The sequence below is a fragment of the Hibiscus syriacus genome, unplaced genomic scaffold (assembly GCF_006381635.1).
Source record: "Hibiscus syriacus cultivar Baekdansim isolate YM2019G1 unplaced genomic scaffold, ASM638163v2 tig00111989_pilon, whole genome shotgun sequence".
In the NCBI taxonomy this organism is placed as follows: Eukaryota; Viridiplantae; Streptophyta; class Magnoliopsida; order Malvales; family Malvaceae; genus Hibiscus; species Hibiscus syriacus.
In genome coordinates this window covers 1096431-1168519 of record NW_024063230.1, presented here as the reverse complement: position 1 = coordinate 1168519, position 72089 = coordinate 1096431, and the positions used below count along the sequence as shown (strand labels likewise).

Sequence of the window (72089 nt, the reverse complement as noted above, 5' to 3'; positions counted from 1 at the left end):
TTGTATTGTTCCAAGAATGACTTGGCTAGATCTTTCCAGGTCTTGATATGAGATAGATTCAGCTGATTGTACCCTTGGATGGCTGAACTAGACAGACTCTCTTGGAAGCAATGCATCAGGAGCTGAGCATTTCTTACATATCCTATCATCTTTCGATATAACATGGTAATGTGAGCTGAAAGGCAATTGTTTCCATTAAATTTCTCAAACTCAGGAACTTTGAGTTTTGGTGGGAGCACCAAATCCGGGACTAAACTCATCTCTAGAGCATCAACTCCATAATAATCATGGTCCCCCTTAACCACCTTCATTTGGTGTTTCAACAGTTTGATCTTTTCTTCCATTTTCTTTGCCTTGTCTTTTTCATCAAAATTTGTTATATGGTAATCATCTGGGTTATTCTCAGGGTTGGATACAGAAGTTTGTACCTTCACAGCAGACGAGACATTCATTTTTTCAGCAGACGAGTCCCCTTGTAGTCCTGGTAGGATTTCAGGTGAGATAACCACCTGCGAGGTATGTAGCATAGCTACCCCTTCAGATGACCCTGCCCCGGGCATGCTTACCTGATTCAGGCCAGATAGCTTGGCAACAATTTAGTTAACCAAAGACTCTTGACTTTTAGTGATTGTTTCCAAAGTGCTTTGGTTATTCTGGCTTATCTTTTCTTCTAACTCCCTCTACAACCTCAACATGTTCTCTTCAAGTTGAGCAATTTTGGCTTCTATTTTTCTTTTCTTTGTGCGGGTGTTGTAAGGATGATGTGTCTCCAAGGCTTGTAGAGGTATATATTGTGTTTGTTCCCTCTTCTGATGAGATATTTTCTGTTAGTTAATGTGAATGTAAAAACATGGAAAATAAAAAAAATTAAATGCAATGTATGAAAATAATGTATGATGCATGAGAATTTAGAGGCATTGATCCAGAAACGTGTCTGTTATTATAAATAATCTTTATTGAGACAAAAGTTTTTTATTTTTTAAGAGACAAAAATATCTTAAAAGTATATTCTGATTAAATCCTCTAAACCCTGAACTAATAGGTTAACAAGTCTTCTTCATTCTTCTGTCACTGGTTGAATACCTTGTTAGACCACTCTCGCTTCCCTTGCTAAACCGTGCAAGTGACGAGATGCTTTTTGTACTTATTCCAGAAAATATCGGATAACTGTATCTCTAGTTTTCACTTTTTGTTAGGCCTGTTCCCAACGAAAACGCCACTGAAATCCCCAATCAAAGGGAACTATCTGAAGCTCACTTGCTTGTTTCTTGAACCTATCCACGATGGCCTCCAACTTAACTATGGTTTTGTCATCCCGCTCTTGCTGCTTCTGAAGAGATTTCTCTCAATCAATTACTTGAATCCTCAAACGCTTATTCTGGTGCTGGCTGTCTAACAAATGTCTCTGAGAAGTCTTTAGCTGTTCTTTCATGGTATCTCTTTCATCCTGCCCTTCAAACTTCCTTTTCAGACTGCTAGCTTCACTTTTCCAGTACTTAGAAGATCTTTTCATATTAGAATTGCTTTGGACTTGTTTTTGATATCCTTTTCTCAAATCCTCAAGCTCAAAACAAATTTTCTTCTATTCCCTCTCTAACTTGTCTGCCCGATTCTTCTGGGTATCAGCATCCAACTTCCACTGGAATCTTTCAGCCTCGAGTTCCCTTAGACTTTGTTTCAGCTCTTACTTTTTGGCTTCAAATTCTTTCCTTGCTATCTCTAGCCTTGCTATCTCTAGCTCAGAGGGAACATGCTTATGATGTTCTTCCATGGTTTGAGTGTCTTCATGGTCTAGCACTGGGATGGTGTCATTTTTCCTTAATCTCTGTCATTCTAAATAGTCTGGAGTGAGCATGTCCTTAGCGGCCATGACATTCATACGAAACATTTTCTTCTATGACACAGTTACTTCTTTGACCTTTTTTTTTGTAATTGTCACCATGATATGCAAATTCTGATCTAGATATTCCATGTGTTGTTGGGACAAATTGGTGTGCACCGTACTATCGAAGTGCCAAAAGTGGAGAGTATATGACTCATCCCCTTAATCCAAGTAATGTCATAGTTTCTGAGTTTCCACATCGGAAAAGAATGTCACTATGGGTTAACCAGGGGCTCTCCAAATAATATCCCTATTCTAAAGGTGTGTGAATACCTTCATTCATTTTTCTTTTGGGACGCCTTCTTGCCATTTCAGGGTGAGAAATTCCCCTAAAGTAGAATAAGTGGTGTTGAATCGGCGATAAGAAATCCTGTTAGTTTTCCAAAAGTGAATATGGATCCAAACTTGGAGAAGCTGTGCGCACCCTATAAATCTTCCTCCGCCAGTCTTTCTATAATGGTTGAGAGAACGAAATGTTTCAGCTAAAATTATCGGTGCTAGATTTACTCATTTCAGGAGTTGTTCGAACAATTCTACTATTGTCACCTCAATGTATCCTAAAGTCTTTGGGAAGATAACCAAACCATAAATGCCCAACGCAAAAAGGTTCATTACTTTCCATTTATCCTGATGATTTTTCATTATTTGCTTGATATGTGTCCAAGCAATTCCTTCCCCACTACCTTTATATTGAATCCAGTCAGTTACCCATTTCTCATCTACCCCAGCCACTTTTGCCAACCCGTTCTTGAAAGGCTAAATCTTGATGTGCTTGATGTAAACCCAATCCATTCTTATTCCTTCAAAATACAGCAAAGCAATATATTCTTTGATTGTGGGTACCATATCTTCTTGGTTAAATGTGAAGCAGTTGTACCCCCGGATTCTAGAATTGTACTAGGGCTCCGATTAGGGGCTCATCTGTTTTGACATAGAGTAGAAGTGCAATATCACCATACAGTTGGCAGAACTTCCTTTTCTGGTCATTTTTCTAGCTATCCCAAATGCTCTGTAGTTCTTGAACATCGTTATGCTTTAGGCTGACAGAAGCATAACCAACCAGATCTTACACATACTTTTCTTGCAGAGTATCTCCCTTTTCTTTCTGAGTCTTTTCAGACCATAGTCGTACCTCAACATTTTTCACCTCTTGCATTACAACCCCTTTGTCCATTAATATAAATTATTTGTGTGTAACAAACACTTTTTGTGGATCAATTACCTCTTTTATAATGCAACTGATAAAAAAAACAAACATGAAAGAAAAACCAGTTAGTAAGATAGAAATAATATAATAATAAAAGTAAAAAAAATTGATAAGGAAGTAAAAATCATAGGTTTTGAAATGGAGTTTCAGGGTAGACTCTAATTCCCTGTAGTCTCTCGTTTATGTTCTAAAGAAGGTACCCGAGTCCTCCTTGCTGGTGCACCCTTGGGCTTGCCAGACCCTCAGTCCTAAGCTCATTACAAACTTATGTGGACCAAGTTAAACTCGAGAGGATACATTCCCTTATGTCTATACGGAGAATAAATTCACACGAAAATATAAGGTATATGAATCCCGAAGGTTACTTGCTATGCCTATATGGAGAATAAATTCCCACGAAGGCGTCGCTTTTACCTCCACCTAAAAAAAGGTTTAGAGCTCGGGTATAGAGCCAGAGATGAAAATTTTAAAAATCTGAAATCATTGAAAAAACGTCAATACAACTATTTATTTGAAAAAAATAATCAAAGATAAATAATAAGAATCGAATAAATAAATTTAAATTTAAATTTGTTATTTTTGCTTAAAAAGACAACCGAAAATTAATTATGGCATGACTCACTTACTTGTCCCCTGTAGAGTCGCCAAGCTGTTGCAACCGTCTTTTGGGTGGGCCCGAAATTGGGCTTTGACTTGAATAAAAACGTTAGAGCCACCACCGATCATTTATTTATTTTTTGTAAAAATATTTTGGTCGATCGGACACCATCTTACCTGATCTGCATTTTACCAAAAATATGTCAAATTCGAGAGTCGGTTACAGTCAAGGAAGGATTAGCACCCTTGAATTGCCCTTTCGATATTATTTTAATTTATCGGTTGTCTTAATTGTGAACATTAAAATTAAAATTTAAAGACTCGATTCGAATTGCTTACCTTTGATCGATTGAAATTACCTCTAAAAAAGTCAAAAGAATGTTATATTGTAAAATAAAAATAAATAAATAAAAGAGAAGAGCAAAAAGGGTTAAATTAGGAAAATAAGAATTTTTTTTTAAAAAAATTAAATAAAATCAAAAAAAAATATAAAATTTTTAAAAGAGAGAAAAAAATAATAATAAAGGGAAATTTTAAAGGGAAAAATATAAAAAATGCTAAAACATAATATAAAAAATGCTTTTAAAAAGAACTTAAAAAAGGTTAAAATAAAATAAAAATCAATAAATAGAAAAAAATACAAAGGATCTAATTCAAATAAATTGAAATTTATGGATTGGATTTATATTAAAAATGAGTTACAAGAAAAAAAAAGTTAGGGGACTGAATTGCAAAATATAATAAATTTAAACATGGATTAAATTGAAAAAAAATCAGAATTCCATAGCCAATTTACAACAGGTGAGCAAAATGAATTACATATCAAAGTTAGAGGGACTGCAGAAATAATTTAAAAATTTGCTAATTACACAAATGTTCCTCGGCTATAAATAGCCCTAAAACCAAAAACAATGTCATTTTAAACCCATTTAAAAAAACTCACTTTCTCTAAAAAAAACCTCTTAACCTAAGCATTGGTCGGACGAAGACCGGCTACCCGCCGGTGCCAAACTGCCGCCTAGACCGCCGCTCTGGTGGCCGAAAAAAACTAAACTTTCCCAAAATGTTCCCCAAACTCAATGAGCTCGAATCCGAAGTCAAAATCTTACAGAAAAGCCCCGAAAAGAGTAGATCTACGCTCAAAGTTTCAATTTTTTACCTTTACCGATGATGACTTTTCAACTCTCCGGTGGTCGTTCCTCCTTTGATCCAACGCCGACATTTACCTTTATTTTTATGATGCTTATTTTTTGTATGCTTGATTTGATTGGCTTGATTGCTTTTGTATTTGCTTTGGTTTTTTTGGTTCTCTGTTTTCTGTTGGTATTTGGTTGCACTCACTCTGTGTGGTTGTTGGTGTATTGGCTCCAATCGTTCTCGCTCGTATCCTCTGCCCCTTAACAGATTGGTGGGGAGTTTTTATACCCCCACCGACGGTAGTTGTTTCCCGATAAAACTAGGATAGTGCAGTCTCTATCCCTGGCGCTAAAGGAGAGCAGCAAACCCTAGCTCCTTTTGGGCTGGGTCAGGCCCTTTTCTTCTTTGTTGGGCTCCCACCGGGTTTGTTGGGTCAGGCTACCCAGTTGGGCTCTGGACTTGGATCTAAAAACGAAAATAAAAAATAAAATAAATAATAAAAATAACTAACTATTTAAAAAATTATCATTTTCAAAATCTCTTTTAAAAACTATATATTATATATTTTCAAAATTATTTTCAAAACTATAATATATATATATATATATATATATATATATTCACAAATTATTTTTCAAAATTATATAATATATTTTCAAAAATCATTTTCAAAACTATATAATATATTTTCAAAAATCGTTTTCAAAACTATATAATATATATTTTCAAAAATTGTTTTCAAAAATATATAATATATATTTCAAAAATTATTTTCAAAACTATATATATACTTTCAAAAACCGATTTTTTAAAAAGTATATATTATATGTTTTCAAAAACCGTTTTCTAAAAACTATATATTATATTTTTTTCAAGAACTATACTATATTAATATATATACTAAATAAGTCCCGGACGAAAATGGATATCTATAATTTTAGCTAACGGAATTGAAGATCGAAAACGATAATATTTAGTCTATCAATAATTGGTTTGGATTCAACGCGAGAGGTTTAGAATAATCTCATAAAGATTAGGAATAAAGAATTATATTAAAATTAATGAAATATGAATTAAAATTGTTAAATTTATTTTTTGATATAACAAATAAATATAAAATTAACTTTGAACTTAGTTGCATTTGTTAAATTTAAAAAAATGAAAATTTAAATTAATTTTAAAAACTATTTTTTAACTTAGTTGAATCTTTTTTAAATAATTATTAGATTATTTTCGCATTTAAAAGTTAAGTGTCCTAAAAATTTTGGTTCAAAAGATATATCCTTTGAATTTAAGATTAGACAAATAAATTGTACTCGACGATTTCAACCAGACCCAACATGATAGGATCAACTTTTTTCTTTGAATTTGGGGTTGGATCAGGTTGAAGTTTTAGAGGAATATAATCTAGTTTGGTTCGGAGTTTGATTTAAAGTAAAAAAAAATATCCTACCCAACCCAAAATAATTAATAATTATTCATATATTTACTAAAATGACATTATATATATAAATATTTAGGGTTTATTTTTTTCATTTCATATTCTCTCTAATTGAGGACTCAATTGTGAGTTTTTAAAATAATATGTTAATATTCAAGCTCTCAAGAAAGTTTAGGGACTTGAACCCTGATTTTACTCATCTCCCTTAGTTGTTAAAAATAAAAATTAATTTGTGTGGTTATTAATCCCATAACCCATAGAATGACAAATAGGGATGGGCATAGGTCGGGTTGGGTCGGGTTTTTGGTCCACCCGACCCGAGAAGAAGGGGACCTCCACCCGTGACCCGATCCGACCTGACGAAATTAATTTTTCATCCGATCCGACCCGACCCGATAGATAGTTTAAAAAATCAGACACAACCCGAAATAATAAAAAATATTTATTTTTATTCAATAAAAACAGTGACTAAATTAAAAAATATATATATAGAGAGATATTATTGTAATTATTCTTAAATATATAGGGTAAAATTATATATTTTTTTCGGGTCGGATTTTTTTCACCCTAAACCCGAACCCGACCCGACCCGAACACCACATAAAAAAATCCCAACCCGAACCCGAACTTTTTTTAAAAAAATACGATCCGATCGAGTCGGGTTAGGTCGGAACCCGTCGAATTCGGGTTAGATACCCATCCCTAATGACAAACCATGCCTCTACCATTAGACTAGGTTACTATAGTTTAAATATTTTATTCAAAATGTTTCTTAAGCTTATTCAATTTGTATTTTATATCCTAAAATCAATCACCCAAAGTCAGTTTCATTGGAGCCAAAACCCAAAAAACCTTCAACCTTCATTTTCCAAACCACAACTTTCAACATTAAAGCTCTTACCATCGTCCCTTGGCCATCCGTGGCATACACTTCCACCACCAATGTGCTCCCCGCCGCCATGCGACCAAAACCCTGGTCTCCCCTCGCCAAGTATCGACAACGTTAACCGTGAATAACCCCTTGAATCTTCGTCGAAAACTATGACTGAACCTTATTTTTTATCGTTTTGTCACCGACCAGTCATACTCAACCCGAAATAATAAAAAATTTTTTTTTTATTCAATAAAATAGTGACTAAATTAAAAAATAATATATAGAGGGATATTATTGTAATTATTCCTAAATATATAGGATAAAATTATATATTTTTTCCGGTCAGTCGAGTCGAATTTTTTCACCCTAAACCCGAACCACCCGACCCGAAATGTTTTTAGAAAATCCGACCCATCGGGTCGGATCGGGTCGAACTCGTCGGATTCGGTTAGATGCCCATCCCTAATGCCTCTACCATTAGACTAGGTTACTATAGTTTAAATATTTTATTCAAAATGTTTTCTTAAGCTTATTCAATTTGGATTTAAATCCTAAAATCAATCACCCAAAGTCGGTTTCATTGGAGCCAAAACCCAAAAAACCTTCGACCTTCATTTTCCAACCACAACTTTCAACATTAAAGCTCGACCATCGTCCCTTGGCCATCCATGGCGTACACTTCCACCACCAATGTGCTCCCCGCCGCAATGCGACCAAAACCCTGGTCTCCCCTCGCCAAGTATCGCCAACGTTAACCGTGAATACCCCTTGAATCTTCGTCGAAAACTATGACTGAACCTTATTTTTTATCGTTTTGTCACCGACCAGTCATCGATGAGCGACATCGCCCACACAAATGATCTAACTTGTTATTTCACTTCTATCGGTACTTGAGGGTCGCTACCGTATTCGTAGTCGTGAGGGTAAGCAAAGAGAAGTTTCGGTTGGTTGTGAAACCTTCCTTCCATCGCTCTCCACCATGAAACGAACCCCGATAACGATTCCTGAGCCTTTGTTAAGCACTTTTGGAAAATATTTGTCACTGTCTGATGTCAGTAGCCACCGCACGAGCTGTTCTCTACACGTGGGTGTATTCTGTCTTGGAGCTTCTAGAAGATTGGTCTGGACCGGTCTAGACCACCTGAATCTATCCAACATGACTAAGTCAAACCCGAGCTGAACTACGAGTTGTTGAGCTTAGCCACAGAGCCTAGCCGTGTTGACCGAAATGAACGAGCGTTGACTTTTTTGAGACCACCTATCATGATATTTTACGAAATATTGATTCTGTTTTGCTAAACTAAAACCTAATAATTTGTTTTTTAACGTTTTATCTCTCGATTCGATCTGATTTTTATATTTAAGATATGTTTTCGATGCAATTTGTTTTGCTATGTATCTGAAAAATTTTGGGATGTCAAATTAAAGCTCGAGGGCGATCGAATAAAGTCAAAACGGACGATCAATATGGCTAAAAAATCTAGGTAATACATTATTACTTTTTATATGCTTTACAGAATAAATTGATAATAGGCATTGCATGTTTGAATATCATTGGTAAACAATGTATGGATAATTACAACCAAACTTGACTTGCAAACCGATAAAAGTTCAATAAACTGAATAAGACTTCGATGACTCGTATAAGAGATTAGAAGACCATTAAGAAATAAATCCTTGTTTAGTGATTAATCAATATAGCAATTAACCACTAAATTATTAAATATGATATTCCTCGTTAATGGTTCTAATGTATGAAATGTTTGGATGAAAAATGATGAAAACACCCTTGTGGTGCAAAAAGATAAAAATTGTCCCTAAAGTGGAAATAACCTTAAAAACCCATACGGTCCCATAAAATATTGATTCACCTATTAAATGCTTGTTCTGTTTAAAAAAATATTGATAATCGAATTTGATCTACGGGATGACAGAGGACTTAGAATTTAGATTCTTGACAAACACATGAGGATTAATTTACCATAAGTATTCATATGAAAGAACCGGATGAAATGATCTAAAAGACTGGATGAAATGATCTGAAAGACCATTGAGATGAAAAAGATCTAGATCTCCCCTGATAGTGGAAATGGCCTACAAATTCATTCTTGACTTGATAGAACTACAGATTAGTAGATTAAATTCATGATCTGATTGGAAAATTTTGATAATTGATTCTTAGCCTTCAAGATCGGTACGTATTTGGATATTTGATTTCAAAGAAAATATTTAAAGACCAATTTATTGGAAGTAATATGTAGCTGAACTGTTTGAAACGACCCAACACTATGGAGCTCCGAAATGACTAAATACTCGAGTACTAAAATAATTTAAACACCCTCACGATCTTGAAATAAGTGAATATCATTGAATAGATTCTATAAAAATGATAAACCTAAATGGTGTACCGTCCCTAAAGGTTTTGGAGCACGACCCAAGTACGTAGGTCATTCTGGGTACTGTTGTGATACATAAATAAAATAAATACCACTGGACTACTTATTCTATTGTTCAAGATTCGTCAATGACGATTTTAAATGTGATCAATCAATTAATGCAGTTAGTATTAAGAAGTGAATATTTGTGAAGTATCTTGATCTAATTGATTGACAAGTATCGCAGTTCGATTTGACCTAACATCCAAATAATTTTGGATAAACCCTGAATACTTCAAATTACTATTTACTCTTATTGGGTTAAATTATCTAAGAAGTCTTCTAGAATCGTAATGTCAAAATGCCCTGGTTGCTTGAATAATGGAATCACTCATGTTATATCCAAATCTTAATAATTATGATATAAGATTCCTGAATACCTTTATGATGCACTTGAATCCTAAATAGTCCCGAAGTATCAATTTTAAAATGTCTGATTAGACTCGTTAGTAATTGAACCTTATAAATAGAAACCCTATTTTCAAAATTCGATTAACTTGTAGAAGTTCATGTTTCCCTTCTTGACGATTATTGTGTGCCTACGAAAAATATTTAAATCCTCCAGTGTGTTCCTTGTATACTATATAATTGTTTTATATGTTCTGAAATATGATGGGTTACTTGAATTGATTTATAATGTTTTACCTATTCGATATCATGATTTCCTGATTTACCGGTTATGATCTATGTTGCCCAATACATGCTCCTAGTTATATGTTTTTACTGTAAAATATAATATGCCTGATTTATGGATCATGAAACTATTGTTTACTATCTGAACTATTTTATTAGGATATTATTTGGGTAGGATTCTAGAGTATGGAGGTTCACCTCTGATCATGTTGGTAAATCCTTACAGACCTAAGGTGATCATTGGGTAGGCTCTTAGGCCCTAAGTTACTCACTTGGATAGGTTCTTAGGCCCCAAGGTACTCCCTTAGGTAGGCTCTAAGGCCCTAAGGTACTCCATTGTGTATGCTTTAAGGCCTCAATGCACTCTCTTAGGTTGACTCCTACGCCCAATGGGCTTAGGGTAAGTCCTTATGCATGCAATTATGGGGAATTGCATATGGAGTGTTCGGGTGGAGGGTATTATTGTTTATTTTTTTTTAAATCCGTTTCACTAAAAGAAACTACTATTTTCTAGTTTTGTTGGAAAACACTAGATTCTCAGCTTTATCTTCTAAATCTACCTATTTGAATGTTTCTTCTAAATTGTATGTTTCATGATTATTGCCTGAAGAATTAATTAAGAAACCTCAACCCATCACTAGGATTTGAATATGCTTGGATAGCTAAGAAAATTTTCATGTTGCACCATATATCTGCTTGTCCTTTCGCTCACCTAATAGTTTTGTATTACTGAACTTTCTTAAAGTTCACTCTGTTACTTATCATTTCAGGATAAAGAATCAATCATGTGCAGTTGTCGACATTAGTAATGGGATTCCTTTTGGAGTCACTTGCAGAATACGGTACAGATGTAATTATTGGCTTTTAGGTTACACTTGTTTTCATATTGAGTTTGTAACTTGTTTTGGATATATGACATTATGGTTTTCTATTTTAACACCCAAACGATTTTTTAATTTTGTATTTATGTTAACATAGTTTTGTAATTTTAAATTTGTTTGAAAAAAGTTTATTTTTCATGTATTTTTACTGTGGATCTCTCCTGTGGCTCTAATGTGACATCTCAGATTGGATCGGGTCACCCATATCGATTTGAAGATGTTACATTTATTCTTTGTTCTTCCCTCAATTTTTTCTTTTCTTTTCTCTTCTCTGTTTCATTCTTTCTTTTTAATTTGTTTTCAATCATTTTTATTACAAAATTAATGATTTCAAAAGATAAATTTACAATCAAAAAATATTTTTCTTTTAACATTATGTTCCATACATTTTTTTTCTTCAATTTTTCTTATTAAATTTGTGTTTTTTCCCAATTATTGGATCTATAAAAGTTTTTCATCTTTAATTTTTTTATGGCTCAACATGCTAGCTTTTTCATTGAACGTTTGTATCATATCGGACGAAATAGAATTTTCATTTTAAATCTCGAGATGGGTGAAGTATCGTAAAAACTCCGGTCAGGTTGGAGTCGATGGAAGGCTTTCAATTTTTTGGTCAGAGTCGGATGGGACAAAAACCGAACCCAACTTAACTTGTGTCCATCCCTTCTTGGATTCTAGTACTTAGTGAACTGATCAAATTATAAAAGTGTTGATTCTTTTATAGGAAAGCCATAAAGGATTGTTCAATTTACAAAAAAAAAAAAAAAGTTGATCCCTTCCATAAAAAGATCGATGTATTCTCTATAGTAACAATCTAATATTTAAAAATGATCAATCTCTTTCATAAAAGAATCAATACCTCATGTCATAAATATTATTTTTCTTCAAGGTAGCGATTCTATTGCATCCACAATGACTCCTAACGGTTACAAATCATAGAAAATGTATAAAAATAAACTCAAATAAGCATCTCAAGAATAAAAAAAAAACAACATTAAAGCAAATATCAACATAAAAGAGTCTTTATAAGCTAAATTATTTTATATTCAGTTATAAAATACTTCGTGAGCTTAATTGTTAATATTGTTCAAGTGTTATTTAAGTGAAAAATTATCTTTTGTAAATATAATTTGTCTTGTGATGTGTTAGGATCAAACTTCTAGTTAGTTGTAGAAGTTAGTTTGTTAGCATATCAATTAGTTAGTTGAAAGATTAGTTAGCAACGCTTGTATATAAACACTTATAAACTTTGTAAATTTATGATTCATTCAATAATATGTAGTATATTTTTGGAAGTCTTTCTCTCGTGTCTGCCTTCTCAATATGGTATAATTTTTGGGTCATTTTTTTCTACATTAGTAGAATCTTCAACTTCTCGTTTAAAATGATTGTTTCAATTTTTAATGGGGTTAAACGAGATATATTCTCCCATTAGGAGTCAGATCTTCTTGATGCAACTACTTCTGTATGTGAACAAGACTTATTCCACGATCATACAAGAGAAGTCTCACTGAATGCATCTCTCATGCTATACTCCATTCTCTGAGTCAACAGTGCTGTATTCTCATACTTAGGATTATGGTCGTTTCAACCATAAATACGAGAGTTGCTATTGATGGATAGGATTTCCCTCTAATTACAAGTTTATAAAGAAAAAGTCAGGCAGTAATGGTGGTTCAACCAAAGACTTCATCTATCCTTGAGCAGGAGATTGATCAGGTTGAGGCTAGAGGATCATCATCCAATATGAGTATCCTTGTTTTCAGTCAGGATCAATATAATCAAATATTAGAGTTGTTGCATAAGATGCCAGCTGCTAATGCAATGATTAATACGACACGTATGCATGCCGATAATTGAGAGGATTTTCGTGTTTGGATGATGTGAGAAGCTAAAAATGCTTCCCTATTTATAGGCTAGATACATGGACAAAATCATCCAAGCAAGAAATCAGATAAAATTCTGATTTTACTATTTCCATATTTTAAGCCTACCATAAACGAATGAACCTGGTCTCAAAGCTATCCAGATTCATGATTCAGGAATAGATGTTGTCGAAGACACGTATTATCATGCCCCGCCCCGCCCAAGCCCACCCCCATGAGCCGAGATTAACGGACCGCAGTGACGGTGCACGAGATGATCCCTTGTTCTCTATCACTCAATAAGGGAGGTAAGAATGAACACTATAAAGACCCTTGCAAATGATATTTCCCACTCAATGTGGGATAGTGTCTAAACATTACCAACATTCCCCCACTAATGCAAAAGAATTCTTCTTAAACCCAAAAAATAATTTTTTCAGAAGAGAAATAGTGTGATTAGTTTCTTAAGCACTAGTGAACGTATCTTGAACTGGTACATAGTGATTATGAGCAATCTTTCTCTTAGATAAGTGAAACTAGTCTTGAACTTTCTAAGATATGGGTAAACTCATAACACAACTAACCCCTTCATCCACCGAAGTTTATATTTGACCATCATACCTCACGATTTTAGTAAGTGTATTAGAAAAACAACCCAACGTTTTTCATAGAAGGTGACTAATCCTTCTTATTTATGTATGTTATTTCATCAAGTTATCTCTACATAAACCACCCTAAACCGGGCTATAAAATATTTAAGAGCTTTTACAACAGCTCAACATCTCTATAGTTATGGTGACTTTCTTGAAGTTCATTTTAAATGAACAACCCAAACTCTAGGATAAGAAATCATTAAGAATATATATATTCAACCTCATTAATCGATGAATTCAATATGTCCTTCTCATTAGGACCATCCAAATTCTTGGATTTGAATTCATTAAAAGTTTTAATAAAACTCAATCTCTCTAGCAGTAAGTTCATATTGTCCTTCTCAATTAGGACTACCCACTCAACTATGGGTTATGAACTTATTAAGAATACATATTCAGCCAAAATCTGTAAATTCATCAAGTCTTTCTCACTAATACCACCCAAAGCCTGAGCTATGAATTTATTAAGAGTAATCAAGCTCATCTTATGCATGTACATTGTTCGTCATAGGGATAGGTAAGTAAAAATGTACACTATGAGTCTTTCCATGGCTTCGTTTGACCACATTGAACTTAGATAACTAAGTTGGGTATTCATAATAAATTCCTCAACCAATGGGATTTAAACCAATCCCCCTCGACGAATCTAGGATCAGTTCCCTATTTAACCCTTCGGTATGAGGATCTACTAGGTTCCTTTCTGACTTCACATACTCTAAAGAGAGTACTCCATTTCTTATTAAGTGTCTAACAAATTCATGCCTTATGTGAATGTGTCTTTTCTTACCATTGTATGATTGGTTCTTAGCCACACAAGTCACAACTTTCGAATCATACAATAAAGATACTAGAGGAGTCGGTCTTCCCCACAATAGAATTTTTGCTAATAATTTTTTAAACCACTAGGTTTTTGGCCAGCTAAGTCAAGAGAGATAAACTCTGACTCCAAGGTGGAACGAGCAATACAAGTTTGATTCACAGACTTCCACGAGATTGCTACTCCACCTAAATTAAAAATATACCCACTTATAGAGCTTACCTCATCATTATCAGAAACCCATTTGACATCACAATATCCTTATAAAACTAAAGGATAACCAACAAACTCAAGTTTTCAATCCATCGTACCCTTAAGATATATACTTGAGTAAGCATCTAAGAGCAACCCAATGTTCACTACTTGGGTTATGAGTATATCCACTAAGTCTGCTCACATTGTAGGCAATATCAGGCTGAGTATAGCTCATTAAGAATATTATGCTTCCAATTATTTTAGCATATTCTATTTGGAAACGCTACTTCCTTTATTTGTAAAGATACATATGCTAGGGTCATAAGGAATTCGAACATGGATGACATCAAAACTATCAAATTTCTTTAACACTTTCTCAATATAATGTGTTTGATTTAAAGAAATTTTTTTTTCAGTTTTGGTAACTTTGACCCCTAAGATTACACCGACTTCTCCCAAATCAATCGTCTAAAATTTAGTGGATAAGAAACATTTTGTTTTGTTAATGGACTCAATGTTAGTACTGAAAATCAGCATGTCATCAACACATAAACTTATGATGGTACAATCAGTATCGAACATCCTTAAATACACATATGCATCTAAGCCATTCACAACAAAACCAAAACTAAGGATAGTTTTGTGAAATTTCTCATACCACTATTTAGGAGCTTGCTTAAGGCCATAAAAATACTTTTTAAATATACAAATTTTGTCTTCCATATCAGGTGCCTCAAAGCCTAGAGGTTACTCTATATAGATCTCCTCGTCTAGTTCTCTATTAAAAATACAGTCTTTATATCCATTTGATGTACTTACAACTTATGAATTGAGGCTAGTGCAAATAATGCATTGATCTTTGATCGTTACGGGAGAGTAAGTATCGAAGAAGCCTAAACCAAATTTTTGAGTGAACCCTTTGATGATTTACCTTACCTTGTACCTCTAGATTGACCCATATGGTGTAATTTTCTTCCAGAATACCCATTTATTACTTATAGGTTAAAATCTCCTAGGCAAGTCATCTAATTCCCAAGTATGATTAGACATTACTGATTCTATTCATCATTAATAGTGTTTTTCTAGAAACTAACATCAATGAATCTTATAGCTTCTTCATATGTCTTAGGATCCTTATCAAATAGAAAGACTTAAGCTATAAGATCAAATATTAAGTCTAAATCATTTATCTTAGAAATAAATGAAGTTATAAAATCTGGTCCAAAAGAGGTTTCTACTCTTTTTTTTTTTACTTCTTCTAGGCTAAAATTCAATCTATTGAGAAGTCCTAGCAGGCACACTAGAACAAGTGGATGTCATTTTTTTTCTATTTGTGTTTCTATGTTTAATCTAGGTTTTTTTAGAGGAAAAAATCTTCAAAGAAAACAACATCCTTAGAGTCACAAATAGAGTATTCATGTAGAAACGTGAACCTGTATGTGACACTATTTGTAGCATACCCTATAAACACTGCATCAATGATTTTAGGACCGATGGTGGACTTTTTAAAGTCCGATAAACCCACTTTAGCCATACACCCCTCACAATTACAGGTATTGCAAATTTGGTGCATAGCCTTTCCACAATTCGTATAGGGTAGAATTTAATTTCTTATAAGGTATTTGGTTTAAAATATGATTTACCGATAGAATGACTTCCCCCACATGTTACCAAATAACCTAGAACTTATCACTACTGATTTCATCATCTCTTTTAAAGTTCTATTTTTCCTCTATGTTATATCGTTCTGTTGAGGAAAATATAAGGCATAAGTTTCATGAATAATGTCATTCTTTTCACACTCCTCTTTCAAGAAATTTGATCCATATTCACCACCTCTATCAGATCTAACTCATTTAATTCTTCTATCTAATTGATTCTCAAATTCTTCCGTATAAATAAGGAAGAATTTCTCAACTTTATATTTAATTTTTAGGGGATATAATTTTGTGTATCTCGAATAATCATCCACAATAATGATGTAATAGTGTTTTCCTCCTTTACTCTTGGTGTTTCTAAAGTTTGCTAGATCAATATATATAAGTTCTAACAGTTCAGTTTTTCTCTTAGAAATAATCCTAAAAAAGATTTAGCATGCTTGGCTTTTACTTAAATTTCACATTTATTAAAGCTAATTTCTTCTAGTTTAGGCAGAATATTCATTTTAATCAGTTTCTTTAAAGAATGAATATTCACATATCCTAATCTAGCATGTCACATATCAAGAGTTTCAACAATGTAAGTAGAAGTGGTAGCTTTATTCTTATTAAGCTGAGTTTCAATGAAAAATAAACCTTCATTTAAAAACCTTTCCCAAAATAATCACCATTTCGGGAAAGTACAAGTTTATTTTCCTCAAAAACTAGCTTAATGTCTGTCTTATTCAAAAGTCCACCACTTATTAAATTTCTACTCATGGCATGTACATACAGAACATTACTTAGGGCTAAAGTTTTATCAGAAGTCAGCTTGAGTAAAACCTTACCTTTGCCTGAGACTTCAGAGCAACTAGATTTCCCTATGTACACATTCACCTTCTTCCCCATCTTGAATTCGATGAAAAACTCATTCCTTGCACATAAATGTTTGGAAGTGCCAGTGTCCATGACCCACTCAACATTTCTCTCCACCAGATTTACTTTTAAAACCATCACTGTGATGATGTTAGCATTATTCTTCACTATGTTCATTTGTGGCTTGTTATCATTCTGGCGATCTGAATGATGTTTACATTGGTAGGCTTTATGACTGACTTGTCCGCACACATAGCACTTGACATACTTTCCTTCAGCTTTGGCATTTCCTAGTTTTTTTTAAGTCAGTGCCCTTTTGAGGTTTCGTCTTCCTATTTGATTTCTTATTTTTTCAGTCCTTTTGAATTTAGACCCTGAGGTAGCACCAGACTTAACCAAGTTAGCTTTAAAGGATAAATGACTAGAAGAGTTAGAAACCTTATCATTCAAATGGTTAGCCTCATCTCTCTTTATATGGCCCACTAGCTCCTCAAGTGAAATGTCCCTTGATGAGCGTTTTAAATTATCATTTTTTACTTGTTAATTTCCTCATTTTTTGAATTTATTACTATTGATTTGGGTTCTCTTTTGATTATTTTCGTACATAGGATTGCTTTCTGGAATCAACAAAAAAATGGGTGTTATTCGTATTTTTTTATTATTCGATCGTGGTTGAGGACTAAGGCACTACACTGGGCATGACGAGATCTGACGTAGTTTCTAGAAGGTCTAGTTAGCACGCAGAGCATTCTGGAAACAACTCAGTCAGCATGATCTAAGGAGATTTTCTAGGAAATTAAGTTTGAATTTAAACATTTCGAATTATCTTCCAAAATTTAAGGATTATCTTTTTTCAATTTCCATGTTATCTTTAAGATTTAGAACCCTATAAATATCCTCCTTGGGGTATGGCTTAGTCATCTTCATCTTGAGTTTCACTTTTGTTACTTCATTTTCGTTTTAATAAAAGTTTTTTTTCTTTTTCCTTTTCACTTTCTTTTACTTAGCTAATTTCTTTATAGCCGAGAGCTAGTAATGAATCAATTCTATGCTCGAGAATTGAACAACACTCAATTCCATTTGGGATATATTCACTTTTTGTGAGTACTAAATATGAACAAGAAATATGTGCAAGTACACACAATCGAACAAGTAATAAAGTGACGAGTAAGTATCGCCTTTATAGGGATTGGTGGAAATTACAAAGTTTAACAAAAGCAAAACACGACTCAATCTAAGTATAGTTAGTAATGGTATGCATTAATGATGAATGTTAAGGCAATAGATATTGGTAAGGATGGAATGATGGTATGATATGTGTAACATCCTCAATACCGGGTTAGTGGCTAAATTATAAAATTTCAAAATTTAGTGATTAAAGTATATAAATTGAATCATTCAAAGACTTATATGGAAAAATTCTGTGTAGGAATAAATAGTAAAGAATTAGGAATGAAAGGGCAAAATGGTCATTTGACCTAGAAATGAATTAAAATGAAATATGGAGGAGATATATACACGTGGAATGAAGGATTAGAGGAAAAAGAAGTTTCCAAGTAACTCTTCTTCACTCTTCTTCTTCTTCAGTCTTGGGACACATAACAAATGTGAGTTTCATTATGAGTTGATTATTAGTTAAAATTAAGTTTGGTTTTTTATCATTAAATGATACTTAAGCTTAAGAAAAGCTTAAGTTATCTTAAAAATATAAGATGAATGAGATAGTAAGGATTAAAGATAAGGGGTTTCTAAATGAAATCTTGGAAAAGAGTTGGTAGGTAGAATTTGAAACTAAATTTGACTTGTCATCAGTTGAATTAAAAAGTATGAAGTGTTAGAATTGAAATTAGAACATGTTGGAAATTTGGTAGGATTCTTAAATTCAAGATATAGGAGGAGATTTTGAATATAAAGATGTGTTAAATGCATAGAAATTGGTTTGAGTGTGATACTTGAGTTAAGAGTATTAAAGGGGTTAAGACATGAAGGATTTGAGTTGAAATGAGTAAATTTTTTGGGTCAAAATGTGAAAATCTGTGCTTGAGTATCGGTGCTGTTTCATCCAGTACCGATACTTCAAGAGAAAAAGAGGGATATTTGGTATAGGGGTATCAATATTGGTCAAACAATATCGATACCATAGGTCTGAATTTGGTAAAGATATTCAAAGGGTATCGATACCTGGGAAAGTAGTATCTATACCATATGTACCAATACCATGAGGACAGTATCGATGCCATTTTTGAAATGAGTGTTACAGAATACAAAATGGGTATTGATACCAGGCTTGGTATCGATACCACAACTAGGGAAGTATTGATACCCTATAGGGAGTACCGATACTACTTCAAGAGAAAAAGAGAATTAAATATTTATTTTAGCCTAAGAAATTAAGGATTGAATTATAATACTTGGAATGTATGATTGTGTATTGAATTATAATACTTGGAATGTATGATTGTGTAGATATCAAGCATAAGCAAATTCCGGAACGATCGAAAAGTTAGAATTGATCAAGAGAGAGAAATCAAGTCCTATAAGTAATTGGGATCAAGTGAGGCTAAGGTGAGTGCATACTATAGATATAGTTCAATAGAATTAAGACTTGTGATAAGTATATTTCCTATGTTAGTATCCATAGTCCAATAGTTATGAACATGCATACATGATAATCATTATAAACACATGCGTAAGATATATATATGTTTGTATGATTTGATAAATGATATATGATTCATGTGAACATATTCAAACAACATATGTTATATGATATGAGATTGATGATATATGTACATGTAATATGTGATAGAAGAAAAGAAATATGTGATTACAATGGAAATGACATAAATACATGCTGAAATAAAGTATAACACTAATTCCCATTTTATGTGATATGAGAGCTATAGGTATAGTTGGCATGCCAAGAGTCGAGGGTTTCATAAGTCCTCTGGGACATATTCATAGGTCCTTCAGGAAAATTTCACATGCCACTCAGTGGGACTTATATGAGTTGTGGTGACAACATATGTGCACAACCTCAATGTACACGCATACCTTAAAGAGTATAAAAAGTGTATGTATCTTATTATATGTTATCATGTTATTATTGGTTACCATAAATCATATGTAATGTGATGGAATCATGACATGACAGTGATGATTTTAGTTGAATAATTGCATTGCATATTCATATTTATAAGAAATGCATTAGTATAGTTTTATGCCTCACTAAGTCTTTGACTTGGCGTGTAAGCGTTTTACACGTAGGTATTGAGAAGCAAGAGGATCAGACTTAGGATCTGCGGAGCAGTATATCTCCACTCAAAGATCAGATCATAAGTGAATTCACATTATGTATTTTGTTGTATAAAAGATGTTGGCATATAAGAAAGTGTAATTCATTTTTGTAATATTTGATAGTACTTATGTAATTATTAACTTTATTTTAATGAAATTTTAAATTTTCGTGATTTTTATAAGTTTTAAAAGTTTTGAATAGTCAATGTGACACCTCGGATTCGTATCCAGGTTGGGTACGGGTTGGGGGTGTTACAATATAGCAGCAAATGGTAATGTTGAGGAAAAATGGATGTAAATGTAGTGGCAACAGAGAAAATTATAAGGTAAAAATAATAACAGTACCAAGGCAACACAAAATGGTAAAAACAATAAATAAATAAAATGACTTGACAATCCTCACAAGGGAAACTACTTCAGGAATGAGTGATGGGGAAAGATTTAAGGATACTAAAACTTATCTCTATAGTAGATTTAATTTATCTAAGCTTTACTAGCTCGATGAAGTTTACTGAAAGTGCTCATGCTATCTCTAGTCAAAGGAACCTAATATAATAGAATGCCACATCATCTCCTCTCAGTCTCAACTATGGAAGCCTATGCTATTCATAAAAACTACCCCTTTTAGTCGTTGAAATCCTATCTTAGTCTCTCTCAAGCACTAAGGGATTAGGATGTAATACTACTATGTCAGGTTTAAGCTTAAGTAAACTATTACACCCCATTGCTTACGTGGATCTTACTTGTGTTTCTCTCGAATACTCCAAGCATTAATGACTAAGTTTCTCTCGAACACCTAACCTTCATCTAAGTAATGGACACTCTCATTCCTCCTATAAACTTAGAAGATGAAGCCTTCATAAGCAAAACAAGTAAATACAAAAGATAAACTTTAATCCATCATCAAAACAAAATCAAGCATCCATAAAATCAACCCCAAAAATAAGGCTAGTTCATGATGGGGTTCGAATCATCCATGGAAAAAATCATAAAAATCATTCGTTCAACAACCCAAATCAAATGATAAATAACAACAAAGGGTAAGGACGAAGAAGCCTTCGACGCACGTTATTGAAGATCCCCTCGGCCATCACGAACTGCCTTAGCTCGCTAGCTCCTCTCGGATGCCTAGCTCGCCACTCCCTCGAGCTTCACCGATGGAGGAACACCACCAAGAAGATAAAGGGAAGAAAACGATGGAGAAGATGAAGAAATTCAAGCTGCCGAGTGTGTGTCTACTTCTCTCCTCTCTCATGTGAGGTGTATTAAATAATAAAAATATCTAAGGATATTCATGGGATTTAGTACTCCAAAATACCCATCATACCCCTAGAGTCACTCCTTAGGCGTGATGTCTATCCTCACATGTGGCAGTGGTCCCCAGCAAGTGGTTATAACCATCAGACACATGCCAAGCCAACTGTTAATTTGTAACAATATCTTTTTGTCATTTTCTCCACCAAAAATGCCAAGCATTTCTATATGCTTCAGCAACGTATGATCCCACAGATTTCCTTCTCAGCTCGCCTTTTTCTTGCTATTTTCCTGCACATCACTAAAAACCACACATTCTTCCTCATACAACACCATAACAACATAAAATAACACAACCACCATAAATGCAATGATATGCATCTACATACATCTAAAATGACCTAAATGAACCCTTAAACAAACAATAACTTAAGTGGAAAAAGGTCTTGAAAGTAGCCTTTTTATGGAGTTATCAAGATACATTCTCGTTTTTTTGGTTTATTAGTTTGGCAATCAACCTTACTTACAAATTTTAAACACTTTCAAATCAAAAAGTGCTCGTTAGTCTGGATGTTGTTTAAATATATAGTTGGGAGGAAGGACCAGTCTATGGCAATTTGACTTCCTGTTAACACACTTAGCAGTGGTCCGCTAAGGAAAAACGAGATTGAATTTGATTCTTGTCCAGACAACATAATCCGAGTTGGGTATTTCCAGTACTTAATTCTGATTGTTTTAACAAAAATAGTTGTGGTTAAACCACTCAAGAATCATCTTTGAAAGATAGACTTGTGAAGATTGGTTACAATAGATAAGGGCAATTTACAATAGGTTGGGCCTTGTAGACTGTAACCAACATGAATCCTAGAGCAAAAATCCATTTCGATGATCAATAGAAATGAAACAAAGCTAGCTCAAGGTGATTTCCTCATTATTATTTTTAATCTTTATTTACGCTTAAAATTATTTTACCTTGATCGTTATTTTTTTACTTTCATTTTATTCATCTCATTCACGCCAACCCTCCTTTATTTTTATTTATTTTTGTTACCCTAGATTGAAATCGACACGAATTTGCATCAGAAATTACTAAGTCCCTGTTGATCGACCCTCTTTACTATACTATTTATTTATTTTATTTGAAGAGGATTATTTTATTTTGATAAGTAAAATAATGTTTTCATGGGACTCGACAAGTTACTGATATTGTTTTGTTTTGATCTATGACCAAGTCATAGGGCTAAACGACATTAAACAAAGTGCTTTCATGGGAGTCAACCCATTTTTAATTTCGTTTATTTTATTTTTCTTGAATTTTAATTTTTCTTATTTGATTTTATTGAGTATTTCTCTTCTGTTAATTTTTATTTTAATTTTTCAGGTGACCCATTTAATTTATCTAGTCTTAATCGGAGTAAAAAATGGTGTTTTCAACCGAATCATACATTTTATTTGGACCCAAGCCGTAGTAAATCGGAAAAAAGGTGGAATGCATCATTTCATTAAACGGCGCATGTTAACAAAGCCATATTGGGCACGACGCACGTTAGCAACCCCCCAATTTCATCATTTTTCTGTCGCCCATTTCAACACAATTTCCCCTAAATTTAAAATATTTCCCACAACAAGTTTGACCAGCCAACATTTTATTATTTTTCAAATACCTTTGAGCCTCACCTTATCGCCTCCCATAAACCCCAAACCCACTCAACTTCTTTATCTTTTTAATTTTCTTTATTCCACATGTGACTTAACACTTTCACCATTTTTCTTCTTATTTTCCTTACCTCACCTTATTCTTCCTTTCTCCAACCCTTTCTTTTCTTTTTTTCTTTCCTAATAGCCACCATCGATTGCTAACACCGCTACCCCCACCGACATCGATTCACTGCTAACATTTGTGCAAGTTTCAAGTGATTTCGAACCGACCCTGCCTCCTCCTCCTCGTTGTGGTGGGCATCGATAACAAGCACACATGCCTCTACCTCCCCACCCGTTCATGATCCATCGCTCACATGCTCTTGCTGCTCGTCGTTCACTACTCCGATCGTTGCTTGCATAACGCTGATTTTTTTCTTTTCACCGTGCCACCGCTGCTCATTCTATTTTCATCTCTTCTCTTTTCCTTTCTTCGATTAATCATAGACACTATCTCCCACTATCGAATCAGAAAATTTGAGGTAAATACACGAGCTTATTTTTTTTACTTATTACTAATGGTATTTCCCTTTGGCTATACAGGAAACTTTGGTATCAATCCACGCTCTGACAATTTCTCTTTGAGCGGTCAAACACAATTGATTACCCCATTTTGCCATCATTGCTGATAAGCACGGGGAGTATTCTTTACCCTTTCTCTTGCACTTTATATTTTATTTCCGTATTGGGGCAATGTGATTAAGTGATGGGGGTAAAGACTTCATTGAATTTCATCTTACTTGTCTTGTGAAGTTGTTTCATTACATGGTTGTTTGAATTGGTTGAACATGGTTGAAATTTTTCATTCATTGATTATTTTTAGCAAGTTATGATTGCTTAACTCCATGTGATTATTTTGAGTACAGGCATTCTTGATAGTTGAATTGCATTAGTAGGAACTTAATTTAGCTACACTGTAACATTGCTCGATTTTGTCGATTGAATTTCGCCTAACTTGACTGATGAACACACTTTGTTAAGATTTGAGTCTTGAGCATTTTTCTTAATTTTTATGCTTGTTTTCTTGTTTGATTGTGACTAACTAAATTTAAAAATCTAGAACTTATTTCATGATACATTTTGAGACTACATAAGAAATTTGGTGCTTTAATGTAATTTGGGCATTAGGATTCATCTCATTTTTACTAGAGAAAAAAGCTACCCTTTTATTCTCCATTAGTGAACCGTTTTGAGCCTATATTTGCTTCTTTGTTTTCACCTTAATCTAAAACCCGAGCCTTTTCATTTATCCTTATTTTCCACCCTTTCCAAGATAAGAGTATGAATTAAAAGTTGTATGATCATCTTCCACGAAGAAAAAAATAAAAAAAGGAAAAATAATAAAGAAAGTTCAAAAAAAAGAAAAGAACAAAGTGGAAAAAAAAAGAAAAATGGAAAAAATGGTTTTTGATGTAAATATTTGGTTCTTTCATTTGTCTTGTTGATGAAACATTTTTTTTGCTAGTGGACTTGGTTGAATAATTTGAAGCATTCTTTTTCTCAATTATGAACCCTATTTTTAGCCTTTTTTTCCTACCTTTACCTAATCCCCATTACAGTTTTTTTAAGACCCAATGATCTTTGCATCTTATTTCTTCTAAGTATTGAAGAATTGATTATGTTACAAGACTATGGAAATTCTTGTTTAATTCCGACTTGAGCAAATTTGGCACCCAAATAGATGTCAGAGATTTGAGTGAATCCTAGTGAGGATTTGAGTTAGGTTGAATTTTAATTGATGAATGATTGGAAGTTGCAATATTGTTTGATTTACTCCTACTTATGTTCATTCACTTGATTGATGTTTTGATTCAAATGGTTATTGTGAGCTTGACTTTCATAATTTGCTTGAGTATGAAACTGGTTAGAGGAAAGTAGATCGACTTCTTAACTAGTTTTATCAAAGCATTCTTGAGGACAAGCATGAGACAAGTGAGGAGGAATTTGATGAGCGTTTTAGATTGTCATTTTTTACTTGTTAATTTCCTCATTTTATGAATTTATTACTGCTTATTTAGAGAATGTACATCAGTTACAGTCAATAGGGTTAGAGACCTTTAGAGGTGTACTCATGGTGAGGCCCTTAGCAAAGGATTAAGAGAAGCATGATACTTCTACTCCAGTGATAGAATAGTTAAGCCCTAAGTAGGTAGCACTTGATTGAGATCATGGATGTACCTATTGCTTAGTACCATGTCTTTAGCATGCTTATGTTTATGAAATTCATAATGTTGCTCTAGATTGGCGATTATATTGTTAGGCTTTGTAAGCTCAGCATTCATATGTTTTTCACAGGTCAGTAGCTAGAGTCGATCGTGTAGCATCGTCATAGCAGGACTTCCAACATCTCCTTTGGAGTACTATACTGTAGTTTTAGTAGGCATGTGTATTCATAGAACCCTACTTATGTATTTGAGTTGTAAACCTTAATATATACTATTTTGATTTTAAATTATGTGTCACGGAGCTCCTGTTTATAAAATTTTTATAACAATTATTTATGTCTTTAATAATACCATTCAACATATTTGAACTAAAAATAAACAAGTTCTGAAAATCAAGAGTTGCATCGACGGCTTAATAAGATAATTTAGATCCATTCGAGTTTAAGGTATTACACATCCGATGTCTTACCACTTCTCCTTGCCAATGTAATTTCTACCTTGGTCATGCCACCATTATAGGCAGTGTAAGCAATTAAGCATTTAAAAAACTCCATCGAGTTATATGTCAAAGAATAAAATTGTGTTATCCGATCAGGATACCACCTTTTATAATTGTCACCGTAATCTTCATTAGTTTCAATTCTGAAATATAGAGACCCATAATGAATGATACCAAAATCATAGTACTAAAAAGGACATAAATCATCTTATATATTATCCTCTCAATCCTTGTCCTCTTCAAGAAGGGTCCCTATCATTTTCATTACTTTTGTTGAGTTAATCGATCTACGAATCGGCCAAGAGGGGGTGAATTGGCAATAAAAATTTTGGTCGAAGCTTTTGTAGAAAATTAAAAATATTTGCACAACGATTTAGAGTGGTTTGACTTTCTCAACCAAAGTCTACGTCCACTACCTTAGTTATCTATACTAAGGATTTTCCAACAAATTCACTAATTTGTTCTTTCTTTTGAGGACAAAGAGTAACCTTACAACTCCCTCAAGAATTATACCCCAAATTCTTGAGCACACTCTCTCCTAAAGAGAAATACACAAATTTGCAAACTTACAAGAAAAACCTCACAAGGTAGATTGTTTGCATAATTCTAGAGCAAAGAAAGAACACTCAAGAATAATAAAATTGAGTACAAGTAGTGTTATTGAAAGCAAAATGAATATTGAATGAAAATAGGCTTGAAGTGCTCAAACTTGAAGTTTGATGCTTTCTCTTTGATTTTCTCTATTCTCTTCTTAATTGTTATTGATCAATGACTTCTTAGTTTGTTTAAATACTCTTTGGATCACTTCTGAACGTTCGGGATCATTAGTGGAGTCAATAGAGTTGTCATTGTGTGAAAACAATTACTAAAACAGTTGGGAGCGTATGGTGCATTGGTACACTATGTGTAAAATTCAAATATTTTGACCGTTGGAAGACTGAGTACATCGATACACTAGGGGTGCATCGGTGCATTAATTAAATTCGATGTTTCAAACAAGCTGGAGTGCATCGATGCATGGTCTATGCATCGGTACACAAAATGCATTCCATGTTCAAAATATTCAGGAGTGCATCGATGCATGCCTTGATCATCGGTACACAAAATGCATTTGAAATTCAATTTATTAAAGGGTGTATCAATGCATTGATTGGTGCATCAGTACACTACTTTGAAAATTTGATATTTGGCTCATTTTTTGTTCGAAATACTTTGTGAAAATTGTTTCAAAAATTGTTTAAGTATAAAACACAATTTTACACTTTAGTAAGATTAAAATTGAACTTTGAAAAACTCGGAGTAATATTTTGATATTCGAATAATTGAATCGAATATGATTTGTAAAATCTTAAAATTCATTTATACTTAATTTGTTATATTGAAACATCAAAATGTTTTCAACAATCTCCCCTTTTTTATATAACAAAACATTTAAGTAATTTTAAGATTTTCTATGAAAATAATTTTTTGAAATCAATTTTGAAACTCCCCCTTACTATAATACATCTTCCTTACTATAATACATCTTTTCCCCCTTTTTGTTAAATCAAAAAGACTCTATAAAACATTTTTAAACAAGGTTTTTGAAAAACATAGCCAATTGATATTTAGAAATTTAAAGTTTAGGCTGCTAAGATCAAAAATCAAGAGAAAGGTTAGCCATTAGTTTCATAATTCAATATTCATAAACAAATGTGAAATGGTAAAATTGGTCATATTCTAATATGATGTAAATGATGCAAAAATTAATATCAAATTAAAAATTCAAACAAACCGAATATATATATTAAGTTCAAACATCCAAAGCATAAACCCAAACATTCAATCATTCAAAACAATCCAAAAACATCAAAATGTTTAATTCATAAGTTCTAAATACAATTAAAGAAAACTGAAACAAGATAGGTCTAGTCATCCAAAGGAGGATCGGGAGGTGGATGAGGATAACGTGCTCGCATCTCGAGTGTGAGCGCATCTAAATGTTCATTTATCTCCCATTGTTGAGCCCCCATAGAAGTGAAATGGGACTCAATGGATGCAAACCGTAGATCAAATATCTCCAAGAAAGATATGGAGGCACTTGATCTTCTTGATGTACTGGTGATGGCTCATCATCTGGTACGTTATCATCTATATGTTGAAAAAGCTCTTAAAGTTTGGGATCATCATTTACTGCGGGTGCCGATGGAGGTGGAGCTCATGAAGAACTAGCTTCCGGTGTTTGATCAGTGGGTCGATAAACCCATTGGCCAGTTTTCTTATCCTTTTTCCATCCCGATTTCTTTAAGGAAATTATATTAATTTGGTTTTGGAGAGGGATGCGAATATCAACCGAGACCTTAAGCCCTAGTTTGATAAAAAGATTGGAAAGAAGACAACCGTAAACTAAAGTTTCTACATTTTTAGAATGGATGACGTTTACGGTATCGACAAGCTCACCAAAAATAATATGTGGTAAATTAATTTTCTTATTATGTTGGATACAATGTATCCACCATAAATCTATGACCCTAAGAGAGGAGTACCTACCTCGGATAGTCTAAACCACCAAGAGATCATTAAATGAAGGAATCACTCATGATGAGTTCGTAAGGTACTAACACTACCCTTATATTGATAGGGAGTAGCCACAAGATCTCTTTCATTATCTATCCCATCATTGTCTAAACCAAAAGCATTAATGATAGTTTCCGAATCGATAAAAATACTTTTCCTAAGAGATAGGATCGTATGTCTATGGTTTCAGTTTGACGCACATTTTAAACCCATATCGCATTGGAGTAGAAAATGCGGACTAATTGTTGATAGACAATGGGCTTGATTTGACACAATTTATCAAATTTCCAGGAGCGAAGAATAGGAAGATATTCGAAGTTTATATCCTCTATTGCTTGAATAAAAGGGATACATTCTTCTCAGATTTTGTACGATTGGAAATAACTAATGAACCTATCATATAATTCATCTCGACGGTGACCGGGTTGGTTGAAGAAAGAATTAAGAATGAGTAATTCGGGTTCGTTTAGATTTGGATTTTGTGGTGGAGGAATAGGAGGTCGGTGTTGACTCGAACGACTAGATGAAGACCTAGGACGTTTAGGATTTGACATGGTTTAAGAATCGAAATAAGATGGATACCTGCAAATTTGAAACACATGTATGCAATATAATCAATCCCAAAACTCAATTGAGTCCGCAATAGTCAAGTTTCTCTAAACCGAATCCTAATGGGCAAAGTTTTGAAAACTATTTGAAAATAATATTTGACGATCATAATATGTATAGTTTTCATAAAAACAACATAATTGAATCAAACACATCAATTAAACGAATAATTTTCGAAATTCAAAAATAATTTTGAAAAATGTGTGTTTTTGACGAAATTGGTTGTAAAGTTTAGTTTCTAAACACTAAACAATCAAATCCCGATAATTCGTTCAACCTATAACTAATCAAAACTAATCCAAAGTTCAAAAATCAATAAAACGGGGGTTTTAGAAAATATTACCTTGAAATTTGGATATGAGTGAGAATGAGATAATGTTTTGCATGATTTAATGATAGGTGTAGGAATTGAAGTTGATATGCAGGAGGATTCCGATTGAATTTCATTGGTTTGAAGCTATTTTAGAGAGTAGAGTGAGAGAGGAGTGTGGCGGTAGAGAGTTTTAGAGTTTAGGGGTTTTGAAAATAAGAGAAAAATAAGCATTTTAAACCCAAAACCCGACGGGTATATCGATGCACAGCAGAGTGCATCGATGCACATTCAAGGAGTGCATCGGTGTATCTTCATGATGTATCGATGCACATTCAAGGGATGCATCGATGCACTAGCTAGTGTATCGATGCATTATGTACAAAAATGTCAAAAAATCCATTTTAAACACTCAAAATGCTAAATTATTTAGCTCTAGTGGTATTGGCAACTCATAGATAAAAAATTAACAATGTTCAATCAATCAAATCTATCTTTAAACAATTTTTGAACATATAATTAATTTTCACTAAGAATCACAAACTCCCCCTAACTAATAGCAAAGAATTCAATCAAAAGCATTATTTTTGTAAGCATTTTTCAATTCTAATTAAAAGTGCTAAACACTAAGTCAAGATAGGTTGGTTAAACCTAATTCTCTCCTAAGTGTCCAAAATCTTTCTTTATCTAAAGGTTCTGTAAAAATATCCGCTAATTGATGCAAAGTATCAACATATTCTAGAACTATATCTTCTTTAGCGACATGATCTCTAATGAAATGATGTCTAATTTCAATATTCTTAGTTCTAGAGTGTTGGATGGGATTTTTAGTGAGATAAATATAAATAGTATTGTCACACTTGATAGGTATGGTACCTACTTCAATTCTATAATCAAGAAGTTGTTGTTTCATCCATAAAACTTGTGCACAACAACTACCAGCTGAAATGTATTCCGCTTCAGTGGTAGATAATGCAACACAATTTTGTTTCTTTGAAAACCAAGAAATCAACATATTTCCTAGGAATTGGCAAGTACCAAAGGTGCTTTTCCTATCTATTTTGCATCCTCCATAATCCACATCAGAGAAGGCATGCAAGCTAAAACTAGAGTCTCTAAGATACCAAAGTCCTAAACTATGAGTGTCCTTAAGGTATCTAAAGATCCTCTTAACTGCTAGTAAATGTGATTTCTTAGGGCATGATTGAAATCTAGCACATAAGTAAACACTAAACATAATGTCTGGTCTACTTGCGGTTAGATAGAGCAAAGAGTCAATCATTGACCTATACAATTTAACATCTACACATTTACTTCATTCATCTTTGTCAAGTTTTGTTGATGAGCTCATTCGAGTGGCATGAGGTTTCCCATTTTCCTGTCCAAACTTCTTGAGCATATCCTAGACGTACTTTGCTTGATTGATGAAGATGCCATCTTTTCTTTGCTTGATTTGGAGTCCCAAGAAAAATGAGAGCTCCCCCATCATGTTCATCTCGAATTCACTCTGCATTAGCTTAGAAAATTCTTGGCAAAGAACATCATTAGTAGAACCAAATATTATATCATCAACATAAATTTGAACTACTAATAAATCTTTACCTTTATGCTTTAAAAATAATGTAGTGTCAACCTTCCCTTTTGAAAAACCTTTTTCAATTAAAAAGTTTGACAATCTTTCATACCAAGCTCTAGGAGCTTGTTTTAAACCATATAGTTCTTTTGTCAATTTAAAAATATGATTTGGAAATTTTGAATCTTCAAAACCTAGAGGTTGTTCCACATACACTTCTTCTTTTATAAAACCATTTAAAAATGCACTTTTAACATTAATTTGATATAATTTAAATTAATTGAAACATGCAAATGCTAATAACACTCTAATTGCTTCCATCCTAGCTACGGGAGCATATGCTCCATCATAATCTATGCCTTATTCTTGAGTATAGCCTTGAGCAACAAGTCTAGCCTTGTTTCTCACTATATTACCAGTTTCATCAAGCTTATTCCTAAATACCAATCTAGTACCTACAGTAGATTTATCACTAGGCCTTTCAACTAGTGTCCATACCTTACTTCTCTCAAATTGATTTAACTCTTCTAGCATAGCCATAATCCAATGTTCATCATTTAATGCTTCTTTAATATTCTTAGGCTCTATGCATAAGATAAATGCAACATAATTACAAATATTTCTAAGAGAAGATCAATTTGTTACCCCTTTGGATGGATCACCTATTATTTCACCATCCTTGACATAGTTGTACTCTCTTGGGTAAGAGACTTCCATTTCTTCAATGGTTGGATTCTCGAGAACATCATGAGTTTCCTCATATTTCGTTTCTTCCTTTGATGATGGTTTTCTAACGTCATGTTTAACATCATTTGCTTTTATAATACCTACATCATCATTCACACAAGAATCCTTCCTCGGAAGAGGATTATCATCGAAAACAACATGTATAGACTCTTCTACAACTAAAGTTCTTTTATTAAATACACGATAAGCCTTAGAATTTAAGGAATAACCCAGAAAAATTCCTTCATCACTTTTAGCATCAAATTTGCCAAGAGTTTTTTTACCGTTGTTTAAAACAAAACATTTACATCCAAAAGGATGAAAATAGCTAATGTTAGGCTTTTTATTTTTGAAAATTTCATATGGAGTTTTCTTCAAAATAGGCCTAATCATTACTCGATTAATAATATAACAAGCGGTATTTGTGGCTTCCGCCCAAAAATATTTTGGCAAATTGTTTTCACAAAGCATGGTTCTAGCCATTTCTTCTAAAGTTCTATTTTTCCTCTCAACAACTCCATTTTGTTGAGGGGTTCTAGGTGCTAAAAATTATGGTTAATACCATTAGAATTACAAAACTCAGTAAATCCAAGATTTTCAAATTCAGTGCCATGATCACTCTTAACACTAGTTATGGAGTAACCTTTTTTGTTTTGGATTACTTTTGAAAACGTGATGAATTTTTCTAATGCTTCATCTTTAGTACTTAAGAATAGAACCCAAGTGTATCTAGAATAGTCATCTACCAATACAGATGCATATTGTTTTCCACCCAAGCTAGTAGTCCTAGTTGGCCCGAAAAGATCTATATGGATCAATTGTAATATCTACTAGTTAATACGTCATTAATGGAATTAAAGGAAGCTCTTCTATGTTTTCCTTTAGTACAAGCATCATAGATTTTATCATTATCAAATTTTAGCTTTGGCAACCTTCTAACTAAATCTCCTTGAATTAGTCGTTGAATAACACTCATGCTAGCATGTCCTAGTCTCCTATGTCATAACCACCTATCATGCTCATCCTTAGCAACTAGGCATAAATTAGTCATATTTATAGAATCTAAATGCATCATATATATGTTCCCTATTCTATGACCAACAAGCATAATCCGATTAAATGCAATGTCAATAACTTTACAACTATTAGTTTCAAACATGACATTGAATCCCTTATCGTATAATTGACTAATACTCAATAGATTATGCTTTAATCAATTCATATATAAAACATTTTTAATTTTATAGAAGTGGTATTACTATAGTGTCTGTACCTTTAATATGACCTTTTGAATTACCAAAAGTCACCTCTCATCTATTTTTAACGTTAAACTCTATGAACCGGCTCTTGTCTCCGATCATATGTCTTGAGCATCCACTATCAAGGTACCATAAGTTTGAATTTGTTTCTCGTACCTTGTAGCAATGCTCATTTCCCTACAAACATTGATTAATTTTTTATTTTTGGTTCCCAATTTCTTTTGGGTATATATTCATTAGTTTCCAAAATTCTAGTCCCCTTAGGTATCCACTTGTGTAGGATATCTTTATCTTTAGTAGTAATGAATTCTTTGGGAACCCATATACTTCTAATGATTTTACCATTTAAGGTTCGTTGAGGACCTCTATGATTATAACTTTTAAAACTTTTTCTAACAAAGTTGATTTTTGAACTTTCTACATTTTTAAAACGTTTTGGATCAACTTTATTAAAAGAAGTTTTAAGATCATCAATTTTCTTTTGATGATCGTCATTTACTCTTTAAAGTATGTTATGCAAATCGGTATTTTTCTTTTCAAATTCATCTAATTTTATTTGCAATTCTTTGATCTTACTTTCAAGATCATTGTTGGTTTTGAACATAAGACTATTTTCATTTTTCAATTTTGAAATATCATTCTTATATTTTGAAAATAAATTCTTATAATCCGAAGCCAACCCATTATAATCCTCTAATAACTCATCATATGATAAATCATCTGAATCAAATGAGTTAGAGGTTACCTAAGAGTTTTCCCCGATGGCCATCAAGCACAAGTTTGCAACTTCTTGTTCCTCTTCATCGAAACCTTTTTCATCGCTCCATGTAGCCACATGAGCCTTGTGATTGTTCTTTGATTGACCTTTCTTCTTCAATTGTGGGCAATCATATTTGACATGCCCCAGTTTTTTGCATTCGTAGCAAATGAACGGGTCATTCTCTTTTGGTTCATTCTTGAAGCCTTTATTTCGTTTGATTTTTCTTCCTCGGTTGGGCCTCATCAATTTTCTGAACCGTTTGGCAAATAATGTCGTCTCCTCGTCATCGTCATCTTCATCAGAATCACTCTCATCTCTTGTGGATTTGAGAGCAACTCCCACGTTCTTCTTCTTTTCCGTCTCTTTCTTTATCTCGTCAGTCTTTTCGAGGTCTACCTCATCTTGAAGCATCATTTCATGCATGAGGAGAGAGCCAATTAGCTCATCAATGGTTAAGGATTTTAAGTTCTTAGCCTCGATGATCGCGTCTTCTTTGATTGCCAAGATTTTGAAAGAAAGTAAACTAACTTCCTCACAAGCTTCTCATTTGGAATGATCTCTCAAAATGATTTGAGACCATTGAAAATCGTGGAGAATCTATCCGTCATAGCTTTGATATCTTAATCCGGTTTTATCCTGAAATTTTCATAGTTATGAGTCAAAAGACTATTTTAGATTCTTTTATCTCGTTTGTTCCTTCATGAGTAACTTGTAGTTTATCCCATATCTCCTTGGCGGTTGTACAAGATGAAACTCTCTCGTATTCATCCGGTCCAAGAGCACAAAAAATAATATAGATAGCTTTGGAGTTGAGCTGGAACATTTTATCTCTCTTCACTCCACAATCTTGGATGAGTGGAAGGTTTGATGTATCCGTCTTCTATGATATTTCATGCTCCCATGTCACTTACTTGAATGAAGTACATCATTCTATTCTTCCAATAAGCATAATTAGCTCCATTGAAGAAAGGAGTCTTGTTGACGGGTAATGAATTAAGACCGAAGTCAGAGTTTGAAGTGGAGGCCATTGATGACTTGATTATCGATGTAACTCTTCCCGAATCGACTCAAGAGGTGATTAAACCTTCAAATGAATGAGTCTGATACCAATTGTTGAGTTAATCGATCTATGAATCGGCCAAGATGACGTGAATTGGCAATAAAAATTTTGGTGGAAGCTTTTGTAGAAAATTAAAAATACTTGCACAGCGATTTAGAGTGGTTCAACTTTCTCAACCAAAGTCTACGTCCACTACCTTAGCTATCCACACTAAGGATTTTCCAACAAATTCACTAATTTGTTCTTTCTTTTGAGGACAAAGAGTAACCTTACAACTCCCTCAAGAATTATACCCCAAATTCTTGAGCTCACTCTCTCCCAAAGAGAAATACACAAATTTGCAAACTTACAAGAAAAACCTCACAAGGTAGATTGTTTGCACAATTCTAGAACAAAGAAAGAACACTCAAGAATAATAAAATTGAGTACGAGTAGTGTTCTTGAAAGCAAAATGAATATTGAATGAAAAATAGGTTTGAAGTGCTCAAACTTGAGGTTTGATACTTTCTCTTTGATTCTCTCTATTCTCTTCTTAATTGTTATTGATCAATGGCTTCTAAGCTTGTTTAAATACTCCTTGGAGCACTTTTGAACGTTGGGGATCATTAGTGAAGTCAATAGAGTCGTTATTATGTGAAAATAATTAATAAAATAGTTGGGAGCGTATGGTGCATCGATGCATAGGCAAGGTGCATCGGTACACTATGTGTAAAATTCAAATATTTCGATCGTTGGAAGACTGAGTGCATCGATACACTAGGGGTGCATCGGTGCATTAATTAAATTCGATGTTTCAAACAAGCTGGAGTGCATCGATGCATGGTATGTGCATCGGTACACAAAATGCATTCGATGTTCAAAATATTCAGGAGTGCATCGATGCATGCCTTGTGCATCGGTACACAAAATGCATTTGAAATTCAATTTATTAAAGGGTGTATCGATGCATTGATTGGTGCATTGGTACACTACTTTGAAAATTTGATATTTGGCTCGTTTTTTGTTCGAAATACTTTGTGAAAATTGTTTCAAAAATAGTTTAAGTATAAAACACAATTTTACACTTTAGTAAGGATTAAAATTGAACTTTGAAAAACTCGGAGTAATATTTTGATATTCGAATAATTGAATCGAATATGATTTGTAAAATCTTAAAATTCATTTATACTTAATTTTTTATATCGAAACATCAAAATGTTTTCAACAACTTTCGTATTATGTCCGATGAAAATAACAATGCAATAGATATTATCAGTATTTTTCAATTTAGAACCTCTCTAAAGGATTTGTTGAGGTGGTGATCAGTTTAACTTTAATACTTTCTAACTTAATGTTTTTGGTTTTTATTTTAAAGTACATAAATGGGTGTTGCTTTGTTAAGTTTCTCGACTACTAAAATTTATAGGATGATTCTTCAACTATAGGTGTTGTTTTGATGAGTTATACAACTGTTAAAAGTTATAAAATGATCACTCTATCAAAGATAAAAATTATATTAGATTATCCAATCCAATCCAATAGTCCAATTCAATCCAAGTTCAACTTGTATAAACCTTATCTTGTGTAAAGCTTTGACTTTGCTTGACTTTGTATAGTTAGGTTTCCTTGTAATCATATACTCATTACTTGTAAATGTTACAATTATCAAATATACAAATCCTTTAGACACTCGACTATTCACATGTTCAAAACTTATCATTCTTTGTTAAAAAGAATTAGCTATTATTTGAGTTAGATGTTAATCTGTTGATTGGAATATGATAAAATCTTATCCCAAAATTGTTTGAGTTGTATTTTATGGATCGATTCTCCGTTTATTTTATGTCGTTCAGTCAGTGCTTGAAACATTATATCATTGAGTCGGCACTTGAAAGAATTGGCAATGCTAGTAGACATTATTAAAATATAATTTTATCATATCTCAATCAACAGGTTAACATCCAACTCAAATAACCGTCAAATTTTTAATAAAATATTATGAGTTTGGAACACATGAATAGTTGGTAAACATTTTGTAACCTTTAATAGTCAGTGGACTCAACAAAATGTTTTATAATCGATAGACTATTTTATAATTTTTAATAATCAGGAGACTCAACAAAGCAATATTTTATCGGGAACCATTTGTATAATCTACCATTTATTTTAATTGAATAAAATAATAATGTGTTTTTATCTTATTAGTTCAAATAAAGTTATTAAAAAATATCATATAAGTTATTGATGAAGAAAAAGAAAATACTTGCAAAATAAATAAATAAATAAATAAATTTTATGCCAATATTATTGTTAATTTTAACGTCAGTAATCAAAATAAAAGGCGGTAATATTAATGATGATTTTGTCAAAAATTTATTTTAGTGACCAAAATAAGAATGAAGTAATAGAATGATGACTGATAATGTAATTTACTCTTTTATTCATAAGGTAAATTGCAAGTTGAAAGCGGAAAGTAAAGAAAAGAGAGACGATAGTCGGTTGTTTTTGTTGATTTGTAGTTGAACATGTTCTTCCTACAACGCGAATCCACTCAACACAAAAGGCATCTCAACCTATCGTTTCTCAACACGTGTTAGCCTCAACCTCTTATGCGTGCCCTTCACGTGCCAACGTCGTAAAAGCAGTATGAAAAACAAAGCCAAGGCATTATTCGCCTTTTGTTAATTTCTGTGTAGGAAGCAGATAGAGAGAGAAGGACGGACCAAACCCAAACACAAAGTATGGGTAAGGTAGTGGAGAAGAAGAGGAAGAAGAAGAAGAAGAAAGGCAGACCTTCTCTTCTAGATCTTCAGAAACGGAACCTTAAAGAACAACAGCAAAGTCAACAGGACACCAAGAGAAATTATTCCACCCCGAAAACCACTCTTAATTACGACTCTGCCACTGCTACTCCTCCCCGCCGATCCACCCGCCGCCATCCCAATCATTCCTCGGGGGATAACGACGACGACGGACAAGACAACGCCAGTGACGAAGAAGAAGAACAAGATGAGGAGGAGGAGGAGGAATTGACCGGAAAAAAACGAAGGGAGAAGAAGATGAAACTGGTTCTCAAGCTGCCTTCCTCCCAGCAAAAATCGCCGGTCAATTCTGAATCCCTCGGCTCCGATTCGAATCTCGAGGACAGTAACGCGGGCTCGACTCACAGGAAGAGGAAAATCAATTCCATCGGGGATGGATCTGCAACCGCTGATTCCAGAAAGGTTTGCTAAATTTTGAGGTTTCCTGTGAAAAAATTAAACCTTAGTTTTTCTCCTCTAATTTCAGCTATTTTCCATTTCAGTTTTGGGTATTTTAACGGTTTTTTGAAAAAAAAATTAACTGAATTAAAGATTCCTTGAATTTCGGGCCTGTGAGTTAGTGGGGTTTTATACAATTTTGAGTAAATTTGTGGGTTTGACTTATTCCTGTTTTTCTTTTGTAATCTACCTGGATTTTTTTTTGCAATTCCTTTTCTTCCCACCAATTTATTTTTTTAAATGTTTATTTTGATAAAAAGAAAATTATTATTATTATTTTGACTGTGATAGTTTATTAAAAGTTTGATTTTGTCCTTTCTCTTTCGGTTATTGTAACTGTATATTGCCTTTTCTGCAACCTGGAAGTTTGAATGCCATGCTCCTTTGCTTGGTTGTATCTCAGCCACTAAATGAAATAAAGCCCCTGACTTGTTCATTACTAATTGCAGTATTATATTTCATATTTTTTGAATAATTTTCAGGAAGAGAAGTCTGTTTCTGGTGCAAACCTCACACGTAGCAGCCAAGGTTTACTCAAGATCCAATACCATTTGTTATTTAAAAAAAATGCAGGTTTTCTTAAGGAATTTTAAAATTTTAATTATTTATTATGAATCATTATCAATATGTGTAGGTGGTCAGTTGGATTCTGGACCCTCGACGGCTTTACCGGACAAAAAGCTCTTACTTTTCATCCTAGACAGGCTTCAAAAGTATTTCAATAACCTCCTGTGAAATTTGGTTTCATTTTTCACATTACATGTAGCATTTTGATGGTCAGTTTTTCTCAGTTCTGCTGCTTTTGAAATTAACCGATTTCAGGAAGGATACTTATGGCGTGTTTTCAGAGCCCGTAGACCCTGAAGAGGTATGATTGCAAATGTCATCATTGTTATTAAACCATATTTTTCTTATTTGATTTATGTTCCCTTTATGCAGCTGCCGGACTATCATGAGGTTATCGAGCATCCGATGGATTTCGGAACTATTAGGAAAAAACTTGCTACTGGGGCTTATGCCATCTTAGAACAGTTTGAGGTTGGTTAACATGCTTGTCATTTTATCTTTTGCCTTCAATCTTTAATTAGTATAGCTTCTTTCAGCTTCATTATTAGCACAACAACTATGCTAGATATGTTGTTTGGAATGTGTTTCTTTGTCTTTCTGCATCATATTTATTATTGTTCGGTTACCTTCATTGATAGTTACGTCCTTTAAGGCGGTAGATGCGATCTAGCTAGCTGTAAGATTTTCTTTTTTAATCCGACTGTAAGGCAAACAAACAAAATTCTGTTATTGCCATGTTTTTAAATCACTTAAAGCTAGGTTTGGTAGGCGTGTTATTTATTCCTCTTGTGTTAGTACATGTGTTAGTAAGAAACTGACTTCACTTGGTAATATTGAGCCACTCAGATGGCTTAGTTCGGAAAAATGAAATGAATAAATATTGCTTATTTTGAATAGGTATTATTTTGTACTTGAGTTTTCCTCGTATTTCTAATTCTAGGTTTAGGTTTTGTACGAATTCTTCTTAAATGTTATGGAAATAATTTTATAACTCATGTAATGATTAAGCTTTTCCTTGTGTTAAGATCTAAGTAACCAAAGGTAGCGGATTGCATTTAACGAATATGCTACAATGGTCAACTTCTTCTGTTGACAAAAAAAAAGTATTCTTCTTATACAAACGCTAGAAACTCTTGTGTTTAGTTGTTGCTGGTATTCATTTTATTACCCTCTCTGCTCCACTTTTGGTATCATTTCTTTGTTATTTGAATACATGCGATGCGAAGAGTGGGGAAAGGGAAAAGGAAGAAATGCTGAACATGTTTTTTTTCTTTTTCTTTTAAGTTTTCTTTTTGATGGCCATCTGTTGATGATGATGTTTCTGGTGATGTTTGGAGAATATGAACAAAGCTTGTCCGGCTGATAGAAAGAAAGAGAAAATGTACTTAAAAAGATGTTTCCTTTTGTTATCTTGCAGAAAGATGTCTTCCTCATATGTTCAAATGCGATGCAATATAATGCTCCTGATACTATATATTTTCGACAGGTATGGTCAGTCACCAGCTTGTAATTTATATTTAAGGTTCATTTTATGTTTTTCTTTTTCTGAAATTTTTTTATTTTTTTCAGGCACGATCGATACAAGAGCTAGCAAAAAAGAACTTTGATAATTTACGGCAAGATAGTGATGATAATGAAGCAGAACCAAAGGTGATAAGGAGAGGTAGACCACCAACCAAAAATTTCATGAAGACACCGGGCCGGCCTTCCTTAGAGCATAATGCTTCAGAATTTTCCTCAGATGCCACCCTTGCTACTGGTCCAGAGAACACCCTATGTTCCAATCATGACATGAGAAAAGGACCTCTTGCTTCTGACAAGTCTAATATCGCAGGCTCATCTGGAAGCTTTTATGGTTCTCGCAACGATGTTTATTCAGGCTCATTCACTGAAAACAGATCCAACAGAAATGATGAAGGTACAGGCCAAGAACTCTTATAACTTTCTCCTTTTTTGGTTTTTTTTTTTCTTATGGCTCTCATTAGACCACACCCTTCTTATATGTCGTTTTATGAGAAGGAATTAGAGGATTCGTCTTTCTTGCAGGTTATATGGTGAAGAACGGAAAAAAGAATTTTGTGCTGGATGAGAATAGACGTAACACTTATAATCTATTTCATTCTTCTGCTGCAAGAGAGGCATCTGTGTTGAATACTTTCGCCGGAGAGCGGAAGCAGCTACTGACTGTATGTATCATATCGATAAATGACAGTCTTTTAATTTTATTGATTAGAATACTGAAACTCCTCACTGCTATAAGTTATGTCCGCAAATATTTTCTGCTCAATCCTTTCGCTGGAGTAGCTTGTGTGGGGAATCTTAGATTGTCTTGTGTTTGTTTGATATCTTGTTTTTTCATTTGGAGCAGGTGGGGGTATACTTGGAACATGGTTACACACGCAGTCTAGCTCGATTTGCTGCGAACCTTGGTTCGGTTGCCTGGAAAATTGCTTCCAAAAGGATAGAAAAGTGTTTACCAGCAGGAGTAAATTTTGGTCCTGGATGGGTTGTAGAAAATGATATTCCGGCACAGAGACCTTTACAACTACCTTCGCTCTCGCTTCCACCTGGCCAGCAGGCATCATCACTGCTCTGCTCCGTTGATCAAAATTCATGTTCTGTCACTGAATCTTATGCCCCGGAAACCCAAGAAGACAAACAACCTGCCAAGCCCAAAGCTGATAATTTGTCTGAGAAACATGTTCCTTCAGTTCAGTCCATCTCAGGTGGCCATTTAAGTAAGCCTATACCTGCATCTGGCACTACTTCTGTAACCTTTTCGACCGCTAAAAGATCTGAATCATGGAATCCGAAGACCGAAGCCCGCGATGGATCTCCCAATAATGGTTTTAACATGACAAACAGCAGTGCAGGAGTGGTCCAGCCGAGGCCTCCCTTCCCAGTTCATTCTGGCATGAATGGATACAATAATGGTGCTTACAGGTATAATCTCCCGGCTCATATGGTGAAACACATCGGAACTGCCAGGTCTCCTGGATTCAGTTTCCAGATATCTCAGAGGCTTGATACCGTCTCAAGGACTGCAACCAACTTTGCACATCCAGCAACTGCAAACTCGAACTCAAACGACCCTAAATTGACAGAACATTCAGGCACAAACAATCTGAGCTGTCCACCAAATTCTGGGCGCGAGACAGTGGCAACACCAGGATCAATGATTCATCGACAGTCATCATGGGAAGAATCATCTCCACATCAAAAACCAGGCTCAAGGTTGTCACCGCAACAGAGACCAGAGTCAGTTCCACCAGACCTGAACATCAGATTTCAGTCACCTGGGTCGCCTAGTTCGAGTCGAGCCGATTCAGCTCACCCAGATTTAGCATTGCAGCTCTGAGCAACATCCATAGATAGGTTAACCATAGATAGGTGAGGTGCAAAGCAGGTCCAGCTGAATAGGAGCTGTTGAAGCTTTCACATTTATACATTATTGTTGTATAGATCAGTGTATCCTGATTCTTAGGCACATAAGCAAAAAATGGTCTCATTTGTATCCTAATTCATTCTATGATGAAGATGAGCAGTTTGTATTTGGCAATGAACTTGAATGCTATGATCAATGTATTTTATGGAGTTATGATAATTTTAATGTGTTTTATATTTTATATAAAAAATTTATGTGTTAATAGTTTATTTTGTATGAATTTTGAAAATTTTATTTCTCCAGATTTTTTACTGGATTTCAAAATTAATATAATGCTAATTATTTGGAATTAAATATTGATTTGTTTAAAACATCCTAGAACCTTTTTTCCAGTGAGTCAAGGAAGAAAAAATGGAATAAAAAGTAGTGTTTTAAAATGAGACGGAACAAATTGCGAGTTTCTTGAATTTGATTCGGTCAAAGTTTTGTCAATACTTGCAAGTTACTTGAGTTTGATTCGGTCTGACAGAATGAGCTTGACTTAAGTTCTTAACAAGTCAAAATGTGTTAGTTGATCTCGACTTGAAAAACTCAAGAGTAACTCGAAAAAAATAATATATTAGTTTTTAATGTTTTAAAATTAAATTATTAATAATATTAATATTTATTTGTTGTTTTTTATTATTAAAGAATGCAATATAAGGTTTTACATGTACTTAAGGTTCATATTTGAGCTTGAATCGAGCTCGAGTTCGAGTTTAAACCGAACTTGAGTTCAAGTTTTAATCGAGTTAAGTCTAAGATGTTTTGAGCTCAAGTTTTTTAAACTCGAGACAGAGTCGTTCATACATTTTCAGGCCCTGAAAGACAATATAAAAATAGGTCTTATAGGATAATATATTTTATTATTTAAAATAACTAATTTAATATTACATTAATAAATCATAAAAATGATTAAATTATAGTGATGTAAAAAATAGGGAATATCTTGAAAATTCAAAAATAAGTCATATAGAACGAAAATATATTTTATTATTTTGAACAATTAATTTAATATTATATTAATAAAACTATAGAAAAATGATTACACTATGGGCCCTTAGTTGTAAACATAGAAAGTAAAGACTATTTTATAAAGTTAAAAAAATAGGAGTATTAATTATAAACCTTGAGCAAAAATTTAAAAATAGACCTTATAGAATGTAAATATATTCTATTATTTTGAATAATTATTTTAATATTATGTTAATAAACCAAATAAAATTGATTAAATTATGGGCTTTCGGTCATAACAATAAAAGTAGGGATTATTTTAAAAAATTGAAAGAGTTAAGAATCCATAACTATAAAAGTAGAAAGTGGGGGGCCTTAAGCAATCGCTTAGGGTGTTCTCTCTTATAGTTGGTTATAGTTTGAGTTGAATTTTAATTTTAAACTTTTTGAATTAAATTGTGCAAAAGGGGAGAGATAAGTTGAGTTTTCCAATAAAAATGATTAAATTATAGTGTTGTAGAAAATAGGGACTATCTTATAAAATTTTAAAAATTAGGAGCCCTCAGTTATAAACCTTAAGCGAAAATTAAAAAATAAGTCATATAGAACGAAAATATATTTATTATTTTTAACAATTAATTTAATATTATATTAATAAAACTATAAAAATGATTACATTATGAACCCTTAGTTGTAAAGATAGAAAGTAAGGATTATTTTATAAAATTAAAAAAATAGGGGTATTAATTATAAACCTTGGGTAAAAATTTAAAAATAGACCCTATAGAACGTAAATATATTCTATTATTTTGAATAATCATTTTAATATTATATTAATAAACCAAATAAAATTGATTAAATTATGGGCTTTCAGTCATAACAATAAAAGTAGGGACTGTTTTAAAAAATTGAAAAAGTTAAGAATCCATAACTATAAAAGTAGAAAGTGGGGGCCCTTAAGTAATTGCTCAGGGTGTTCTCTCTTATAGTTGGTTCTAGCTCGAGTTAAACTTTAATTACTTTTTTGAATTTAAGTCGAGTTTAATAAATTTAAACTTAAAAATTTTTGAATTGAATCGAATTTAATTTTAAACTTTTTGAATTAAATTGTGCGTTTAGCCCTACTAAAAAGGGAGAGATAATTTGAGTTTCCCAATAAAAATAAATAAATTATAGTGCTGTATAAAATAGGAACTATCTTATAAAATTAAAAAAAAATTAGGAGCCCTCATATATAAACCTTAAGCGAAAATTAAAAAATAAGTCATATAAACGAAAATATATTTTATTATTTTGAACATTTAATTTAATATTGTATTAATAAAACTATAGAAAATGATTACATTATGGGCTCTTAGTTGTAAAGATAGAAAGTAAGGACTATTTTATAAAATAAAAAAATAGGGATATTAATTATAAACCTTGATCAAAAATTTAAAGATAGACCCTATAGAACATAAATATATTTTATTATTTTGAATAATTATTTTAATATTATATCAATAAACCAAATAACATTGATTAAATTATGGATTTTCAGTCATAACAATAAAAGTTGGTGCTATTTTATAAAATTGAAAAAGTTAAGAATTCGTAACTATAAAAATAGAAAGTGAGGCCCTTAAGAAATCACTCAAGGTGTTCTCTCTTATAGACTCTAACTCGAGTTGAATTTTAATTTTTTGTTTTGAGTTTAATAATTTTAAACTCATAAATTTTTGAATTGAGTTGAACTTAATTTTATTTTTTTGAATTAAATTGTAAGTTTAGTTCTACTAAAAAGGGAGAGATAAGTTGAATTTTCCAATAAAAATGAAAAAAGTTTAAATAAATTGCCCTTAATTTCATTTTTCACATGAGAGGGTCAAAATTAGATATGAGCCACACAATATTTAAGATTAATCAAATGATTATTTATTTACTCTGTATGACAGTATTCCACGTCAGCATGATAAATAAATAAATAAAATTAATAAGGCTCGATAACTATGGTAAGAAAATTTGAATTCGACTCAACAAGTCGGATTTCACCTCTTATAGGATTATTAAAAGTGTAGTGAAAACAAAATCTTGAAACTATAGAAGCGTATGTAGGAGAGAACATCTTTTACCGCCTGCTCATCAACTTTGACATCCTTTGAATGAAAGATTCATTTCAACAATAAGATAAGATGTGAAGTCTTTGAATTTCGTTTACGAAGATATAGTTAAGAATAATATATAATTATGATATTTATTTTGTTTGACCGACTTCTTGGACGAGACACGCCATTTGACCCACGATCACGACGTAGTCTTCAACATTCAATCATCCGAAGACTTGTTATATTTAGTAATTTGCCGGAAAATTCATTTCTTTTATTATTAGAATTGGAATTTCCATTGGTAACTGAATTTGGCTTGAATTACAAAACCCCAAAGTCTCCCTTAGTGGAAAACATTAACACATAATTCAAGTCAATTTTTGAATGATACAAGCAAAGAAATAATCATTATGACCTTTTTTGGGTGTTTAAATTGAGAAGAAGAAGAAAAGATTGAATTTTTTATTGTCAACTTGTTCAAAGATATTTATCGGTAAGGAATTTCTTTGTTTTGGAAAAAGAGAGAGAGAGAGAGAGACAAAGGAGATATTTTGAAGATGGGAATTTTCTGGGGTTCTCCAGCTGATAATCCAACACCAAGCACCACTGCTCATCTCAGTTCAGGTGCTCTTCTTTTGCAAAACAAAGATTGTTTATGGTTTTACAAAGAAAAATCCCTTTTCTTTTTTGTATTCATCACCAAAAACCCAGCTCTTGGTGCCGTTTTTGTATGGTATTTTTTACCATTGATTTCTGTATGTTAAGAACTGTGTTTTTTTATTTGTTACATTCTGTTGTCTGCTTTGTTTCATTTGTACTGATGGTAAAACAACTCATGCATGTATTAAGAACTCCATGTGTTTGACAAATTCACTAAGTACATGTCAATTCTGTGATGGCAAAGTGATATCTCAAACAACCAGCAACACAGCATCTAGGGGCAGTAACATCTCCGGGGACAGTGGGTTCTCGGCTTCTAGCGGTGACGAGTCTTCTCCGAATGGGCATGTTTTGCCAAGTTTTAATATGAGGAACTTCAGTTTTGCTGATCGGATGCAACTAAGAATTTTAGGCCTGACATCGTACTCGGTGAAGGCGGTTTCGGCAAAGTCTTCAAAGGCTGGCTTGAAGAGAAAGCACCAGGGAAGAGTGGAAGTGGAACCCTCATTGCTGTTAAAAAGATCAACTCTGAGAGCATGCAAGGATTTGAGGAATGGCAGGTGAATTTTCATTAGTCTCGAGAAAGAGCAACTTATTGAGAAACTTAAATGTTAATGTCTATTTGTTTTCTCTGAACTTAAGATTTGTTCAAGCATGTAAGATTCCAGCTCTGCATAAAGTAAACATTTATGTTTCAATAGTTGATTGTCCTCTGATTGACGATGAACGATATATATATTAAGGATGTGCAGAAGTGCTCTGCTAACTGCATATCAAATGAATTCTTAACAGTTCATAGCTCATTTTAGCCAAGTAAAGAGGCCTGAGAAGTGAACCATTCTTCAATGCAAAGCTATACTATTCTGCTCTGGTAGTTTACATTGCTATTTATGGACAAAGTGTTCGGCTGGTCTCAGGCTGAAATAGATCTAATTTTGTGTCATAAAATTAAGATTTTAAGATTTCACTCCTATAATCTGAATGAATGACATGAGACATGATTGGGACTATTTTAACCAGTTTCAGCTCCAGTGATTCCCTAAAGAAAATCTGCAGCTCCAGGAGTTTTACAAACGTGATACGTCGGATTCGTCGTTTTTATATCTTCTTTTGACTTCTACTTAATATATCCCTTCATAATCTCTCTCTATGAAGTAGGTCTACCAAAACATCCATTCCTGCACTTCAGGAACCGTTCAGTGCTTGTTTTAATGATTTTCTTTTGATAGTAGAATGTAAAGGAATTCCCAGATATTGAGGCGTTTGCTTCCTAATTTATTGGTGCAGTGCGAGGTAAATTTCTTAGAAAGGTTGTCTCAACCGCACCTTGTAAAGCTGCTCGGATACTGTTGGGAGGATAAAGAGCTTCTTCAAGTCTCTGAGTTTATGCAGAAGGGTAGCTTGGAAAACCATCTTTCGCAAGTAAGAGTTCAGAAACCAGTTGCTTATATACCCTATTTTTCGTTTGAGCATATATTCATGTGTGCTCACTTCCCATATCTTATTTCTGTAGATTTAACTTTGTTCAGGGGGATGTGTTGTTCAATTGCTTGAATGGAATATACGGCTTAAAATAGCAATAGGAGCAACAAAGGGCCTATGCTTCTTGCACACGCATACAAGCAAATAATTTACAGAGATTTCGAAGCCTCCAATATACTACTTGATGGGATAAGTTCCCTTAAAAGCCTCGAATATTCTCTAAAAAGAGAGAATCCGCGCGGACCTGTCGTCTGTCGAAGACAAGTATTGCCACAAACCGAGCCTAGCCGAGCCGAGACGGACGGACGGCGACGGTGCGCTAGAAGCCCCTCTTGTTTTCTATCACTCAACAAGGGATTGAGCATTACTAACACTTATTTCAGCAAGTAAAACGAGTTGAGCTTTATAACTTTGTTTGGATAGTTTTACCTGCATTATTGCGCTGTTTATCCTGAATAAACTTCCATGATGTTCATGGTTTATTTCAAGCTAAATTTTAAGCTGATAATATGATTTTTGAGGGAGTTAACTGTATTCGATTACAAGTTCAACCATCGGATCCTTCACTCTTCTCCTCCATTCTCAAAGCATTCATAAACTTTTTGTTAAACCTATCATGGGAAATACATGCATTCTTGTTTAATCTAACAAGGTTATGAATCAGTGTGGAGTTTTACATGAAATGCGGAGACTCAAAACCGGCGTCGGGTGAGATTCAGTTTTCTTAGAATATCATCATTACGGCCACCTTAATCGGGGTTGATATCGTTGGTCCACGATGGTTTGAGAAAGCTAGGATACCTATCGAGCGGGGTGATCGCTTCCTTAAATTTTTACCTGACATAAAATTGTGTCCATACACCTACTTTTGCATTAGACACTTCCACGTTGGTTCTTTTAGTTCAGGCATGCCACAGTGTTGGAGCTTACTAAGGACTGTAAATTCATGGGTGTATCGTGGATTATTTGTATCATGGTAGAGACTAAGTTCTTTTTTATTGAACTCGGAGGTTAAAGTAGAGATATGCGATATATAAAACAATTCAATCCACATAAAATTTTACTTTTTTTCCTTTCGTAAGCTATTAAAAAGTAAAAGTTTAATTTTACTATTTTTTCTATGTAAGTTTCATTTGTAAAAAATAAACTTATTCTTATAATTAGATATTAGAATTAAGGTTTAGGAGTCAATTTTAAATCATGTTTAAACACAAATCATATTGTCTCTCTTTTTGATATTTTTTGCTCGAGATTTTTTTTTCAAAATGATTTTTTTACGTTAAATTTTAATTTTTTTACTGTTTAATATTTGTTATTATTGTGCTTGTATATTATAAACAGATATTAAAACATAAGTTTAATGATGATTTAGAAAATAATTGAATTCAAAATGAAACCGTTAGAATAATGGAATGATTATTAAATTCGTAATCTACCTCGAAAAAACTAAGGAAACTGTCGCTGTCGGAATAACTAAAACGAAATATCCAAAATTTCCCCAACGTCTAACCCTAACACTGCGGACAATCTCATTCTCATCCCTACAATTTCACACGAGCGGGAATGGTATAGGTAGAACCTTAAGGTGACGTTTGGTTCGCTGGAATGTTTCTGAGGAAATTGAAATCTGTGAAATAAAATGGAATATGTGAAGGAATTGGAATATGTCATGAATTGGAATCCAATTCCATATTATGTTTGGTCGGCAAGAAATTGAATTGGAATCCAATTCCATATTCTGTTTGGTTCGTATATGTTAGATGAATTTGATTTCAGTAATGTAAAATTACAGGATTGCCCTTCTTATTTTTTTTGCTTAATTTTAGTTTGTTTTATAAATTACATGTAGCAATATATTATAGAAATTTAAAAAAATTAATTTTAATTTTATTGATTGATTATTATTTCAATAAATTAGAAAAATCATGATAATAAACATCATAAGTTAAAATCATCCAATTAGGGATGGTCATGGGTCAGGTTGGGACGGGTCTTTGGTCCACCCGACCGACCCGAGAACAAGGGAACCTCCATCCGAGACCCGACCCGACCAAAATAAAGTTTCACCCTACCCTACCCGAATATATGAATTACAAACTCGACCCGAAATAATAAAAAAATTATTTTTATTCTATAAAAACAGTGACTTAATTGGAAAAAAAATATATATAGAGGGGTATGATTGTAATTATACCTAAATATATAAGGTAAAATTATATATTTTTGGGTCGGGTCGGGTCGGGTATTTTTCACCCTAAACCCGAACCCGACCCGACCTGACCAAAATAAAGTTTCACCCGACCCGACCCGAATATATGAATTAGAAATCCAACCCGACCCGACCCGACCTGAAATAATAAAAAATATATTTTTATTCAATAAAAACAGTGACTTAATTGAAAAAAAATAATATATAAAGGGGTATTATTGTAACTATTCCTAAATATATAAGATAAAATTATATATATTTTCGGGTCGGGTATTTTTCACCCTAAACCCAAACTCGATCCGACTTGAATAACACACTTTAAAAAACCGACCCGACCCGACCAAAATAAAGTTTCACCCGATCCTACCCGAATATATGAATTAGAAACCCGACCCGACCCGAAATAATAAAAAAATATTTTTATTCAATATATGAATAAGTTACCAAAATATTGATGAAGGTAATATGATCAAATTTCAATTCCCTCCAACAAGTGAATTGAATTCCATCGTAAAATTAATCAAATTCACTTTCCCTCATTTAATAAAAAATTAAAGCAACGGATTCTAATTCTCTTAAAAAATTTAAACCAAACATAAAAAAAAAATGATAGAATTGTATTATAATTCTCCTAATTCCAAGGATTTAAACCAAACGCCGTATAATAAACTTTTCCCCTTAAAAAGACCCGTGAATTCCCCAACTTAACCGAATGCCAAGCATGTGGAACCCGATGTGATATCGCCAGCACCAAAAAGCAGATTAAAACGCTTTACAGCGAGTGGCGCATTGTTCTTCTCTGCCCAAAATGTTACCATCGTGTTGACTTATCTCAAATCTGCTCTTATTGTTTCAAAGATGCGTCCGAAGATTGCTTTTAATGTGCAAAATGTAAGCGTTCCCTTCACAAAACTTGCTTTCTGGATTTCAAATCTGTTCCACCGTGGTCATACTCTGTTTATGGTTCGGAATTTACTGTTTGCCTTGATTGTTGGGTCCCCGAAAAGATTGCTTGCAATAGGGGGATTTTTTGGCGCGAAAGAAATGCTAAGAATCCTAGAGTTTCGGAAGTTAGGAGTGGTGAGGCAGCTAAGTTGTTAGAAGATGTGGTCAAAGATGCTAATTGTGCGGTTGAAGAGACGGTTGAGGATGCGGTTAAGGCAAGTGGAATGGCTGTTAGCAAAGCTGTTGTGGCCAACAAGGCGGTGGAATTGGAAAACAGTAAATTGGAAGAGTGTGATGATGCTGAATTAGCATTCCGATTCCATAGGGCAATGAATAGTTCACCTAGGATATCGAAAAATAGAAATTTGTCTAGTGATAATAGCTTATATACTTTAACTGCTGGTAGTAGTAGGGCTTTGAGTTGTTTGAAACAAACAAAAATGGTTTATGCTCGGCATAGAAAGAAACCAGCTGAGATAGAATTAAGGGATATAGTTTACGCTCGCCATAGAAAGAAACCAGCGCAAATAGTTGATGCACGACATAGAAAGGTAGCATGTGAGAAACTTAATGCACAACATAGAAATAAACAAAATGAGATGGTTTATGTTCGGCGTGGAAAGAAACCTTATAAGTTTGTTTCTAAGCGGCGTAGAAACCACAATGATAACAAGGAAAAGTCTGGTGTTGAAATGGGATTGAAGGAGAGAGGATATATGCTCTAGTTTGTTGTCAAAATGTGTGGCTGATGCTAACACGAACTTTGAGTCTAAGCCTTATAATTACCAAGATGACTCTATTGTCTTTGATAATATGCAGTACTATGGGAAGCTTGTGTAATATTTTTTAACATACAATAGGAAGAAATCAAATTGGAAGGGAACTACAGTTGGCAAAATTAAGTTCCTTTATGATGGATATAACCTTGAAAGTCAGGTTTCATATTCTCAATTGCCTGAATCTTTAATGATCTCAACTGGTTCTCTTCAATGTTATGCTTTTCCTCATCTAGCTGCAGCTGCGAGTGACTCATGTCAAGATCTCCCCTAGACTGACAAGGTAATAAAATGTTTTGCCTTGCTGTTATTTTATTAATTATTTTGTTTTCTTTATTTTCGATTATCGCATATTCTCAATCGCAATGGACATTTACATAGGGGCCTTCCCTTTCTTCTGATTATACTATCATTATGCATCACAACGTTATTTGCTGGTGTTGTGTTGTGGATTATTTGTCCGAGTCTCTGGGATGCTTCAGTGTTCATAGCACATCTTGGCGCCCTTGATGATAGTTAGTTATCATTATTTGTGCCAGTGGAGGAAAAGTGCTATTTCAAGTGGGTCTGTTAGCTTTGGAGTCTTTTGGCTGCTATTTAAAATGTCTTCCAATCATGGGATGGGAGTATCCACATATTGGACGGGTAAGCCTAATCTTTGTGTCTCCTTCCTGTGATTTGTAGCTGTATTTTCAGATAAATTTTGTTAATTTTCTTCACTTCGTAGTCTCTAGAAAAGGGTGAAGAAAAAGACCTTCAACATTAATGGAAAATGAAAGTGAGGATCCTAAGTCTAACTATGGATTTCTAACATGAAATGTTTTGCATCATGAGCTTTAACATTTAAGTTATCTACAATTAAAATAAGTGATTTTGCCAGACTTCAAATTTTTTGCATGAACATAATTAAATGATGATCGGGTAATTTTGAATAAAGTCACAGGTTTTAATCGTAGTATATTTTAATTTTCTGAATATATTGAAAAAAGTTCTCATTTTTATGGTGAAAAATTCTCTTATACTTCGTTGTATTTTGTTAACTCAGTCAGTCAATCGAATAAGCAATTAAATTTATATTAACACCACAATTAAATTCATCTTTATTTGAGCTTCCACACACACAACAAAATACAACTGAATCAACAGTAGATGAGCTCCTAAGATCTTCAATAGCTCTTAAAATAATTTATAATAACACCACAATTAGCTATAATCTAATTCTTGTCAATTTTGAAGCTGTACAAGGATATATCAAAATGTTGTGAAATTATCTATAGAAATTGAGAACAAATTTACAAGCTTACTTTTCAATATTATTACATGATATATGTCCTTAACATTGAACATCACTAGTTTTCTTTGAATCTTTCCTTACTTTGATCTTAGGCATGGACTTTGAGATCTCCATGGGGTGGATAACGATCATAATCAGACTCTTTAATTTCCATGACATATCAGGTACGTTAAAGTTGCTAGCCAAGTCCTGAGTTTATCCTAAATGAATTCTTATTGATCCTTGCACTTAGAACTAAATACAATCCTAGAAGTAATGTGGTTGTGTAACAATGACAACTTCCGGCTGAGATTTACAAGTTGTCTGGTCCCCCGGACAAGACAATGGGCTCAATCATAATATGAAATCTTCCTTATTGATCTGGATGCCTGGACAAATTTAACACTCTAGAGTTCCAATGTGCAAAGCTTTCGCAATTGTCTTTAAAAGCATGTTGTTGGGTAAAACCCCATACTATTGCAATCATATGTCATTATTTATGCGTCGATAAGTTGAGGCCTCAAAGCAAACACAAGGTTGTGCTTCTTCATCACCTCTTTTATTACTTTGAGCGATGAAATGACAACATATGATACCTTGTCAAGTTGTAGATGCATTAATGGATCGTATTTCTCGACCAAGTTCTTCAAGCGAGGATGGGGCAGTGAGCCAAAAATTTGGTGCAAGTGACCGATCAATGCTAGATAGTAAGGTCCATGAGGCAATTTATGTTTTTAGAAAGTCTGATGTATTCTTTCGTAACCATGAAAACTAGTATGAAAGCGAAAAAGTAAGGGAAGAGGACATGTTGGTGACTATGTCGATAGTCTGAGCACTATTCAACAATGAAGAAGATGAATAATATTGATGGAATTGAAGAAATGGAGGAGGGTAATGTGACAAAGAAGATGAATAACGTTGAAATAATCTTGACATGTCTATCTTTTTAATAATAGTTAACTGTAGTGAGCATAATGAAAGTGATTTATTAGTTCAACGATTACATTAAGTTCTAGCAGCCTAAGACTCCGAAGAGTGTTTACCTATAGAAATATTAAGTTGATATGATTGCATATCGTACTGCCTTTGTTTTATTCATAAAAAAGAATTAAAAAATCATTAAAATAATTTGTGAATGCAACTTTTTCGTCCTTGTGATATTTTCCCTTTCATGTTCGCATCTTTGCTTTGTTATCCCATGTCAATGACTATATATTTAATTTTACCACTATAATAACTAATCTAAATGGACAGATTTGGCCAAAGCTTCAATAGCCATGCCAAGGAGAGTACACTGGGCTGTAAGGGTAATTGTGTACTTTCGGCATTGCACCGTACCCTTGCATTCCATCCCTCCTGTTTTGCTCCACCAAAAACCACTGCTTCTTCCCCATATTTGACATTTGTAAGTACGATGGTGGCTCCACCGCAAGCGACGCTGCGAACGGGTCAACAACGTTGATTCCTTTGTGATTGGATGACGGCGGTGCCGGCAAGGCTAGTATCGCCGGTCTTCTGGCTGAACCAAATGCAACGGTGCTGGCACTTCCGGTGGTGACATAACCCGACGAAGCCATGGCCGCCATGGTGTTGCCTTGCTGGTACATACTGTCCAGCAACAATAGGTCGAACCCACCACCGAGTGTTGCTCTTTGGTTCTTCAAGTAGCTTGCTGATTGAACCAAAGCTGATTCCCAATCGGAATCATCCTTGAAAGCTTCCCATCCCGGAACCGATGACGGAGCGGCGGCGGCCAGTATGGAATCACCAAACAAAGCCAACTCCAATTTGTCTCCGTAATCTTGACTCGAGATTGCCTCGTCCTCGAGGTTCAACAAATCACCCTTGTTTTCCACAACAACTAAAGCTTTGGAATTATCTAATTTCTCAGGCTCCGGTTCTAGTAACGCTTTAATGGCGTTAACATCCTCTTCTTCTTCTTCACTCGCTTCTGTTTCTTTAACTGATCCGAAATCGTCCCTGAATCCCTTTGCTTGTTCCAACGCAGATTTTTCGAGGATAAATTCGTTGATAATGTGGAGTTTGCACTTTGCTGAGCCTGTTCTACTCCATCACAACAATATTACGACTACTATATATATATATATATATATATATATATATATATATATTTAAGAATGGAAATTCAAAATTTAATTTTTTTTAAATATGGGTATACAAAAATTATAATTTTTTTTAACACATTAAATTAAATTTAATCATAATTTTAAAATAATAGTATGCACTTACTGAGTGCATCTTATGGGACTGAGTGCATCCGATGGGACTGTAGATAGATATATATATATATATATGCAAACCTATTGGACGACAGGCTAAGAAGCGGTCGAGGAGCTGTCGTAAATGCAGCAACCTTCAAAACAAATGGTCGTTCTTCATCTCGGCGACTGGTACGGATCTTACAACAATGGCAACGTCATCGTTATTTTCATGATCGTCTTCGTTATACCCACACACGCTTCGTCTCCCACCAAGCCTGCTTTCCATTATTACGTATCTAGTCTCTCGTCGAGGTAGAGTGCGTAAGTCCGGACGAATGAGGAGAAATCCCAGGAATTGGATTGGGAAGTGTCACGAAAATCCGACATGTTGAGGATCCGAGTGCCACGCCTCGAGGAGAAGAAGATCTCTCGTGACATGGATAATGACATTAATTATATCACTCCGTCGTTAAACTTAGTTTATCCTTAATTATATCACTATGTCATTATCCACCGTCCAGTTTCGGGTCTTGTTGAGGCGTTTGGAGAGCGTTTTGACGCAGGCGCTGATGCGTTCACGTGAGTAGGAGGTTAAACTTAGGATTTCTCGAACGTGTCTTTCCTCCGCCGGGTATTCTTCGTGCTCTGTCGCTTTGACAATGGCCACCTCCAGGTCGGAAATTGAGCTGCTGCTGCCCACTTTGGCCAGGCTTATGCTGGTTTGGTCTTTCACATGTCCGATGGCCCTTCTGATCTTGCTTGCGACCATGGAAATTTGTTTTCCTTCCTGCTTTTTGGCATTAAACAAATACTTAAAATCATAATCATATTATTAAATTTCGGTCATATCATAACAGTTTTCGAGATCATTATAACGTTATAAATCGTATCTATAATATAAAAATAAAATTATTTTAGAATATATATATATATATATATATTCACAACTACACAATGCAACCACTATTATAATTTAATACCATGTTTCATGAAAGAATAAACATGTAATGTAATCTCAGCTGTTTTATTTGTTCTTGTTAAAAATAAGAAAATCGGGTTAGCTGTCGGAGTTTGATGTCAAAGCACATGAAGACAATTTTAAAGGAGAGTAAATTCCCAACAACAATCGATTGTTGAAAAAAAATTAAATTTTAGGTATAGTTTTGAAAAAATTAAAAGTTTAGATACTAAAATAGACCAAAATTGATAGTTTAGGTACTTAGTGAATAGTTTATCCTTAATTATATCACTCCGTCGTTAAGTTACTAATGGGACAATGATATGGATAATGGTTGCTGATATGACATGCCACACCAAAACGACGTCGTTTTGGTGCATTTATTTTGATGCTTAAAATGACTTCGTATTAGACACTAAACTTTTGAGGTTATAAATTTTGTCACCAAACTTTTAAATAGTTTTCTTTTTTTACCACTACACTTCTTGTTGTCTTTGGTAACCAAGCACCAACATTCATTGGTCATATGCCACGACAAGATTGATACCAAAATGTTCGTGTTTCACTCTTCTTTCTTCTTCTAGGATTGATTTTCCATTAAACCCATTGAAAATTGACAAAAATCCATTCAAAAGTTCAAATACTCTGATCTCTTTCAAAGATCGACAGAATAGTTTTGAGGTATGTTTTTCATCTTCTCAAAATAATATTTTTCAACATTAAGATTTTTTTTAACAATAACCTCAAATCTCATATTTTTAACAAATACCTCAAATCCCATAAATCTAATAGTCTCTAAATATCTAAAAAAATGGTAGATTGTTTGTGTTTATTTCGTCGATTTTTAGTTGGTTTCATAGAAAACTAATCATATGAGAAGAATGAATTGAGGCATCAATTTTGTTGCGAAAGATGATCGGTGGCGGGCAGTGATGTAATATCCCAAATTTTGAACTGGTGGTTGGAATGTAAATTTTGAAAGTTTGGAGACAAAAGTGTAAAGTTGTAAAAGTTTAATGACTAAAAATATAAAATTTCAAAATTTAAATTTTGGATTTTGGATTTTGGATTTGTGAATTAGTAGTTTAGATCAAGACAATTAGTTTAGTGGATTTCAGAATTTTGATATGGAGTTTGCATACAAGTTTATTAAAGGACAAAGATCAATATATTATTCGAATAACCGGATCAAATCGGAAGATTTCAAAAATTTGAAGGAAGGTAAACTTGGGTTGAAAAAATATATGGATATTTTTAATTAGTTGAATTTAAGTTGGATTGGTGGAATTTGGTGAGAATTGCTCTATATATTGAAAAAGTGTCATTTAGTGACTAAAATGAAATTTTAAAAAATTAAAGGATCAAAATGAAATTGTGAGAGATTAAAATTTTACAGCTATTTAATACTACTAAAATAGAGATGAAGGAGTGGTTATGGGTGTAATTTTGGGAATTCATTAAGGGTATTTTTGGTTTTTGGTCAAAAAGAATAAAAAAATCATTTAATTAGTTTTAAAAGTTAATAATTGGGAGATATTTTCTTAGAATTTCCGTGAACTCTTCTTATCTTCTTCAGTACTACCGTGACTCCATAGCCAAAAAGGTAATTTTGTTTTTTTCTTCAATTTTGGTCCATTTTAATTAGAATTTGGACTAAAGTGTGAAATAGGAAAATGTTCTCTACTAAATTTTCTTTCTTTTGGTATAACTTTTGCATGATTTCATGCATAAAGAGTGAAATGGGTTTTTATGGTGGTTGAAGGGGAGGCGATAAATCAATGAAATAAGATTGGATTTTGATTTTAGGAGTGTTATGAAATCATATACAAGTTTAAAAGTTGACTAAAAATCACTAAGGGACCAACTTGGAAGATTCGGTTATGTAGAGGATTTACGGGAAATTGTTGATTTTGATTTGTTTTTAATGTGAGAATGATTAGAATGAATGGAAATGAGTTGTAGTTCAAGAAATCAAGCATGAAATAAAGTTGGAGACCATTAAGGAATTTCTTTAAAATTTTCGGCCTTAAGGAAGAAAAATAGAAAAATTATACAAAAATTTCTTTAAGGATTAGAATGGATGTAGGAATGATTTCATGTGATTGAAATTAAGTTTTGGATCAAGTTGGAGTAATGTTAAGTATATGAGACTATTTTACAAAGTTTGGGAAATTAAAGGATTAAGATGTGAGTTTTTGAAAATTTAAGTATTTTGCTGGAAATTTTGTAAAATGTAAAGTTGAAGGGCTTGGGAAAATACTAGCGATGAAATGATAAAAATATAAAGTTGAAGTAATAAGTTGGAAGTTGTGAAGAATGGTGGTGATTAATTTAGGATTGAAAGTGGTAATAAAGGGATTAATTTGTGGAGAAGAGATATAATTGATTAATTTATAGAAATTATTATCGAATATATTATGGTTTTTTTTAGTAAATGCATATTTATATGTTAGTTAGATACTAACATATATCTTGAAATTTTATTTGTCAGATAAATTAATTCTCGGATAGACTGTGATCACAAATCAAGTCAAATCGAGCAAATAGAAATAGATAAAGGGCCGTAGTGAAAGTAAAACTGACGCTAAGATTTACTAGTGAGACAAAAATGAGTGCAATTTACTTATTTTATATTCGATATGAAGATAACTTGCGATGAGTCGACCTTGATCATTTAAAAGAAACATTATTTAACGTACTTAGAAATTATATTTTTATAATTTCATTATACCAAGTTTATATGCTTTTAAATATGAATGTCATGAGGTATGTTCTTCTGATATTTTATTTTAGCTATATGTTCGAATGAATTTACATGTGAATGTTACAATTTTAATAAAAGCCTAATGTGTATATTTGAGAGTGTGAGATTCAAATGGCATGTCATGAGGGTGGAGTGACTATATGATATACGAGTTTATATGGAACCTACGGTGCAATACTACGAGGTACTTTCAAGTGAACTATGAGATCTACGAGGCACTTTTAAGTGCATATAGCGCGTACACTTGGCGAGACTCACGTACCTAATATTCTCGATTATAAAACATTGGGCTATAATTACAAGTATGAATTAATATGAGTTTATATAATTTAAATATGGAAAGTATGAGTTACTTGAGTACTTATTTTATTCTTACATGTTTTACGTGAATTATTTTGAATAGTTTAGTTTTTATGCATTTTAATTGTTATTTTATTTATTTCTAAATACGTGATTTTTATAAAATATTTAGTATATTTTTAGTTTTATTTTAATTTTATTAGCGTCTCACTAGGTAAATACTTAACATGTGATTGGTTCACACGTAGGAAAAAGGAAAGGAAAAGACAGCGGAGTAAGGGGCAGTTCGGCATTACCCAGGAAAAATCAAGCTACCATCTAAATCAGTAAGGACATCTATTATAATATTTTGTATATGTAGTGGCATATAAAATATAAATATTTTAATTGCTCTAATAGATGTTTTAAAAAGGGTTTTGTAATATAAAAGTTGATACTTATTTAATATAGTGATATTAAATATGATAAATAGTATAAAAAATATTATTATTGATTTTGAACAGTATATGTTTTATATGATTGATATGACATCTCTAGCTTGTATACGGGAATATACGGGGTAGAGATGTTACAGGCGATCAATTGCTGACGGTGGTCAAAATATACAATGGTAAAAAAGAAAATCGTTAAAAAATTCAGTGGCATAATCGATACACTCTTAAAGTTTAATGTCTAAAACAATATTGTTTTAGGCATCAGAACAACCGTACCAAAACGATGTTGTTTTAGTTTAGCATGCCACATCAGTAATTGTTAGTCATATTATCTTCTCGTTAGTGACTTAATGACAGAGTGACATTAATTGAATGTAAAATAAATTTCAACTCTATAATTAATAAAATTGAAAGTTTAGTGCTATAAACGAGTCAACAGATAAAGTTTAGTGATATTTGATGTAGTTTACCCTATTATTAATTACATAAAATTAATTTGTATATTTTCATATTTTATAGCGTTTGAATCTAAACATATGAATTTAAAGGACTTTTGTTCTATATGATTCTATATGATTGGATCATTCAAAATGTTTTCACCATCTGATTTTTTTCGAAAAATTAGGGCATGTTTGGTTTTAGAAAATATTTTCTATTTTTTTAGAAAATAATTTTCATTTTCAAATTTTTTGAAAATTAAAAAATATATTTGATTAATATAAATGAAAACTTGAATTTAAAACTAAAATACTAAAAATATATTTGATATCTATTTTTTAAATAGAAATAAAAAGAATAGTTATTAAATTAGATTATAATTATTAAAAATCATTACATAAATTTAAAACTAGTTATACAAATATAAAATAATAAAGTTGAAAAGAAATTCCATAACACAAAATTTATTTTAGTTTATAATTAGAATATATTGTTAATGGATATTAGATATTAATTTAATTTTTAAAATACACAAAAATATTGTTATAAGTAATAGCACATTAAAGTGTCATTAGCATAAAAAATATGTTTAGTGATAATTGAGACCCTCAAAATTTTGAGAAAAGTAATTGTTGTAGTCCCTAAACTTTTTTGGCACCAACTATGATCGTTAAAGTTAGAAAAAAAATTAATCAAACCCTTTGAACAACAAAATTAAATGTTGGTTGTCACGACACTTACATGATAGTTCACAAACTTGACAATCTATAATATTGATGTGAACGGTTCAAAATATTGTTGTGACAGTACTCGATGGACAATAACGTGGTAGATGAACTTAAATGATTATTTTAGAAAGTTTGAGGACTTATTAATTTTTAAAAATTAAAAATTTATTTAAATTAAAAATATAAAATATAAAAAATTATTAAGATATTCAACAAATTAAATATAAAAAAACTAAAAAATTTATAAAATTTTAAAATAAATTAATTTAAGGATTCAATTGAGTGTAAAAAATGTTTACGGACCATATTGATTTTCTTTACTAAAGTTTGAGGGTTTCATATATCATTAAATCAAAAAAATTATTTTTAGAATGATTTAAACATGTTTAAGTTAAGTTAAAAATCTAGATATAATGTTTTCTTATTTTTTAAAATTTTCAAAACAATTTTAATGAAAATAGTGAAAACATATTTTTTATGTTTTCATATTTTCACTTGTTTTCATTTTTTAGAAATCATTTTATAATTTTACAACCAAACACGTTTTCTTCAATGTTTTCTATTTTCTATGAAAATGAAAATAACATATATTTTCTAAAATCAAACGGACCCTTATATTCTGAAATATTTCCAACATTTTTAAAACATTATTTTTATTTGTAATTCTAATAAGGATATTAATATTTCTGTTTTATAAAACATTTATTATTCATTCATGAATTATTACATAGATATATTTATTATTTAAATAATAATATATTTTGTAACATACTAAATCTGATTAGGCTTAAAGTGTCATATTAAACTATCGAGGCAACCACTAAATTTGAAAACCTTTTTCGTATCCATTTAAAACACAATATATTTTCCAAAATACATATCCAAAACTGTTATAAAATAACTTTACAAACCGTAGCTCTAAGACTCGTAGATTAAATCAAACAATACAACTCAAAGTTTGCAAATCCAAATACATAATTAAGGATCATATGAATACACAAGACCACTAAAAGTAACAATACAATACTCTGAAGGGATGTGTGAAATCTTGTTGTGATAGTGATTATCGAATGACTCAAGCTACTAACATGCAAACGAAAATATTCGAACGTTGAGCTTACAAATTTTAGTAGTATAATTGTTATTGTAGAGCAATATTATGAGTCTCATAAATATAACTGTGCTAGAGATATGGTAATAAACAGTACATACATGCATGATCATTATCAAGTGTTACCTACTTAAGGTTCAACTGTTATATCACTATAGTAAGAGTCTTATACTTCTCTTAGTCTTATGCTAAGGACTCTCCATGAGTATACGTGTATTGTGTAACACCCCCAACCTGTATCCAACCCAGATACAAGTCTAAGATGTCATATTCACCTTTTAAATCATATACTTGTACCAAATAACTGAAAACTCAAATTTTCAATAAAATAACTAAATAGTTTACATTAATTAAAAACAATTGGTTTTACAAAACATATCAGAGCATATTCAAGTCTAATCTCTTAGTAAATGCCGACTACATTTAATATAACAGAATATATAGGATTCAAAACTCTTTTCTGATCTGATCTTCGGAAAGGAGAGGCTGACCTGTCTTGCTCCTCTTTGCTCCTTAATCTTCTAGAAACCTACGTGTGAAATATTCACACGCTAAGTCTATGACTTAGTGAGACATATAAAACTTATAATGCAACTCTAACTCCTAACAATGCATGAACAATCTATACTATCATATCATACAAAAATCATATATTCTTTCATGTAACAAATACACATATGCACATTTATCATAATCCACATTCCTAACATTATCATATTTTATTATCATTAATCCATTTTATTCTATAATCATATCCTTAATACTCATACACGTCATCTAATATAATACCATTTCACAAAGCGCACATATAACATCACATAGATTTTATTTATGTTATATCTTTTTAATAGCCCCTGTACACTTGTGAGAACTATAAATATGTGAAAACATAGAGGTTGTGCACATATTCTATCACCACAACTCGTATAAGGTCTCACTAGGGGCATGTAAAACTGTCTCGAAGGACCCTGTAGATGTCCCGAAGGACCCTGTAGATGTCCCGAAGGACCACATATAACATATATTTCTCGAAGGACACATATCACCCTCGACTTTTGGCATGCCAACTATACCTCTAGTTTTCATGTCACATAACATGGGCTTTATCACATTTATTACTATTCTTATAACTTATAGCACATAGACATATAATCTCATATCTTCTTCTCATATAGCTCTTGTAACATTTCTATATAATCTCGTAGCTTATATCACTTTCTCTTGTTATCGCATATTCACATAGTCAATCATCTCATTACTTATTCATATACTCATAGAGCTCATAACACGTCTCATGTAATCACTTATAACATATCATATAGCTTACACTTTATTCTCTTATATTCATATATATTATATCCATATCATATAACTCTATATTATCTTCTCATGTAATCACATAGATCATTTATACTAATTCACATAATTTATCATACAAACATATTTCCACATAGATGATGTAACATATACAATACATGTAACCTACATATAACAATCATATCAAACACATGCTTACATTCATGCATTCTAATGTAGGAAATAGACTCATCTCAAGTCTTATTTATATTAAACATCATATACGTACTAGTATGCACTCACCTGGCCTCACTATTCAATACTGATCCCTTATCTCTTTCTCGATGACTATTACTTGGTCGACTTGTCCGGAATTTGCTCTCGATTGTTATCTACACGAATATACAATCCAATAAATATCGGGATTCGAATTACTCGAAAAATTCTTACCAATGCAAACTAAATTGTCGAAACGATTTTTTCCTTAAAGGTGAAAAAGTGAGATTTTGAAAGCTACATTAATTCTTAATTATCCTCTTTTTAATTTAAAAACAAATGCAATTTAAAAGACCTCTCGTTTCAAAAAATTTTGAATTTCCTTTACGATCGAAAAAATACGGTTGAAGAGTCGCTACCAATCTTTGATTAGGGTGTGATTGGGCACCCAAAAATGTTTTGTCATTTTAAATAAAAACTAATTTTAATTAAAACAACAAATTGTGATATGCGTTATCAAAAAATGAGTTCGGGAGTCGGTTACGTTTGGAGAAGGATTAGCACCCTCACAACGCCCTAAATTGGTACCTAGTCGATTAATTAACGTCTTTGCAATGAACTTTACAAATTTGAACTTAATTTGATTTTTGAACCCATAAAACAAAGATGTAAATTTAAAACATTCAAAAGCACTCAAATAAATTAAATTAAAATTACCGAGTCATTTTAAAAAGATAAAGAATGTTCGATTATTTACAAATATCGAGACTAGATCTTAAAAGCTATAACAAACTTTTCTCGATAAATTTAAATAGCCGAACATTTCTTTTTCTTTCATTCCCAAATTTTAAAGTGATGGATCAATTTTTAGGCGTCACTAATGGGATACACTTTTATTTTAAAATCATTAAAAGTGGACTTCAAATGCGCTATGACACCCACTTAAAACAATTTTAAATTAAAAGTGTATTACCCTTAATCCAATTATGTAATAATGTTGATTTATGCAACTGAGGATATCATACATATTATGAAAAAAATAGTGTCATGTGATTTAATACGCATTAGAATAGTAAATATAATTTAAAGACAAAGAACACATTATATATAAACTACCCTTAAAATAAATTTTAAAAAAATTATATAATGCGTACATATATATATATATATATATATATATATATATATATAATATTATGCACATCTCATGACTTAGAAGACATGGAATTTAAATCATGCATTACATATATGGTTATTTCCATAATAAAGGCCATAATACCAATATATATATATTAAACACATATTAAGCATTAGATCACCAAATACACCAATTATAGCATATTCCACCCTTAACTTAAGGAAACCAATAAATGTATCACACGGGCATGTTTTATACAGAGGAAAAGAAGGAAAAAAAAAGAGAAATAGCATAATGTCTAAAATGAAATAACAGTAAAATACAGTAGATCAATTCGAAATCAATAAGTGACGAAATTGAAATAAAATAAAGATAGCATGTTAAATTCAAATAATAGAAAAGAATTGAGCTAGTGACTGAAATGCAGGCGCATGAAAATTAAGAATCATATTAGAAATATAAAAGACTCGATTCGAGAACTAAAACGTAACATTACTAAAACTGACAGATCTCACACACTATTATCCCACTCAAAAAACATGGGTTGACTAAGCCACCAATACACTGCCGTTTTAATACATAAACATATATAATATTTTGGGTATCAAATTTGAACCCTAGCCCCATTTACTTCAGCTTTCCTCCTCGCAACCGCTCTCCATTTCACTCTCATGCAGCGCTGTTCACTCCAAAAGGCTCCATGGCCGACGCTTGGCCACCAATCTTCGATGGCCTCTTCACTCCAAATCGACAGCTAAGCATGATATTATTAAACCGAGAACTTTGAGACCCCCTCACACCATCTACCCTCTAAAACTCACACGATGTTACCCACTCTCTACTCTGACAAAAACCGACGATAATGCTTCCACGAATAAGGTAACCCGATTATAACCCTCTCTATTTTACTTTTATTTTCTTGTTCGTTATTTAATTTTAGACTTATTTGTTTTCATAAAACTAACACCAGTCTCTATCTTCATCAATTGGACCCCGAACGACTAGGATGGAACCACCAAGACTAAAGGGTAAATAATCTTTCTCTACTATTTCATTTTGTTTGGTTCGAGCATGCTGATAATAATAATAGAAAATTGGCACTGAAATAAAGGAATGGTTGAATACCTCTTGAAGAATAGTCACTTATGCCCTGTATATCGGAGTAGAAGCCTATGTTTACTTTCCAAGATCACTTCTATTGCTTTTCAGAAAAAAGGTCGAATCCCTTTGTTACATCGTTCGATTTTTGACTATGGAAAAAGAAAATCTTTACACTCATTGGTTTCCTTTTTGCTCTTATTGTGTAAAAACAAAATGAAAATGGTCTCTGTTCCTCGTAATAGTTGATGGTTGATATCTCCCTCCTCGTTTTTTCTTCTCCCGTCATTTTCTTAAAACTAACCCTTTTTACCCCTTTACAGTTTTTTTCTGCCCATAATAATAGACCCTGATCTTATTGGTAGCTTCTCATTCATGCTTGTTAACTCCCCATAACCGTCTTTATTTTCCAAGGAACTCTCACGTGGAATGGAGGCTGCTCTACTGGATCCTTGGACTTGAATTGGGCCTTCAGCTGTCTTGGGTACAAGTTGGGTCGCAAGTAATTTTCTATAAGCCCGGACAAAACGAGCATTTACATAAATAAAGCAATAATTTCTAATTTTCAACTTAAGTAGTATCGGTACTACAAGTACAATACTAATACCTCTATGCTTGTAGTATCGATACCCTCACACGGTATCGATACCCATTTTCGATCCTGAAATTTTATCTCAAGAATGGTACCGATACCTCTACATTGATATTGAAACCTATGGTACCGATACTACCACTTCAGTATCGATACCCCATCAAGATTTTAGCCCACTATTGCCTTATGGTATCGATATTGTTCATGCAGTATCGATTCCCTACGCATAATTATCACATACTTTGCCTTGTAGTATTTGTACTTACTCAACCAGTACCGATACTACTAACCATAATATACTTCTTCAATCCAAAAATTTACCAAAGCTTACCTAAACCTTTCATTTTGAACTCCTCTCATACCATTAACCTCAACTATACTCACTCATACCATCTTATATCCATATAACACATCATCATTTTCCATATCTCATTATAATTCTTGAAACCAAGAATCTTACTAAATTTTAAACATGTTCTTATTTCACTTCCATTACTTCTAACTTCTTAATGATACCCTTGACAAGTCAAAAACGACCTCAAATTTAATTTACTCCTTCTATTTCAATAATTCCCTCAAAAACTTATTTTACTTAATCTCTCATAACTTGTAATTCTTTGAGTTTTTACTTATCTTTAAGCTTCCTAAATCTTTCTTAATACCCAAAGAATCAAAACCCATCATAAATTATAAGAAATAACCATTTTGAGCATTCCTTACCTTAGCTATGAAGACACGGGAAGAGAGAAAGAAGAAGTTCCAATTCTCCAGATTTTTCCTTTCCTTTTTCATTATCATTTCCACGTGGTTAAATCCCTTATAAAGGGAATATAAAAATCTTTCTTATCAAATGACCATTATACCCTCTCAACTTTCAAACTTTGCTATTAAATCTATCACAAAAATTATCCAATTAAGTCCCTTAACTTTTAATCTTTTCTTAAATTAATCACTAAGTTTTCAAAAACTTTCATTTTAGTCACTAGTCTAATTTTTGGGATGTTAAAAATCTCCCCCTTTAAGAAAATTCATCCTAGAATTTTCACCGTACATAGAGATGAAAATATTGTCTATACATATATTCTAATGTTCTCATATTGCCTCCTCAATTAATCTTTAGTGTTACCGCTAATAAACTTGCATTTCATTCCTTCAATTCTTCAACTTCCTCTTTCTTTTACACATCCATATTATGTCACTTATCATATAGACAGTAACTATATTCCTTACTACAAAATATCATGAATAAATTGATTTCTTTCATCATTCTCTAATTGCTTTTCAACATAAATCAAACCTTTACTCATTTCTTAATTCTTGTCTATATTACGATACACATAATCTTTTCATATAATGTTATGTACTCGTCCAAAGAATTATCACCCCTTTATAATAAAAGGTGCTACTTACTCCATTTTCTTATACAAATCCCAATTAATCTGTAATGAAATGTTGATATATAACTTATAACGACTCTTTCTTGTTTTACTAAGAATTTTAAAAATTTACTACCTCAATATCAAACTTATAATCCACACCTCAATCTAACCCTTGTCTTACTTGATCCTTTAAAGTCCAACATTTAATTTACTTATATACTTTCTCCTTCACTCCTCAAAATCTTCTTACAACATAAATTATATCTTTTCTTCCTGCTTTAATATTATTTTCCTATCACTTATACTTACCTCTGATTACCAATCTTTATCGCATATTTATAACTTTGATAATCAACTTTACTTATACATAACCTCATTCTTTATATTCTCTTGTACTTGTATTTCCTCTACTTAATTCATCAAGTACCAAATTCAAATAATCCTTAAATCCATTAAAATACTTGTTCTACTTCCTTAAAGCTCCCTTCAAACATATAAATCATTATCTCCTTGACTACATCATATCTACATGATTAGAATACATAACCACCTCCAGATCCCCATCATACTTGATTAATTTAACCTTATATCTTTTCAAGTCTTACAACTCTATTACCCTTACCATTACAATTAATCAATAACAACTTTTCAATCTAGGGCATAAGCCCTAATCAAGCCAATCATATACATCCTTTTTAGTCGAAATCAACTCAGCGTAATTTACTGAACTTATCAAACCCGCATTCTTATTCATACACAATATTATTCCCCTATTTCAATCTCATAAACTCTGGCTTCATTTGTCTTATAACTTGTCACCGATGTACCCATTCTTGAGCTTTCCCGAAATCAATAACCATATCACTTGATCTTTTAACGCTCTTATAGTGACATTTGTCCACCATATTCTATCTTATCCACATAATAACGAAACTACTCCATATAACTTCTTCGAGTCAAAGCATTAGAGACCATTTAACGCTAATCGAACGTATTTTCAACTTTCTGAAAACAACCTTTGCTCTCACAAGGCACTTCCTGATGTGTCCACTCTTCATCTCGCCTGGCTAGGGCTGGTGAATTGCTACCACCATTAGGTTTATCACATCTCGATTCACTTCAACAATTCTCAGAATCAGATTTCTACTATATCATATTAATCTTATTCTATTAGCAAGACAACATAATTCTTACACTATAAGATTAGAAATTTTACACTTTGTGTTGGCATGTACATATTTTAAAAATCATTTGACTTCGGTTTAAGCCTAGAATAGACTAAACCTTAGCTATGATACCATTAAATGTAACACCCCCAACCCGTATCCGACCCAGATACATGTCCGAGATGTCATATTCACCTTTCAAAACATATACTTGTACCAAATAACTGAAAACTCAAATTTTCAATAAAATAACTAAATAGTTTACATTAATTAAAAACAATTGATTTTACAAAACATATCATAGCATATTCAATTTTAATCTCTTAGTACATGCCGACTACAATTTAATATAACAAAATACATAGGATTCAAAACTCTTTTCTGATATGATCTTTGAAAAGGAGAGGCTGACATGTCTTGCTCCTCTTTGCTCCTTAATCTTCTCAAAACCTACGTGTGAAACATTCACACACTAAGTCTATGACTTAGTGAGGCATATAAAACTTATAATGTAACTCTAACTCCTAACAATACATGAACAATCTATACTATCATATCATAAAAAAAATAATATATTCTTTCATGTAACAAATACACACATGCACATTTATCATAATCCACATTCTTAACATTATCATATATTATTATCATTAATCCTTTTTATTCTATAATCCTACCCTTAATACTCATACACATCATATAACATAATATCATTTCATAAAGCACACATTTATGTTATATCTTTTTAATAGCCCATGTACACTTGTAAGAACTAAAGATATGTGAGTACATAGAGGTTGTGCACATATATTGTCACCAAAGCTCATATAAAGTCCCACTAGGAGCATGTAAAATTTCCCGAAGGACCTTGTAGATGTCCCGAAGGACCACATATAACATATATGTCCCGAAAGACCACATATCACCCTCGACTCTTGGCATTTCAACTATACCTCTAGCTCTCATGTCACATAACATGGGCTTTATCACATTTATTACTATTCTTATAACTTATAGCACATAGACATATAATCTCATAACTTCTCCTCACACAGCTCATGTAACATTTATGTATAATCTCGTAGCTTATATCACTTTCTCTTGTTATCACATATTCACATAGTCAACCATCTCATTACCTATTCATATACTCATAGAGCTCATAGCATGTCTCTTATAATCACTTATATCATATCATATAACTTACACTTTGTTCTCTTATATTCATATATATATCCATATCTATAACTCTATATTATCTTTTCATGTAATATATAACAATCATATCAAACACATGCTTACATTCATGCATTCTGATATACGAAATAGATTAATCGAAAGTTTTATTTTTCATTAAACATCATATACATACTAGTATGTACTCACATGGCCTCACTAGTCAATATCGATCTCTTATCTCTTTCTCGATGATATTACTTGGCCGACTTGTCTGAACTTTGCTCTCGATTGTTATCTACACGAATATACAATCCAATAAATATCAGGATTCGAATTACTCAAAAAGATTCTTACCAATGCAAACTAAATAAACTAATAATTTTTAATTTCCAACTTAAGTAGTATCGGTACTACAAGTACAGTACCGATACCTCTATGCTTGTAGTATCGATGCCCTTACACGGTATCGATACCCATTTTTTATTCTGAAATTTTATCTCAAGAATTGTACCGATACCTCCACATTGATATCGATACTTATGGTACCGATACTACCACTTCAGTATCAATACCCCATGAAGCTTTCAGCCCACTATTACCTTATGGTATTGATAATGTTCATGCAGTATCGATACTCTACGCATAATTATCACATACTTTGCCTTGTATTATCGGTACTTACTCAACCAATACCGATAATATTAATCCAAAATATACTTCTTTAATTCGAAAATTTACCAAAGCTTACCTAAACCTTTCATTTTGAACTCCTGTTATACCATTAACCTCAACTATACTCACTCATACCATCTTATATCCATATAACACATCATCATCTTCCATATCTCATTATAATTCTTGAAACCAAGAATCTTACTAAATTTTAAACATGTTCTTAATTCACTTCCATTGCTTCTAACTTCTTAATTAGACCATTGACAAGTCAAAAATTACCTCAAATTTCATTTACTCATTCTATTTCAATAATTCCCTCAAAAACTCATTTTACTTAATCTCTCATAACTTGTAATTCTTTGAGTTTTTACTTATCTTTAAGCTTCCTAAAGCTTTCTTAATACCCAAAGAATAAAAACCCATCATAAATTATAAGAAATAACCAATTTGAGGATTCCATACCTTAGCTATTAAGACACGGGAAGAGATGAAGAAGAAGCTCTCATTATCCAGATTTTTCCTTTCTTTTTTCATTCTCATTTCCACGTGGTTAAATCCCTTATAAAGGGAATATAAAAATCTTTCTTATCAAATGACCATTGTACCCTCTCTACTTTCAAACTTTGTTATTAACTCCATCACCAAAATTCTCCAATTAAGTCCCTGAACTTTTAATCTTTTTAAAATTAATCATTAAGTTTTTAAAAACTTTCATTTTAGTCCTTATTCTGATTTTTGGGATGTTACATATTGGGTCTCTAACTATAATATCGACTACTATGCATTCTCTGAATGCAACACATAGCACTACTGACACCCGATCTCACACAACCCTTCAAATATTAGTCATGACTAAGGGAAACTAGTAGTCACATAGCCTCTATAAAATTTCCACTTAACTACTAAATGATCTCCTGGCCGTCACAAAGCCTTTAAGAAGATCATGGAGGGAAACTCATCTCACTTAAGCCTCAGTACAATTCTCATTCAAACATAGCATTGGCTCAGTCTCATACAACTGTTAAGAAAAACATTAAAAATGTATGTTATACAATACTAATACAATCACACATGTATACCTAGGTCCCCTAAGGTCATACACAACAACCCGAAAACTAAGGTAACTCAGCTACACACTAGTATAGTCCATCGCACTCAAGTGAGGTCATCATCTTTCTCATTATTGTTTCACTTGTTCTCTCATTTAGTCTGTTCTGAATGAGCTTATTACTATGTTCATCTATTAGTATAGTAAGTCACTCGATTCTGGTTATTTAACACCTAAGGGCATTTTAGTTAATTATGTCTCCAATGAGATCTCTCAATATTTATATTTTTATGATGATTATTATTACCACTTGGTGTACTTTTTCTAGATTGACACCCAACTCGAGGTAGGTTATCCGTTAACGACTCTCTCTAATAGCTCTCGTCACACTTCTCTTCTGTTCACCCTTAAATTGGAGGGTAACTTATGCGTCTTTAGTTTATCGATGTTTATGTGGTACACGATTCCTCTATCGAACTACTTGTATGATACACCATATCGCTTACAAGCATATCCTTTACAATGATATGTTATTCATGATTGTTCGATATGTATCCTTTTAAGGGTATTTTTGTAATTTATGATATATAAGGGTATTTTGGTTATTTACCACTACCAAAGGTATTTATAGTCCTTTAACAACATTCGATATTGATCTCAAGCCTTTGGTATGAATATTGAACTTTTCAGTATGGATATCAAGCCTCCGATATGTATATCAGTTCATCTGATATGGATACCATGGATACCAACCTTCAAATATTGACACCAAGCATCTGGTGTTGATATCCAACCTCTAGTATTGATACTTTTACCCTAAGTATCGATACTAAGATAC

General features: G+C 32.7%; 2 protein-coding genes and 2 pseudogenes across 5 annotated transcripts; 3 read left to right on the top strand and 1 right to left on the bottom strand.

The window, feature by feature from the left end:
- The first annotated feature begins 18707 nt into the window (after positions 1–18707).
- On the top strand, positions 18708–47668 carry LOC120173875 (annotated as a pseudogene).
- LOC120173873 lies at positions 37532–42265 on the top strand. Its single transcript, XM_039180922.1, has 9 exons — positions 37532–38099; positions 38618–38663; positions 38770–38848; positions 38958–39003; positions 39075–39173; positions 40120–40188; positions 40272–40620; positions 40749–40888; positions 41071–42265. The coding sequence occupies exons 1-9, from the start codon at positions 37617–37619 to the stop codon at positions 42058–42060; spliced, it is 2301 nt and encodes a 766-aa protein (XP_039036853.1). The 5' UTR covers positions 37532–37616; the 3' UTR covers positions 42061–42265.
- A 2599-nt stretch (positions 47669–50267) lies between the features above and the next one.
- Positions 50268–53544, top strand: LOC120173825. Of its 4 annotated transcripts, none has more exons than XR_005521099.1 (4): positions 50268–50406; positions 51473–51881; positions 52623–52694; positions 53115–53544. XR_005521099.1 is itself a non-coding variant. In XM_039180892.1 (3 exons), the coding sequence occupies exons 1-3, from the start codon at positions 51746–51748 to the stop codon at positions 53282–53284; spliced, it is 372 nt and encodes a 123-aa protein (XP_039036823.1). In that variant the 5' UTR covers positions 50274–51745; the 3' UTR covers positions 53285–53544. The 4 variants fall into 4 exon arrangements, 2 of the variants coding, with proteins under 2 accessions (XP_039036823.1, XP_039036822.1); XR_005521098.1 differs by having other exon boundaries at positions 50280–51519; positions 51776–51881; XM_039180892.1 differs by having other exon boundaries at positions 50274–51881; positions 53121–53544.
- A 231-nt stretch (positions 53545–53775) lies between these two features.
- Positions 53776–55519, bottom strand: LOC120173852 (annotated as a pseudogene).
- Between the last annotated feature and the right edge of the window lie 16570 nt (positions 55520–72089).

Excerpts from the sequence above, each read along its gene's own strand:
- LOC120173825 (XM_039180891.1), top strand. The coding sequence starts at position 51,746 with ATGATAGTTAGTTATCATTATTTGTGCCAGTGGAGGAAAAGTGCTATT. Across the intron at positions 51,882-52,622 it reads AGTATCCACATATTGGACGG|GCATGGACTTTGAGATCTCC; the intron begins GTAAGCCTAATC and ends CTTTGATCTTAG. Across the intron at positions 52,695-53,114 it reads TAATTTCCATGACATATCAG|TTGTAGATGCATTAATGGAT; the intron begins GTACGTTAAAGT and ends TACCTTGTCAAG.
- LOC120173873 (XM_039180922.1), top strand. The coding sequence starts at position 37,617 with ATGGGTAAGGTAGTGGAGAAGAAGAGGAAGAAGAAGAAGAAGAAAGGC. Across the intron at positions 38,664-38,769 it reads CCTCACACGTAGCAGCCAAG|GTGGTCAGTTGGATTCTGGA; the intron begins GTTTACTCAAGA and ends CAATATGTGTAG. Across the intron at positions 40,889-41,070 it reads AGCGGAAGCAGCTACTGACT|GTGGGGGTATACTTGGAACA; the intron begins GTATGTATCATA and ends CATTTGGAGCAG.